At 36.9% G+C, this 67,915-nt stretch overlaps 3 protein-coding genes and 1 long non-coding RNA gene across 4 annotated transcripts; 3 read left to right on the top strand and 1 right to left on the bottom strand.

Annotated features, from left to right (window-relative positions):
- Positions 1–12,117: 12,117 nt before the first annotated feature.
- On the bottom strand, positions 12,118–14,564 carry LOC119986913. Its single transcript, XM_038831605.1, has 4 exons — positions 14,451–14,564; positions 13,056–14,052; positions 12,656–12,838; positions 12,118–12,539 (listed from the first exon to the last, which is right to left on the bottom strand). Exons 1-4 carry the CDS (start codon positions 14,562–14,564, stop codon positions 12,118–12,120), a joined length of 1,716 nt encoding a protein of 571 aa, XP_038687533.1.
- An 8,619-nt stretch (positions 14,565–23,183) lies between these two features.
- LOC119986473 lies at positions 23,184–27,023 on the top strand. The gene is made up of 3 exons (XR_005465274.1): positions 23,184–23,254; positions 24,838–25,013; positions 26,804–27,023. It is a non-coding gene; the product is annotated as an uncharacterized LOC119986473 (long non-coding RNA).
- A 12,491-nt stretch (positions 27,024–39,514) lies between these two features.
- On the top strand, positions 39,515–43,953 carry LOC119987127 (probable polygalacturonase). Its single transcript, XM_038831918.1, has 5 exons — positions 39,515–40,028; positions 41,162–41,282; positions 41,616–41,790; positions 41,956–42,026; positions 42,952–43,953. The coding sequence occupies exons 1-5, from the start codon at positions 39,693–39,695 to the stop codon at positions 43,584–43,586; spliced, it is 1,338 nt and encodes a 445-aa protein (XP_038687846.1). The 5' UTR covers positions 39,515–39,692; the 3' UTR covers positions 43,587–43,953.
- A 3,818-nt stretch (positions 43,954–47,771) lies between these two features.
- LOC119987448 (probable inactive receptor kinase At5g58300) lies at positions 47,772–49,386 on the top strand. The gene is made up of 2 exons (XM_038832369.1): positions 47,772–48,415; positions 48,724–49,386. Exons 1-2 carry the CDS (start codon positions 47,797–47,799, stop codon positions 49,311–49,313), a joined length of 1,209 nt encoding a protein of 402 aa, XP_038688297.1. The 5' UTR covers positions 47,772–47,796; the 3' UTR covers positions 49,314–49,386.
- Positions 49,387–67,915: the final 18,529 nt, after the last annotated feature.

The raw sequence follows: 67,915 nt of genomic DNA, 5'->3' as shown, positions 1-67,915 counted from the left end.
GTTATAGCAAGCGAGTATTTGTTATCCATTGAGGGATCAACAGACAAGATTTTCCCCTGTTTTCTTTGTCAAATATTCTCTATGGGCGTTGATGATCTAAAACAACATTAAAAATACTAATCATTGAGTGTTTAATATTCAAATATATATGTAATTTAAATGCATAAATATTTACAGTGCTGGAAACCATATCACAATTTACAAGAGCTACAATGTCACTCCATACTAGTATATTATCGCCGGACCAAACCACCGTACTATAATAATAAATAATATGACATATATATTGAGATCAACCAATGTATAGATAGCATATTTTAATGCATCCAGTGGTTAAATACATTCACAATGTAATAAGCCACTGGTTGCATATTTCATAATTAAAATGCAAAGTATAAATGACTCACTCATTATCCCCAACTCCAGCAATATCCAATAATTTCACCCTGTCTTCTGGTGCCATGAACCTATAAGTGCCTGATTTTGTTTGCATTTGCCTTAGTATCGTAGGCTTTTCAGGTACATTGTAGTTATCCAGATTGAACACATTTGTTGTTTCGCTATCGACATTCTTCTTTGTTCTTTTGGTTTGATTCGCCTTCTTCTTCAATTCGTACTCAAAATCAGAGTCTTCTCATGGGACACGTTCTTTTTCTTTTATTCCCCTAACGATCGAAGTAGTTGCTTGTTTCCTTTTATAGGTCATTAGTGGCTCCAGAGTTTCATTTTTTTGGTTCGTGTCGCCTTCATTTGCGTGTGAAACATAATCAACAAGGACAATCACAGAAATTATCCTATCGACAATTATATCCTCCTTTTCCGCATTATCCTCTTCCGGTAATTTATTGTCAAGAGGTAAATTATTCTTCAACTTTTGCAGTTCATCCACAAGCTTATGATTCTCCTTTTCGATGATGATTTTTGCAAAAAGTACTGCTTGCAACTCCATAGTTAGCTTCTCATTTTCCTTCATTTGTTCATTCAACTGATTTGAATGCTCAATCTTCAATAGGACAACCTCTTTTCTTGCAGCCGCTCTCTCCTTTTCAAGGTATCTCATTCTTGAAAAAGCTGCTTTTAGAATGCTTGTTGACTCATTGGTTTGGTGAGAATCAGATTGGATTGTAGCCATACTAGCATCTTCCACTGTTGGAGTTGAATCAAGGGCGTTGAAGTTGTTCTCTCGAATATGAGATAACACATTTTTCAAAACTTGAACTACTTGACGCACTTGGCACAAAACTAATGCTTGGAGTTGTATCATCTGAGTTACTTTCCGTTGTAGCACGTTCATTGTTAATCCCCATCAATAAAATTTCCAACAATAAACTTTGAAGCCTCAGTGACACTTGTAATTACTCTATACCCTTCCAATTCACTCTATTACCTGTGGACGAACCAAGCCCAAATAATGGATGAACACCCAAACCTAAATCCTTGTTACAGTGTGTAATCTTATGAAGAAATTGAAGAAAACAGGTGTTTTGTTGTAGAGATATACTGACAAGGTCAGTGTTTTTAAAGTACTGACAAAAAATAGCCATGATGGTAGTACCTGAGGTGTTCTGATGAGCACTGAGCACAGACGCAACTCTTCGCTGACTTTCGCCGTCCTAAGCACCACCGATCTTCCATGAGAGAACGAGAATGCACTTTCGGTCTGTGAGCCACAGCTCCGTCTCTCTCTCGTTTGAGAGCACGAGAACGCGTCTCTCTCTACCTTTTTGGAGCCGCTCAAAATTTGGGTAAAATTTTAGGGTTTTGTTTCATTTGAATTTGCCATGATGGACTAGTATAGGTGGACTACCACACAATTATGGCCCATGATGGATGAAACTATTATGGACATGTATCACAACCGTTTAATTTAAGATGCAAGAATCTAAAGGAAGTCAGAATTCCACTTGAGCATGACAGATCCAAGTTAAGGAACAACTTCAAGCCTTCATCCTTCACCCACCTTTTCTAAGAAAGGAAAAGGTTGAGTAAAGGCTAGGGGCATTTGTGGATGGATAAAAATCCCTATGCTGAATCCGCACACACATGGTAAGTGGAGAACTACGGAAAAGATTCCATACATGAGGGTAGCTAAAAAGAAGTTTCCTCACGTCAATCCAAGAAGGTTCAAATCCAAATGATTTAAATTCAAACCACAAGATGAAGAGGAATCGTTAACTCAAATTTCAAACAACAATTCAAATCATATTCGGGATAAGAAAATCTCAACACACGCACTTCACATCAACTACAAAAGAAGCTCAAACCTTGTAAACGAGATACACACTAAAAATTCTCTACTTGAGCTCTTTGGTTTCCCTCTCTGAAAAGAATTTGATTTGAGCGTCAGAGTACCATCGGGCCACGAAGGACCGCCGGTTCTTATCTTGCAGGTACGAAGGTTCACCATCCACGTCATTGTGTTAAGTAAAAATCAGAATTTCGGTTAAGAAATCATTAAGGTTTTTACTAACAAAAAGAAACAAAATGTTAAGAGAAGAGTTATTCTAACCCATCCCACGGCTGGCATGCATCCCTCAATTTCCATTACACAAACATTAGCCTCTTTATCAAGGTTTAGAGTAGGAATTATCTCTTTTTTACCTTTGTCTTAACGCTAGAACTCTTCCTTGCTCTTGGAACTTCCTATCACAAGACACATATGGGTTCCATTAGAGATCTCCTTAATTTTAAATTAACTTAAGCAATGTAAATCGATTCTTACCTTTAAAGTGTGTTTGGATTGAGGGATTTGGAGGGAATGAAAGAAAAGGGAAGGGAGCTTCCTTCCAATTCCCTTGTTTGAATAGTTTATAAAAAATTAAGGGAGGGATTTGGAAGGAATTGGAGAGAAGATTTTATTAAATTTTTATCAAAATTCTTCCTCCCAAAATGGAGTCATTTCAAGGGAAGGGATGACTTATCAAGTTGTTTATATGTTAAACGCCTATTTTACCCTTGTACATAACACTGTAACATTAAAAAATAAGGATAAATTAGTAAATTAAACTAATTTTCTTTCCTTCCTTTTTTTATCTATCCAAACATGAGAGAGGGACACTACAACATGATCTATTTTTTGTGGCGACAAAAGTCGTTGTATATATATTATCATGTCGCCGCAATATCATTTTGCGGCTACATAATTAATCAGTCGCCGCAAAAAGATCCGTCAGAAAAGGTATTTGCGGCGACAATATATGTCACTGTAAAATGGTGAACCTTTTGTGGAGACATTTTTGATGTCGTAAAATATTAGTTTATTATGGCGACAAGGGTGTCGCCGCTAAATATCTTTCATTCTTTGCGGCGAGTTAAAATTTGCCGTATAATGTATGGATTTTACAGCGATAGGATTGTCGCCGGAAAATATTTTAGCGGCGACAAGACGTCGCCACAAAATGTTACTTTTAGTGACATACCATATTATCGCCATGAAAAATGAGTTGCATATGAAACTCATTTTGTGGCGTATAACATGGTAATTAAAAATCCAACATCAAAAGAGTCATCAAGAATAAAGGCAATAACAACTAGAGTATCATATTAAAACTTCATCATGTCCTAGCAAAAGTATTTAGTTACACATCACCATAGATTAAAACTCAAGGCAAAACGTCAAAAGTCTAAGATTTCACCAAGGTAGAACTGATGGCTGTCTTCGAAGAATTCCTCCCAATCTCTGTGTGTCCCTGACTCTATGAAGGCCTCCTTAAATATCCTTCTCCAACCCTTAATCTCCTTCCCACGTTACTGACTTTCTAAGGAAACTCTTCAATCAACCTTAGCTTCCTCAATAACAAACAATTGAGGGAAAGTCTGAATCCTACGTTAAAATGGACATCTAAATAGCTGTCTTTATTACTAATTCTTACCATGTTTCATTAATTGGAAAAATCCCTGAAAATATGAAATTCGAAGCTTGACATCCTGGCTTTCCAAAGCTATCTTCCGTGCCTCTAAAAAAAATCTGAGGAACCTTCTAGACCCAATTCTTCACTGGCAGCGCAGTCTTGGTGATTTCACACTTCAGCTCAACTTTTTTTTCAAAATCTGGGTTAATTGGCTTCACGAAAATTTCTGAAAATATTCTCCAACAAACTTGAAGGTCTTCACTTTGTTTTTCAATTGACGGTTCTTCAAAATACTCAAAATTGACATTTTTCACCAAAAACCATCCAATTGCTCCAAAAAGCTGAAAATACGAAAAACAGAGTATCATGTCCTTTTTAAAGCCAATTTCCCAGCAAAAACATGTTTAAGAAGTATTAAAATGTAAGCATATATGAGCTTATCACATGCCTATGACATGCATTCAATGATGTACAAATAATTTCACAAATTCCAATCACGAAATGATAAACCAAATAATCAAATTCATTAAAATAATCATTGGATACAAGAGTTTGTGAATAAATAATGGTCTACCAAGCAATTACACCCTACTTAATCCAAGGGATCTAACATGTGTAAGAAAAGAATCCCTAAGTATAGGTTTAGTCAATGGATCGACTACCATTTGACTAGTAGCGATGTGTTTTAAGACCACCTCTTTCTTTGCAATCATATCTCTGACATAGTGATATTTCAATTGAATATGTTTTGTCTTTCCATGATACTTAGGATCCTTAGCATGTGCTAGTGCAGCCATGCTATCACACCATATTGTGACAGGTTCAGATGCAGTCTTGACAACAGACAAATGCTAAAGGAACCTTCTAAGCCATACATCCTCTTGGATTGCTGAGCAACATGCAATATACTCAGCTTCCATAGTAGATAAGGCTATGCAAGATTTCTTTTTGCTACTCCACGAGATTGCTCATCCGTTAAGCAAAAAAGCGTATCCTGAAGTTGATTTGCATGCATCAACGTCTCCTTCCCAGTCTGCATCAGAGTATCCGACTAATCGCAAATCTTTTCCTCTCGATAAACTAGAACATAGTCCATCATTCCTTTTAAGTACCTTAATATCCTTTTGACTGTTTTCCAGTGCTCATGCCCGGGATTCGATTGAAATCGGCTTACTAGCCTAACGGCATAATTGATATCTGGTTGAGTACACAACATTGCGTACATCAGACTCCCAATAGCACTAGAGTATGGTATTTTGGACATTTTATCTTTTTCTTCTTGAGTCTTGGGTCCCATATTTCAACTAAGGCTGATATTCCTTTCACAAGGAGTATCTATAGGTTTACAATTATGCATATGGAATCGTTCCAATACCTTTTTTTATGTAAGTCTCTTAAGATAAACCCAAACGTCTCTTTGAATGATCCTTTAGGATTTTGACTCCTAGTACATAACTAGCTTCACCCATGTCTTTCATCTCAAAGTTTGATGTCAACCATGATTTTGTAGTTGCTATCAACTCCTTGTTATTCCCAGCTAATAAGATGTCATCACCATATAAGGATAAGATGACCAATCCATTCATGGATGTTCTATCATACAATGGTCCTCATCCATTATCGTAAACCTATCTATTAAGATGGCTTGATGAAATTTGAGATTCTATTACCTAGATGCTTGTTTTAGGCCATAGATGGACTTTTTGAGCTTGGGAACATTGCGCTCTTGGCCCTTGACCTCAAAACCAGTAGGCTGATCCATATAGATCTCCTTATCTAGTTCTCCAATTAGAAATGCTGTTTTAACATCCATTTGGTACAAATCCAAATCCAAATGTGTGACAATAGCTAGGATGTGACGAATCGAAGCAATCCTCACTACTGGAGAAGACGTTTCTTCATAGTCAATTCCCTCCTGTTGATTGTAGCCCTTAGCCACTAATCTAGCCTTATATCGGTCTATGTTCCCATCAGTGTCACGCTTGATTTTGAGAACCCACTTATTCATAATAGGTTTTCTATTGGGTGGAAGTTCAACCAAATCCTAGACATGGTTATGTTCCATCGACTCCATTTCTTCTTTCATTGCATTCATCCATTCCCTAGAATTAGGACCTGAAAGAGCCTCTATTATAGATTCTGGCTCTACCTCACCATCTAGAGGAGTTATCATGTATATTTCCCCTTCAATCTCAAATCGACGACGGGGAACATGTTCACGTGTAGTCCTTCGAGGTTGAGATTTAACATGATCTTGCTCCTCTTGAACATTTCAGTTAAAGAATCGCTCCCACTATTCCCAAGCGATTGAGATACGTTTTCAATATCCTCGATAGGGAAACTGTTAGCGCATTCGTTGATGTTCGTAGTTTCATAAAACTGAAAATCTTTATCAACCTCTCCTAATTTAGGGAATTCATTTTCTAAGAATGTGACATCTCGTGACTCCATTTCTGTCACCCTACCAGTTTCATCTTCTCCAATGAAGACATATCCCTTCGAAGTATCATTATATCTTATGAAGATACACTTCTTACCTCAGGCACCCAACTTTCCATATCTAGAAACAGGGGTATGAATGTAGGCAGCTAAACCCCATGGCCGTAAATGCCCTAATTCGGGTTTTTGACTAGTCCATAATTCATATGGGGTTTACTTGATAGATTTTGTTGGCACACGATTTAGAATGTAGGATGCAGTTAACAATGCATCTCCCCAATATGACATTGATAGATTTGCTTGTGCCATCATAGATCTAATCATATCTAAAAGGGTTTTGTTCCTCCTTTCGGCAACACCATTTTGTTGCGGAGTGTATGGAACAGTTAGTTGTCTAGCTATACCTTTTTCATCACGCAATTCTTTGAATTGTTCCGATAGATATTCATCACCACGATCAATCCTAAGAGTTTTGATGCTCTTATCTAACTGATTCTCAACCAACTTTAAATATCTTGTGAAGCATTCCAATACTTTTGATTTATGGGAGACCAAGTAGATATGAACATATCGGGTATAATCATCTATAAAAGTGATGAAATATGAGGCACCATGTCTGGCCCTCACATTCATTGGGCCACAGATGTCAGAATGAATCAATTGCAAAGGAAGACTGGCTCTTTTTGCCTTTCGAAATGGTTTTTGTGTAGCTTTTGTAGCTAAAAAATTTTCACAAATGGGCAAGTCACATTTTGCTAATGAGCCTAAAAGGCTTTCTTTAGCTAGACGATTAAGTCTATCTTGCCCAAAATATGTCCTAATCTAGCATGCCATAACATACAATTATCAGGGACATTATTGGAATTAGTAATATAAGATGCAGAATCAACTTTATTCTCATTATTAATAGTATCCAACACCATAAAACCATTAAGCAAATATCCATAACTATAATAAACCTTATCCAAAAATAACTTAAACACAATTATCCTTAAATTCGACTCGAAATCCCAAAGTAAGAAGAACTAAAATTGAAAGTAGATTTCGTTTAACTTTAGGGGCATATAGGACATCTTGCAAATAAAAAGTACGACCTCCTCGTAGCTGATGCATGCAAGTACCAATCCCGAGCGCTTCAGCAGAAGCATGATTACCCATGAAGATATTGCGACTCCCTTTCGAAACGCAATGGTAATCTATAAAGGCCGACCTCTCCTTAGTTACATGGTCTGTTGCTGCTGAGTCTACAGTCCAAAAATGAACGGTTTCAACCAACATAAGACTACTACATATATTAATTTCAAGAGAGATTGAGTGGTCAGAAATTACCTTCGCTTTGGGACATTCACGAGCGAAGTAACCCAGCTTGTCACATTTAGAACAAGTCATTTTAGTCTTGTCATTCTTCTTTGCACCGCGCTTTCCATGTTTGAAAGGCTTATTCTTGGGACCCAGCGCATTGCTTTTGCCCTTACCCTTTTTACCACCAAAGCTCGAGGCTTTGCGTTTCGAAGTCTAAGCCATATTGGCCTCAGATTTCGGTTTGTCAGGTAGGAGGCGATCTTCCTCTAATTCTATATGTCTAGAGACATCATCAAATGTTTTGATGCTTTTATTGTGGGTAAGGTTTACCCTCATGTGTTCCTATGAAGGAGGCAAGGATCGGATGACAACTTGCACTTGTTGTTCATCTGACAACACGTGTCCAGCTTCCCCTAATTCGCTAATCATATTAGCCATCATTGTTAGGTGTTGCCTCATTGAAGTATGAGGCCGCTTGACAAACCTATCAAAATTGAGGGTCAACTGGCGCAGTCTAGTGGTAGAAGTACCCCCAAATTGTAGCTTCACCGCATTCCATACAGCTTGAACCGATTTGTGCTTCTCAAAACGAAGCATCAAGTAATTTTGCATACTGCTCAGCATCAGTATGCGAGCTATGCGATCTTTGCGCTTGAAAGTCTGATACAGTTCCATGTCACGCCTATGCTGAGTAGTGGTTCCATGTTTAGGTTCAGCCATTGGGTGTGTTATAGTTTCCAGTGAATCTTGCTCTACAAGCAAGTACTGGATCTTACGATACCATATATCATAATTCTTATTAGTCAACTTTTCACCTTGATTCAGGTCAGCGATAATACTATTTGTAGCAGTCATCTAGTTAGAGATAATAATTCACATTCAAAATTTGCACAACATATTACGTATTGTATTGCATTATACTTCAAATCAAACGTCCTAATAGTTCAACATATGCTATAAAAACAATATCCATGCAAGCATACAATCAACTTTTATGAGCATATTCAAACCACAATAGTTCAACTTAAATAGAGCAATAAACAAATATTATAAATACTTTATATAATATTCAACCTATATTGTTTCAATAAAATTCAAATGGAAAAACAAAGATCCTAAGCCATTAAAACTTAAACAGAAATTATAAATGTTGTCCTAAGGTAGCCTAGGACACACATGCCTTGGTGATGTGTAGAAAGGACAAATATGTTGTCCACAATTTGGACAAATTGGCGAGACACAGCGATAACAAAATGTCATTGGCGTATCTTCTTCAATATCAGAAGAGATTTCAATAACTTCTGGAGAATAAGGTACATTGATTACTTCTAGCACCTCGTCATCAGATGATATATCCATGACTTCAGGTAGTGATGGAGTGTTAATAGCTTCATCTTCACCATAGGAGGGAGCCTCATTCTCATTTGAGTCCTCTTCAAGATCTTCCTCAGGGTCTGACTCAACATCACTATGACTCATCATCACTTGAATCTGAGTCGAAATTTCCATTCCCTTCTAGATTAGGCTTCCAAGTAGTCCATCGCGAACCAAGAAGAGCTCCCATTATTGTCCTAACCATTTCTACAACCAACAAAATAATTTCTTTTGGGCTTTGTTCAATAGGCATCATTAATTGAATTTTCCCAAAATAAATGCAACTTTAAGCATTTAATGTGTAAGAGAGCAAACATCACAACCCTTATTGCAAATTGTCACTTTCATGCACTTGATCAATTTTCATGATAAAACAGCACAATTAGTTTGTAAAATACGGAAACAAAACTAGCAACCAGGTCGTTCCCAGGAAAGAGGGAGCCTTCCGTTTACACGACGCGCAATTATGTAACCCCTTTCCTTAGACAGAACTTCCTAGACATTGTCGGTAATGTTTGTCATATCTTAATATAAACTAAGCATGTCACGTGCATCCAAAAACAGGTCAAAGTATAATATGTCGTATGCGCACGCGCCCCCACTCTCCGTAAAATCAATTTTTTTAAAAAAAATTTTTTAAAAAATTTTGATCGAGATCCGACCTGGTCTAAGGACTACAGGTCAAACCATTCCTGCAGCCTAACCTGGGTTTGACCCAGTCAGGGCCTGCTGGCCAGAAATGTCAGAAAAAATAGAGAAAGCAGAATAACAAGAGATCCACAGACGGAATTGATCTTCTTGTATAATAGGATCGCCCAAGTCTTGAATATGGTACTAGACCGTATCCGAAATATTCACAGCACAAATACCTCAATAATTCGCAAGAGTAAGCTTCCGTATCACTAAGATTAGAATATTAAGGTATTTGTGCTGTGGATATTTTGGATATAGTCTAGTACCATATCCGAGACCTGGGCGATCCTGTTATACAAGAAGATCAATTCCGTCGGTGGATCTCTTGTTATTCGGCTTTCTCTATCATTTGAATTCATAGGTGGACTCATCAATGAAAGCAATGTTATTATAGTTTTTTATAAAAAATTAAAAGAACTATACTTAAAAAACTAGCACATTTTAAAAAAATATATAAGGTAAACAACTCTCGTGCATAAAATTTGTAATGGGACGGTTAGGGTACTAAAGAATGTACAGAGAACTTACCTCCACATAATATGCAGAGACTATTTTCAGGAATTAAACATATGACGTCTCGATTGCACCCATATTAACTCTTCTCGGCTCGTACACTCTAATACCTACCCTAAATGTGTTAAGAGTACATAAATTGAAGTACAATAGAAACAATAGAAATTGATTTATAATATATTGACTTGTCACCGAAGTCCATGAATTTTTTTTTTGAAAAGGGTCACATGCCGATTTGTATTCATTTAACTAATAACTTAGGCAAGAGAATTCGAGGATCGTAGGTACTCAAGTCACCCCATAAAGATGGATTACATCGGAGAACTTCAAACAAAAACCTGACTACACTAGCTGATGACTAGCAGAATCAGGTAACTTGTCTTCTTCATCTGCGTATCTCAGTTAGCCAAACAAAGGACAAGGTAGTTGTTGTTCTTTGCACGAGTAACAAACATGAGTTAGGGGAACCCCGAGGTGTTCCTCGAGGGGGACACTTCGACGCTCAAGTTAGTTCTGTAGTAAGATGAAATTAAGGAGACATCTCAGTATCTTGAGCTTTCTCTTTAATATTAGAGTAATTAGTCAAAAAAGTGAGTCTTTTACCTTAGTGGGAGTTCCCCCTTTTTATATGTTCCCTGTGTAACTGCTCCTTTATGACTGTAACTATTCCTTTGCAGTTGTAACCGCTCTTTTGAGATCGTGTGAGCTATAAGTGCGCTCTGCTTTTATAATAGGATGATTTACCGAGCAACGCATAGAGAGTTCCTCGATAGCCAATGAACCATGAATCGAGGTGACATCAAGTTAAGCCTAGGCGATCCTTAGTATGACTTCTTGTATGCTGGACACGTGTTAGTATTTTATTGAAAGGGTATTTTGGTATTATCACCAGCACAACACCATATTACAAACGACACTAGAATATAACTGAGTAGACTAAATAAAAAAACAAAAACAACTAGAGCAACACCGGACTTGCCGGATTAAACAAACAAAACTTAAAGAACAACTTGAGCAAAGTAGATCTGGCCATTTGAACAATCCTTCAAACAGATCTGAGAGTAGATATAGATCCAGATCACAATCCCGATCCATCAAACTTATGTCTATCAATATTTGAACTTAGAGCTTGAAATCCAGAACGTACTAATGGATCTCCAATCATACACTGTTCTTGAAACTAAGCTATATTCTAAACGAAAATCTAGGGGAGAATCCCACCATCTGCCTATATTATTGAAACAAACAACTAAAGAAAAGTATTTAAAAATTACTAGGGTAGAGGAGGAGTCCGAAAGCACTGGCTATTCTTCTCCAAACTTGAAAGAGGAGGCAAGGGATGGTTGTAGAGAGAAGGCAGACCGGAGTCCATGAATTGAAGTACTATAATTATCAAATTTAAAATATTGTTTGATATTGAAAAAAAAAAAATTTCTTTTTGAGAAGGAAAATTCATTGAAAAAACGACAACTACAAGACACGCCGATCCCTTTGAATAAGGGCCTTGACCTGCATCGGGCACGATGCCCTCCAACTCATACTCCCATTTACATTCTTTGCCATACGGGCAAGACAATGAGCTACCTCATTACAACTGCGAGGAACATGATGACATAACACAATTCCAAGCCTAGACATTAACTCCTTAGCTTCCTTAAGAAAATGCCCCAGTCTGGAATCTAGAAACTCATCTGATAGTAACGCATGAACCACATTGGAAGAATCAAGCTCAAGAGTGAACTCTCGCAATCCCTCTGCTGAAATTGCTCTTAAAGAGCAAGTCACTGCCATAAGCTCTGCAAACATAGGATCCACCTTGCCACTAATCTTCTCAGAGAAACAGAACAAAGGATTCCCCTCATGGTCCCTCAGAATTGCACCCGCTCCCACAAAATCCAACTCCGCAAACACCGCACCATCTACATTCAACTTGCAAGTGCCCATTTCAGGAGCTTTCCACCCCATTTGCTTGCTGGTTTGAGGGACTCCTCGAGCCACCACAGTGCTCCATGAACTCAGCTACAAAAATTTTTACCTTATAATTAAGATTCTCATGGTGCAATTGTCCATCATGAAGAACAGAATTCCTGCTTCCCCACAGGACCCAGATGACTGTTGCAAATAGGATCTTAGTGTCCCGCTTCCCCGATTGAAGAACAGCTACCACCCAATCAATAAACGACAATCCCTGTCCCAACTCAAAGGCCACACAAGGAGAGAGCTCTCTCCATAATCTGCCAGCAACAATACACTTCCGAAACACATGATCAACATCTTCAAAGGGACCCCCATAACCTAAGCATAAAGAATGGCTCCCAACATGACGGTTAATAAGATTTGAGTGTGTAGGAATGGCATTCTTGACAGCTGCCCAAATCAAGTGCCGTAATTTGAGAGGAACATTTATCTCCCACAATTTTTTCCACGGAAAACCAGCTCCCAAAGATGACGACTTTTCCAATTCATGGCTTGGTGATATGCACTCTTGACCGTATAACGCCCATTAGGCTCCCAATTCCAAATCATAGAATCTTGGACAGGCTCATATGGCAGGGGAATAGAGAGAATTAAATCAAGTTCAAATGGCATAAATAGAGACCTCACACGCACCTCATTCCATCGGTTTGAATTTTCAGCAATTAAGGAATTAACACCTTGTAACCATACTGCATCAGATAAAGGAGAGATTGGTTTGAATGTATGGGGAGAAGGAAGCCACGGATCTACTCCTATCTGCAATCCTAAACCCCGCCCAATTCGCCAGCACAATCCTCTCTTTACCAGAACAATAGAGTGCCATAAGTTGTGCCATGTAAAAGAAGGCGAATATCCGAGACACGCATTAAACACATTGCAATGAGGAAAGTATCGAGCTTTAAGAACTTTGGCAACCAAAGAGTTTGGGTTTGTCAGAAATCTCCAGATATTTTTGCCCAAAAGCATTATCCTTTGATTTCGTCAAAGTATCCCAGCCAGCCCAGTGCATTCTCTGCTGACCCTCCTTTGAACCCCACCAAAAACCCGCCATCCGCTTCATAATCCATCGAGTAGTTGACTTAGGAAGCTTGAAACAAGACATAGCATAAGAGGGGATTGCCTGCACAATAGATTTTAGCAAAATTTCCTTCCCACCACGAGAAAGCAATTTCCCATTCCAATCATGGATTCGATGGGAAACTCTATCCCGAATATAAGAGAAGATCTCCCGCTTCGACTTACCAATAACAGTTGGAAGTCCTAGATAACGCTCATGCATTTTTGCTTCCGAAACCCCCAGGATACCCTTTATAGAATCAATAATCAGAGCAGGGGTGTTCCTGCTAAAGAACACATTCGACTTGTGGATATTGACCAATTGACCAGAGATCACTTCATAATTATGTATCACTTCTAAGACTCTACTGCATTCTTCTCCAGAAGCCCTACAGAAAAGTAAACTGTCATCAGTAAAAAATAAATGATTAATCCTTGGCGCACCTCTAGCCACCTTTACTCCTTGAAACACCTTGTCATTATGAGCTTTTTCTAACATCTTAGACAAAGCTTCAGCACATATTATAAACAAATAAGGAGAAAGAGGATCTCCTTGGCGCAGCCCCCTCTTTGGACTCCAGCTTCCTTTTAGGCTGCCATTAATCAACACAGAATACTTGACCGACTTAAGGCACTCTAAAATCATCTCCACCCATCTGCCAGCAAACCCCATTTTAATCATAACAGCCTCCAAAAAACTCCACTCAACCCGGTCATAGGCCTTAGTCATATCTAACTTCAGAGCCATGTACCTCTCAGCCCCTACACACTTTGTTTGCAGATGATGCATCACCTCAAATGCAATTAGAACATTGTCTGTGATCAATCTCCCCTTAACAAAAGCACTCTGGGAATCAGAAATTAAATGTATAATGAAACATCATTTATCATATTCACATGCTGTGTTAGTTAGGCCATCTAACTTTTCAAAACTCATTGAAACTATTTGTAAGAACAAACAGTAAAACCGCCGCATTGATTGTTATGAAATATCGAAATCAGGCAACTTGTCACGGTGATCTTGTTTCATATTAAATTCATCCATGCATATGCACACACTAAATTTGAAGTCATATATATATATATATATATATATATATATATATACATATGACGACGACCATGTGTGTTATTTTATAGAGGTCTTGAGTTCGAGCCTCCCATCCCCACCTACTATACTAAAAAAATCTATATATGATGACGTATGTGGTGCATGCACATAGCAATAGATTGTTGGGGAATTACCCCCATGATCATTCCTTCAGAACTATCAACAAACCAAAAAGAAATTGAACTTAAATAAAACAATCGATAAACACAAGATTTATATGGAAAACTCCAAACTGGAGAAAACACCATGGGTTTTGTCAGAAATAGCTAGAGAAACTTTCACTATATGAAATTGTTACAATTATATTCTCAGTGACCTCACTCTACCAAGAAAATCCAAGAGCCCTAAGATTTTTATAAGCCCCAATTCAACCTATTCCCTCTAAGATTTTACATCTTAAACTTCTTATAGTCTCACACCCTTGAACCCATTTTCAAACCCCCAAGAGATACACCACTACAAGGAAAAGTCCATTTTGTGACGGAAATCAACTTAGTAGCTGACCAATTATGCGACGGAATTACTGATAGAAATTTTCGTGGAGAATATATTTCATCACTAATTTCGTGGCAAAATTAAGAACCAAATCCCACCAAATTTTGTGATGGATTTTTGTCACGGATTAGTTATGGAACTCATTCCATCATAAATTTAGCCACAGACTATATTTTTCGTCACGAAATTAGTGACGGAGTGACGTTTCGTCACTAAATAAGGGATGGACAAAATAACGTCACTAAACATTCGTACATGCTCAAAGCTTTTTGTCAAAGATGATACGATTTAGTGACGGAAGAGGAATTCCGTCGCTATTTTAGTGATGAAAATATCTTTCCGTCACTAAATTGTATTATTTTGAACCATACATGGCTTCTCGACGCACCAGAGTGCTTAGAAATGTTGAAGGGGGTACATCCAACCAGGATTTCTCTAGAATTACAATATTCAATCAATCTGGTCATCTAGCTAGGGAGGCTGGTAAGTGCAACCTCACCGACAAAGAATACGATACGGCAACGTTATACATTTGTCTGAATTGTGATATTGTCCAACATTTTATTGAGTAAGCTATTGTAACTGGTTCAGTTATTATAAACTTGGTATTATACAGTACGTACAGATTATAAACTTGTTATTATCTAGTACGTACGTATTATAATGTCAATTGTATATGTGTTGCAATTTGTACACAGATTACCTGCGGCATCAACACCTACAATGAATGATGATGCAATCGATTATCAAATTGAGATAGGATTTACCAAATAGTTTAGACAATATGTAGCATCACGGTATTTATAATATCAACATGGTACAATTTTATTTAAATTACCAATATAGTTTAATTCAATCATCCTTTTCATGTTAAGGTTCATGACCCACATAACATGATAACCGATGACACGGTAAGAAATGTGGCACTTGGACCATTAAGGAGGGTTGTGATATATATGACATACATATTATGTAACACCCCGACTTGGGATGCGTTACTTTTGGGATCCTCTTAATCAATCTCCTAATTAATTCAATCATTAGATCACCCAAAAATTTCGACAGCACCTCCCCATAATACGGAAGATGCCAACCTGGAGTAACACGCAGCAATTTCACAAATATATTCACAACATAGGCTGGGCCTCCGGCCATCTAACAATTCATATCACAATTTAAATTATCAATTCTAAGCAGGGCCTCAGGCCACCTAACAATCATAGCATCAATCAATTCTCACATCTAAGCAGGGCCTCAGGCCACCTAACAGTCACACAAAATTTCTCCACACAACAACATATATAATCAACATCCAGCACAAATAGCAATCCAGCAAACATAAGAAATCTTCAGGACAAGAAGTCCACAAGCCCGGTTCGGGAGTCCCGATCACACGGAGTACCCTCCCTATCGTCCATCCCATCATCGAATAGGGATATCACCCAATGTCTCAACTAAGGAACATAGATACGACAAAATAGTAATAACATATATCAACGTTTAGAACTATCTAGTCCTATCACTCTCCAGGGGTCCGTCCATGTCACGCACCCTCCTCCTGATCCATGACCCTGGTATCGAAACTAGACTCACCTGCGAGGAGGGAATAGGAGAAAGAAAAAGGGTGAGCGAAAGGCCCAGTAGGGAATAATAAAGAGTAAGTGAATAATATAAGTTTGAAATATTAAGAAAGGCACAAATGTAACAATATGATAGCTAACATCATGTACACCAAACACAAGTAGATAACCACACCATACGAGATCCAAACTTGGCCCACCGGCATCCCTACACATATCGGGACCTTGAACAGTCCAACGGCATCATCACATGGTGTTTCAAGCACATATGGAATCCTGATCCGGCCCACCAGCATTCCCTTGGTCATGGGAACCCTAAACAGCCCAACGGCATTCCACATTTCACATCAATCACAACTAAGAGATATACGGGTCCATACCCGACATCTACCATGCAACTACAATGCATGTCCAACATGGTTATGCAATCGGGTATTTATACATTCTAGATATATACATATGTATATACTACTACATGATGCATGTTCAAGAGTAATTCATGCTCAATGGAAGATTGAACAAATAGGGTATGCAATATAATTCAAATCATACAATAAGGATATCACAAAGTGGGGTTGTTCTCCCTTAGGTACAATTAAGGCGAGAACCAATTTATAATGAACATTGGGAAAGATAAATATTCTCAATAGGAAGACATATTCAAAGAGAATAACAAAGGGTGGAATTTCCCTACCTCGCACTCCAAAAATTAGCTATGTAAATCAATACTCAACCTTGACTTTTCTCGGCCTCAACCAACCTATTATTTGATAAACCCATCCTCCAATCAATATACAAATAACTTCAATTGCACATATCTAACACAAATTAATCCAATAAATCAAGAACTCATTACCTTCTCTTACCCAAAACATCCCAAATTCTTGAACTTCACCTACTCAAGCTTGCTACTCCAATCCACAATAGAATCTAGCAATACAACTATAAACAAGTCTAAATCAACCTATTAGATCACTAATTTCATCTAATTCAAAGAATTTCCCCCAAATCTACAAAACCCATGAAACCCTAGAATCCCAAATCACTCAATCTTTAAATACTACCTTTTAGGTTTAAGAAACTTACCAAGGTTGTAGAAACAAGTAGAGGAAAGGGATTCAAGCTTCTTTTAGGTCTCAAATGATGTAGGAACCCATGGATTTGAGTTTGGGTTCAAATCTTGAAAGATTAGAACAAAAAGAGGGATTTAAGAATATGTAAGCTAGAAAGAGAAGTTAGGAATCAAACTTGAAACAACTTGAAAGAGGGTAATTGCACCTTGGTTGATGATCTTAGATTGATGGGAGGGAGGAAATTTGAGAGAAAATGAGGTTTAGGGTTTGTTTAGGTCGGGTATTTTGAAAGAAATCGTGAAAATGAGTATTTAAAACAAATTCTCGGGTGTAGATTTTTGGGAGGTGTCCAGACACCTCTGCCTGAAAACGCCCTGTTCTTGTTTCTTCAGTAGCTGTCCGGATGGCTTTTAAAAACTGTCCGGACGGTTACCTCTGTAGTAAAAAATTTCAGTTTTAAAACTACTCGTACACCCCCCAAATCACTCGGTATTAATTTCTAATGATTTTATATACATATACATACTCAACACGTGTTTGTCATACCTAATTTCTAAAGGAAATGAAGTTCGGGGTATTACATCCTCTCCCCCTTAAAGAAATTTCGTCCCCGAAATTTAAAACGTACCTAGACTTGTGAATAAATGTGGGTATTTCTCCTTCATCTTAGACTCAAGCTCCCAAGTCGCCTCTTCTGTGTTATGATGCATCCACAAGACCTTTACCAATGGTATGGTACTTGATCGTGTGACCTTGTCCTTTCGATCCAAAATCCTCATCGGTTGAAGAGTGTAGCTTCCATCTTCCTCTACTTCTAATGTAGTCTAATCTAAAACATGTGATGGATCCGGCTCATACTTTCGTAACATGGAAACATGAAATACATTATGAACCTTAGCCACTTTTGGTGGAAGCGCTAAACGATAGGCTACCGATCCAACTAGCTCAAGAATTTCAAAAGGATCCACAAACCGCGGTGCCAACTTCCCTTGCTTGCTATACCTCTGAATGCCACGTAGTGGACTAACCTTCAAAAATACCTTGTCCCCAACCGCAAATTCCAATGGCCTTCTCCTCTTATCCGCATAGGACTTTTGCCTACTTTGAGCCGTGATCAACCTTTTTCTAATCTTTTCAATTCTGTCCCTCGCCTCCTTCTCCATTTCGGGTCTCGATACTACTTTCTCTCCAACCTCCACCCAACACAATGGTGATCTACAAGGCCTCCCATAAAGTGCTTCAAATGGTGCCATCCCGATGCTACTCTGGTATGAGTTGTTGTACACAAATTCTGTCAAACGTAGGTATTTCTCCCAATTACCACCAAAATCTACCACACAAGCACGTAACATATCCTCTAAAATCTGGATAGTCCTCTCACTTTGCCCATCACTCTGCGGGTGATATGGCATAGTGAAATCCAACTGCGTCCCTAAGGCCTCCTGCAAACTACCCCAAAATATACTCGTGAATCGCGGGTCTCGATCCGACACAATGGATAGTGGCACTCCGTGGAGTCGCACTATCTCCTGCACGTACAATGTACTCAATGACTCCAAAGTGTTTGTCTTGTTCACCGGTAGGAAGTGAGCTGATTTGGTTAATCTATCGACTATCACCCAAACGGTATCATTTTGCTTAGGTGTCATCGGCAACGCTGTCACAAAGTCTATAGTGATTATCTCCCATTTCCATGGTGCCACCAGTAGGGGTTGTAACAAACCTGTCGGTCTTTGGTGTTCCGCCTTCACTTGTTGACATGTCAAGCATCTTGCCACAAATCTAGCTACATCGGCCTTCATGCCTCTCTACCAAAAGTTTCTTCTCAAGTCTTGATACATCTTCGTGCCTCCAGGATGCATAACAAATTGTGAATGATGTGCTTCTTTCAAGATCTCTTCTTGTAGCTCCTCGTCATCGGGTACTATCAATCTCCCCGCAAACTCACACCTCCATCATCACCCCGAACCCATCCAGAGTCTTCCTCAAATGTATCAAAAATCGGGTCCCCATTTTGTGCATCCATCACCTTTTGAATCAACATTGGTCTAGAAGTCATATTACACAAATACACCCTTTCCTCTATACTTTGCAACTCCAAACCAAATTGGCTCATTGTCTCTACAATTCCCTACTCATGTATAAACAAACTAGCAACTCTATGCTTTCTACTTAATGCATCCGTAACCACATTTCCTTACCCGGGTGATATTGTAAACTAAAGTCATAGTCCTCTAAATACTCCATCCACCTCATTTGTCGCAAATTCAACTCTCTTTGGGTGAATAGATACTTAAGACTCTTATGATCCGAAAAGACCTCAAATTTCTCCCCATAAAGATAATACCTCCATTGCTTCAAGGCAAATACAATTGCCGCCAACTCCAAATCGTGAACCGGATAGTTTTTCTCATGTATCTTCAACAATCTAGAACCATACTCCACTACCCTATCTCTTTGCATCAACACACAACCCAACCCCACTCCGGAAGCATCACAATACACTTGGTATCCTACACTCCTCTCTAGAACCACTAATACCGGTGGAGATGTCAACCTACCCTTCAAATCCTTAAAAGCTTTCTCACACTCATCCAACCACACAAATGGTGTACCTTTCCGCGTAAGTTGCATCATAGGTGCGGCAACACGTGAAAAGTCTCGGATAAACCTCCTATAATACCCCGCTAATCCCAAAAAACTCCTAATCTCCGAAACATTCTTAGGTCTCTCCCAATTCAACACGGATTCAACCTTAGAGTCATCTACCGCAATGCCCTCTTGCTTAATTACATGGCCTAAGAATTTCACCTCCGTAGCCCAAAACTCACATTTACTCAACTTAGCATATAATTGATTATCCCTCAACGTTTGCAACACTAACCTCAAGTGTTCCTCATGCTCCTCTACCGTTGGAGAATAAATCAAAATATCATCAATGAACACAACCACAAATCTATCCAAAAACGGACGAAAGACCCTTTGCATCAAATCCATAAACACCGCCGGAGCATTTGTCAACCAAAATGGTATCACTAAAAACTCATAGTGCCCATATCGTGTCCTAAATGCCGTCTTTGAAATCTCCTCATTTCTAATCCTCAATTGGTGGTACCCCGAACATAAATCAATCTTAGATAAATGCCTAGCACCTCTCAATTGATCAAACAAATCATTTATCCGTGGCAATAGATACTTGTTCTTTACCGTAACCTTATTTAATTTCCAATAATCTATACATCCGTAACGAGCCATCTTTCTTCTTTACGAACAATATTGGTGCTCCTCATGGGAACACACTCGATCTAATAAACCCCAAATATTGTAACTCTTTCAATTGAGTCATCAATTCCTTTAATTCTACCAGAGCCATCCGATATGGTGGAATTGAAATTGGCTTAACATTTGAATGCAACTTAATGGTAAAGTCAATCTCCCTCTTCGGTGATAATCCAGGTAACTCATCTAGAGATACATCCATGTATTCTTCTACCACACGTGTCAGAGTAGCTACATCACCCCCTAGGTGCCGATGTAATCAAACTCGTAATACAAATAAGCCGGCACATACAACCAAGAACTACACCCTCCAATGAGGTGAAATGCCCAAAAGGAGTGTCTACCGTAAACATTCGCCTCATTGGAGAGATTTTCAAACTCAATGCATTCGTAACGGACGTAGAAATGAATGATGTCGTAGCTCCTGAATCAAATAACACCTTTGCCCAACAATTTGAATAACCAACTCAAGCAAGAGTTTATAGATAAAGAATACATACCAGATCAGTAGAGGTCATGTCATGGCCTGGAGACTCACTAACATACCATACACACTCCCTGGACCCATACACAGATCTTAATATTTCGTAACCTGGCTCCGATACCAAAATGTAACACCCCGACCCTGGATGCGTTACTTTTGGGATCCTCTTAATCAATCTCCTAATTAATTCAATTATTAGATCGCCCAAAAATTTTGATAGCACCTCCCCATAATACGGAGAATGCCAACCTAGAGTAACACGCAGCAATTTCACAAATATATTCACAACCTAGGCAGGGCCTCCGGCCATCTAACAATTCATATCACAATTTAAATTCTCAATTCTAAGCAGGGTCTCAGGCCACCTAACAATCATAGCATCAATCAATTCTCACATCTAAGTAGGGCCTCAGGCCACCTGACAGTCACACAAAATTTCTCCACACAACAACATATATAATCAACATCCAGCACAAATAACAATCCAGCAAACATAAGAAATCTTCAGGACACGAAGTCCACAAACCCGGTTCGGGAGTCCCGATCACACGGAGCACCCTTCCTACCATCCATCCCATCATCGAATAGGGATATCACCCAGTGTCTCAACTAAGGAACATAGATACGACAAAATAGTAATAACATATATCAACGTTTAGAACTATCTAGTCCTATCACTCTCCAGGGGTCCACCATGTCACGCACCCTCCTCTTGATCCGTGACCCTGTATCGGAACTAGACTCACCTGCGAGGAGGGAATAGGAGAAAGAAAAAGGGTGAGCGAAAGGCCCAGTAGGGAAAAATAAAGAGTAAGTGAATAATATAAGGCTGAAATATTAAGAAAGGCACTAATGCAACAATATGATAGCTAACATCATGTACACCAAACACAAGTAGATAACCACACCATACGAGATCCTAACTTGGCCCACCGGCATCCCTACATACATCGGGACCCTGAACAGCCCAACGGCATCATCGCATGGTGTTTCAAGCACATATGAAATCCTGATCTGGTCCACCGGCATTCCTGTGGTCATGGGAACCCTGAACAGCTCAACGGCATTCCACATTTCACATCAATCACAACTCGGAGATATACGGGTCCATACCCGACATCTACCATGCAACTACAATGCATGTCCAACATGGTTATGCAATCGGGTATTTATACATTCTAGATATATACATATATATATATACTACTACATAATGCATGTTCAAGAGTAATTCATGCTCAATGGAAGATTGAACAAGTAGGGTATGCAATATAATTCAAATCATACAATAAGGATATCACAAAGTGGGGTTGTTCTCCCTTAGGTACAATTAAGGCGAGAACCAATTTATAATGAACATTGGGAAAGATAAATATTCTCAATAGGATGACACATTCAAAGAGAATAACACTACAAGAAATTTGGGTTTCCGTGACAAGCTCTGTGTGATGAGCAAAACAATTGTCACCAAAAGGGATGTTTTTGTGACAAATATTTTTTGTTGTCGCTCATAATTTTATTTAGTGACGATAATACTCTGTCGTCACTAGAGAAAACCATTCAGTGACCCCATTTTTCTTAATCGTCACTAAATGTTGTAATCGAAATAAAAAATAAATATTTGACAAAAGTCAAAGACAAATTCTATGTGACAACAAGAAAACTTGTCACTAATGGTATATTTTTTGTGACTAATTTAAAATATTGTAACTAAAGTTCTTAGTAAAAAAATTGCCGAAATTCCAATTTATTCCCCTTTACTTACCATGAAAATTTTGTTGTCACATTAAAGTATTAGTGACAAGGTTAAAATGAAATTTCTTGTAACAAAATATTTAATTACTTAGAAAATTATATTAAAATAATAGAAAAGAGTTTAACCTAATTGATTGAGAGACCGACTCCTCAAAAACACCTTCCTTCGTTAGATAGAGTGAGAGAGCCAACATCGAAGTCTTACCATTGAAAGACGCCTGTCGTTCATCTTCTAGGTTTTCGTCTGTGGCGCAAGAGAGCTCTCAACCATGGTAATTCTTCCTTCTCTTGATACTCCCAATCTCACATATTAATTTCTAGAACCATGTATTTCGTGCTGTGTTGTTGGCATTCTTTTCAATTTGAATTTGAATAGTACGGCGTCGAAGTGATTCAATCTTATTTCTCTGGATGGTGTGGTAATGGTGTGTGTGAGTAAGCGCCTGATGACAAAAAAGGTTGATCCAGGTGGAAGTCCCCCGGACGCTCCTAGCCTGAGTCCTGCTCCACTGGATTAACTATGATTGAATGTTGGCTGCATGCTACCCCGTGATCGCCAGCGGATCACTACTACTTTAGTGAATTTTTTTTAGATGCTTTTTGCCTAAACATGTCTTGCCTTGTGTGAAGCAAAGTGATAGCCTCCTTCATGGGCTGATCCTCGTATGCATCGCACCAATCCAATCTCTGCATTTCTTCCATTTATTGCATTTATAGCTTTCTCCTTTTGCTTGCTTTCACTATCCAACGATTGGGACATCAATTCATAACCAGAGAGCAAAGACCTAGACCTCTTGCCTTCACCCCTTTCATCATCTTTGAAAACTGTCATACCATTATGCACCTTCCACTGACTAGATCAAAGAGGGTAATTAGTAATACTTTCTTCCTATCCCTTTCAATTGGTCTGTCATCTCTCCTTTGATTCCCGTTCTTCCTTTCATTCAATAGATCTCTTGCCTTTGTTTTTCTTGGTTAAACATGAATTCTTTTTTCAAAAATCCATTAAGCATATTCAAAGTAATCTTTAATGCACTGAAAGATAGGAAGTCCCCCACCCCAAATTCTGACTATTTGTTTACCTAGTGAAGCTCATTGATTTCTATACGAATTACTTTTGGTTTTATCTGAGCTCTTTAATTTAGTTTTATACCAGGATTTGTTGCTTAGCAAATGATTGATGTTCGATCGGTGTATGTATTTATGCTTTTGGTTGGGTATATTACTTTCACCTGCGAACGTTGGAATTGTGTGGATTTATTTTCTATTTGCAAATGATTATTAGTTTATAGCTTTCCTGTGTGGACCAATTTTTTGCTTCCTCATCATTTGCTGCTCTATACTGGAACAATCATTAGTGTCTCCTATTCGTGGTAGGAATGAAATATTGAAATTTTACTTTCAATGGCTTGTACAGTTATAGTTTGTGTAGTTATGTCGTAGATGATGGACTAATAGTTTGAATAGGCTACTTTACTGATATGATATCCTATCATCCACATTATTACGAAGGAATTACCTATATGGCCTCCTGGAATCCATCTTGGATATTTTTAATGTTTATGTTTTTTGGATTTTTTTTTCGAGTTGTAAACTTGTAATGGGTGTATTATATTACTTTTATCATTGCTTGAAAGGAACTTTCTTACATCTCTGGGTACATTAGCTAGCTGATAGAGAGATGAATTGGTAACTAAGAATGTTACAGGAACTTAAAAATAGCATAACTTTTTACTGGAGATTGTAACATGAAGTTGCCTGAAAATGCTGGATGTTTTGAAGTTATTTCTTGCAAGCTTTCATAGAAACAAACTCATGGAATGAGATCAATTTCTTTCTTTTGAGATACTTGTAGGGATGCCTGATATTGTACTACATTGACTGCCATTGAAGAAACGAAATCTCCCATAACAAAATCGTGCTTATATCAAAATCACTCAAGGCTCAAGTGGAAACCGTTCTCCACCCAATTAAGTCGCCGTATCTCAGCACCTCTCCCGCCTAACAAAGTGGAGCAATCCTCTCCCTAAGGTGCGCAATCCCCTCTTCTTCCTTCTCCTCTCTCTCTTGCTGCTCTATGTTCTGCTTATGCTTTGACATGATTACCTCCTTGGTTACATTTGATTGAATGCTAGGGCTTAATATACTGGGATTTAGTTTTTAATTTTTATTATGTATTTTTTTTTGAATGGCTTACGGGTATGTATGCTGGAAACAAATTAAGACTTATTGATTAAACTCCGTTTCATCTCCATTTGTGAATCTTTGCTAAATTTTTTGTCAAATTACAGAATACGCCTTGTGGGTGGTTTTTTTCTGAAGAATGGTGACTGGAAATTGTTAGATAGATTACATGTTTCATGGAATTTTGTGCCTCACATACTTTCTAACTGGTAGTGGAATTATAGCTTATCAATGTTAATTTTTCATAACGAAATCGCACTTCAGATATGGCTAGCTTTCTCATTCTTCTATAATAATGGTCTTGTTGACAAAGAATCTTTTGATTGATTATTTGATGTTGCTTCGTTTTTTTAACATTTTAGACTTGATATACTGTATTGTATCAATATTTTAATATATTACGATATAAGTTTATGTAACTCCCTCAAGTTTGTTATTTAATTATAAATGTTTTGTTTTTGATATGTTTAACTACAGAGGAACAATGTTGAACAAGGAATGGATAAAAAGTGATAATAGAGTCAGTATTGAGTACAAAGAAGGGATTGATGCATTTATTGGTTTTGTATCTCGTCAGGGAGGAGATAATGAAAGAATTAGGTGTCCTTGTAATAAATGTAGGAACATTGCATTCAAATCTATAGCTGAAGTAAGGCTGCACTTATTGAGAAATGGATTCAATAAAAGTTATATGAGATGGATTCTTCATGAATTTGAGTGTTGATATATTGAGGATCATGTTTGTGGATACTTTTTTGGAGGGTTATTGTGTTCAATTGTGTTTTCATTACTTCAAGCATTTGCATCTCTTGCTAGCTTTGATCTGATTAGTACATGTGATCAATTCCTCATTTGCTCTGTTGTTGGTTTCTTTTTGTACCTCCTGTTTTACTTTCCAGGAGATCAAAGATCATTCTTATTTGAATGATTGAAGTTCTTTTTGTGCCTCCTGTTTTGCTTTGATATGATCAGTGCATGTGATCAATTCCTCATTTGATATGTTCTTCCATTTAATTTTCCTTTTTAAACTTTTTTTTGTTGTAATTCTTCCTTGTATTTAATTTGCCCTTGCTTTGCTATGCTTATCTGGGTCTTCTTGGGGAGTGATACTTATTGAGTTGCATTTATAGATTGCAATAGCAAGTTAAAAGCTTATGTTCTGATCAGTGCTCAGTTCATTATGTTCGATTCATATTTTAGGTAATTTATGTTGCCTAAATTTATAAGCGCTCAAGGGGATTTCATTTTGGCAATAAGTTAAAATAGCATAATTGCAATTTCCTTGATTATCATTGACTATTTTATCCTTAATATGGTGGATAGATTCTGTAACTCTTAAGTCGTAATTGTTTTAGTACTGTGCCAGTATTTCAATTAGATTCATAGCTGGCTTTCAAGTTTTTTAATGAGCTCTAGAAGTGAATGGTTGTGTTCTTGAATAATGTTGGGTTATTTTGTGGTAGGTTTAAAAAGATTTAAGTAATTATCTTCCTATTCTCAACTTTATTATCTTCCCAATTGATAAGTTCATTTTTGGAAAAGAATTACATTATGTCTTCGATGGATGATGGTTGTTTCTCGAGTAGATACTCTTTAATTTCACTCCTCTAATAGTTGTCTTGTATTAATTTATACAGGTTAAAGTTTGAGATAGCTAATGAGTTCCAATCAAAACAGATTCAGATATACATTGGGAGCATATGAGAAGTTGTTTTTTGTTGTATATGTTCTAGCTGCTAAACAATATTCGGGAAGTTGCTTTTTGTTCTATATATGTTTTAGCTTCTTAACAGTACTACTTATGTTCTAACTAGCTATTAGGTTAACTATGACTGTAGTTGCTATTGTTTATGACTTATGGATATTAAATATATTTTATGTTTACTTACCATTGATTGATCATTATTAATTTATATACTATTGAGCAATTTTAGAAAATATTGATTAGGATGACTATATACAAATGAATAGTGACCAAATTACTTGTCACTAAAACTATTCAGGGAAAGTGCACAAAATCTTCTGTTACATAACTTTGGTCACAAAATATTTTTGTGTATCGAATCTATTTTCAATTATAGTGACGACCTTAGCTTGTCACGGAACAAATATATAACCAGTGACAACAAATTAGTCGTCACAGAACCTATTATGTGACGACATATACAGTCATTGAAAAAAAAATTTCCTACCTAGCTAATAAATATATTTTTGTTTTAGTTACAATTATAAATTATTTGTGACAAATAAACACGTCACACATAAAACGTTTAGTGACGACTTAGGTTTTCACTAAAAGTAGGGAGTTAGTGACAGATTATTGTTGTCATAACTGAAAACATTTTTGTGACGCATTATTTTAAGTCGTCACTTGTCTTTCAGCAACAGAGGTATATGCAACGGAGGTACGTCGTCACCAGGCTCGTCACGAAAACTTTTTTTTGACGAGTTTTCCACGTTCAGTGACAATTTTATTTGTCACAGAAACTCGAATTTCTTGTAGTGTAACAAAGGGTGGAATTTCCCTACCTCGCACTCCAAAAATTAGCTATGTAAATCAATACTCAACCTTGACTTTTCCCGGCCTCAACCAACCTATTATTCGATAAAACCATCCTCCAATCAATATACAAACAACTTCAATTGCACATATCTAACACAAATTAATCCAATAAATCAAGAACTCATTACCTTCTCTTACCCAAAACTTCCCAAATTCTTGAACTTCACCTACTCAACTTGCTACTCCAATCCATAATAGAATCTAACAATACAACCATAAACAAGTCTAAATCAACCTATTAGATCACTAATTTCATCTACTTCAAAGAATTTCCCCCAAATCTACAAAACCCATGAAACCCTAGAATCCCAAATCACCAAATCTTTAATACTAGCTTTTAGGTTTAAGAAACTTACCAAGGTTGTAGAAACAAGTAGAGGGAAGGGATTCAAGCTTCCTTTATGCCTCAAATGATGTAGGAACCCATGGATTTGAGTTTGGGTTCAAACCCTGAAAGATTAGAACAAAAAGAGGGATTTAAGAATATGTAAGCTAGAGAGAGAAGTTAGGAATCAAACTTGAAACAACTTGAAAGAGGGTAATCTTACCTTGGTTCATGATCTTAGATTGATGGGAGGGAGGAAATTTGAGAGAAAATGAGGTTTAGGGTTTGTTTAGGTCGGGTATTTTGAAAGAAATCGTGAAAATGGGTGTTTAAAACAAATTCTCGGGTGCAGATTTTTGGGAGGTGTCTGAACACTTCTATAGGTGTCCGGACACCTCTGCCTTAAAATGTCCTGTTCCCGTTTCTTCAGTAGCTGTCCGGACGGCTTTTAAAAACTGTCCGGACGGTTACCTCTGTAGTCAAAAATTTCAGTTTTAAAACTACTCGTACACCCCCCAAATCACTCGGTATTAATTTCTAATGATTTTATATACATATACATACTCAACACGTGTTTGTCATACCTAATTTCTAAAAGAAATGAAGTTCGAGGTATTACATATTATGTCAATGGATACAAATATAACACCGATGCATGGAGCGAAGGGAAGTCATCCATCAACAGTGGTGTATGCATGCGACGGACCGATTATAGATAATCTGAAAATGACTACTATGGAATACTGAAAGAGATTATTCAATTGGAATTTGAAGGACTATCGATAAAGAAAATTGTTCTGTTTAGTTGTGAGTGATTCAACCCAACTCCAAATCGAGGTACGCGACTCCATAAACATTATGGGCTTATCGATGTTAAACATAGAGATAGGTATAGGAAGTTTCATCCATTGATAATTGCACAACAAATCGAGAAAGTATACTTTGCTTCTTATCCAGAAGGGATGCGAGATCGACAAGAATGGTTGGTCGTGATTAAGACAAAAGCTAGGCGCATTGCAGAATTGAAGCAAGTTAATGATGTCTTCCAAGAAGATGAAGTTATAGTTCAACCAATATTAAACATTGACCAAATAGAGTCTCTAGTCGACAGTGAAGCTGAACCTGAGGAAGTACTAGACGAATTCTCTATAGGGCACTTACAGGTTGAAAAAGAGGCTGAAGATGATGAAGAAGAATTGGAATCTTATGATTTCGAGACAGAGGAAAAGCTAGAAGAATATGATGAATGTCATGAACATGATTAATAATGTGTAGACCTTTTCATGGAAAAAATAAACTTATTTTATTTTAAGAATTATGTAATATTGTGAAATTTAAAAATGTGTAATAATAGTCATTTTAAGAATAATGTAGACCTTAATAATAATGTGTAAATATTACTATTATAAAAATTATCATTAAAAAATATTATTAGTCACGGAATGCTCAATTCCGTGGCTAATGTGAATAGCCATGGAATTATTTTTCGTGGCTAATTTGAATAGACACATTCCATGGCTATTCAAAATTGGCCACTGAATTAGCAATCTGTGGCTATTTAAAATAGCCACGGATTGAGCATTCCATGGCTAATTTGAATAGCCATGCACACATTCCGTGGCTAATGTTTAACAAAAATTCGTCTATCGCCTTCTTCCTCACTCACTCTTTCTGAATTTTCTTCTTGTGATTCCTCACTCACTCTTTCTACGTTCGAAGCAATTTTTAGTTCTGAAGATCTTTATTTGGTTGAGCTAGCTTCTTCGCTCATCTCCTATAAAAAAAAGAGGAGGTTTCTGAACTCCGCTATCCGCCTTAGTATTTGCCGAGCCTCTTTCTTCGAATGTTGCCCTCAGCAGAGCTTCTTTCCATTCCTTTGAGTCTTGCCATTGTGGAAGATGGCTCAAAGTTAAACTGGTAATTGAAATACAAAACCAATTAGGACTCTTATTGGGCTTTGAGAGGGAAGTCCGAATACATTTACTATTAGGGTTTCTTCTTTCTTTGGGATTGTTTAGCCTATAAAAGTCAATGTTCACGAAACTTTTAGGGAGGCCACAGTTGGAGGGTTTTTGTTTTGTGAGAGTTAGAGTTGTCCCTAGAGATTTGGGTCAGTTCTTGAGTTCAAGAGGTCATCTCTTTTGTAATCTTCATCATATTAGTGGAATTCTTCATTGTTCTTCGCCCGAGGAGTAAGTAAGTTGTGCCGAACCTAGTTAAACCTTGTGTCTTCTTTCTCTCTTTTGTTTCCATAATTTTTCTATATTCGATTTTGTTTTGTTAAATCCCAACAGCCATAAACGACCACATAAAACCACAACACCCAGCAAACCCTTGGTAGCTTGTTGATCGCCATTAAAGTCGCCGTGTATATTGAAAATTCTTCTTCTTCTCGAATCTCCTCTTAGGTTATGTGACTCTTTTTTTCCTGATTCTCATTATGAAATCTATACATTTCTTAAACCTCAAATTTGGATGTCGATAGGTGACCTGTTCTCTTTTTCTATTGAAGTTCGAATCCTTCCTTTTTCGTGGTTTTTTCTTGGAACTTTTAAGGATTTTTTTCTATCTGAGCTGGATTATTTGGATGTTGATAGGTGGCATGTGTGCGTGTTGGGGGCTGTTGTCATGTGTGCTAAATTCATACATACATGTGCAGAGTCACATGAATTGATACACATATACACAATATGCATGCTACTTAGGTCTTTCTAGATATCTTAAATCTTGAGCATTAGACTGTCGAGCCCTTGTATCTCAATTCTTGGGTAGCTTGTGCACTGTGCAATCACCTAGGGTTCACTTATGTTGTTCTGTTTAAATTATGAAGTTATCCTTTAATTGGAAAATGACGTATAGATTAATTTTGATACCCGCATATAGGTGATCAATTATTCTGATAATATATATATATATATATATATATATGCTTGTTTTGTTTTGATATCCCATTCACGTTCACTTACTTCATGATGTGCATTACTCAAATTGGTATGAATATTCTGCTAGATACAATTTCTTTGTAGTTATGTATTTTTCGAACATTTGATATGGTCACCATTGTAGATATTTTATTATTATCTCCTTATTGTATATGTTTTAGGTTTCATAACTATTTCTCAAATCAGAGTGAAGTCTATAGCAGTTGTTCCTTATGAAATTTGTTGATAGTTATGGTCTGGCACGTGAACTTAGAAAACATCCATCTAATGTAGGTGTTAATACTAATTTAAATTTAAGTTTCTGAATAACCAAATGTTGGCATAGTTTTGATTCTGTGACTGTATATATCAACTTAGCTGAGTGTTGTTTACTTGAATCATCTCTTTTTGCTTCCTTGCGAAACTCTTTGAAATAAAATGATTGTCCTTGTTCTGAAGTGGAGACAAGTGGGGGGTATTGCAATTGCAATTGTTTGCTTCTACTCTAATCTCTTGAATGGTTATATTTTGCTAGAAAATAGTTCTTTGTAAAGATTACGCTATTGTCGGTAGGAAGTGTGTATGTGGTATTATTGATGTTACTAAGCTAAACCCGTCTAGCACTTACTAAGTGGTTTTACAGATGTCGGGTGACCATTCAAGCGAGCGCACTCGTACTCCCTCGAGTCGAGGGTGTATTATCAGACGTGGTGGCATTAGCAGAGTGCCATCAGAGCATACTTCTCCCCATGCCACAATTTCGTCACCATCTTCAATCAATTCTCTTCACCCTGCCAGTCAGTCACATCCCCCAGTCATATCTCCCCTAATTATACCCCCCTATGATACCACCCCCAGTTATATCCCCCACACTCATATCCCCCCAGACATATCCCCCTCCGTTATCGTCTAGCTAGTCATTTCCTGAGATGTGGCCATCGGGTTCACTATCGCCCCTCTTTTCCGCATCACAAGCTCCTCCTGAGATGCCCCTTGTATCGCCTGCATCCAGTTCCTGTCAATGGACACGTAGGGGTCCGGTTCCGACTCCCAAGAGCTCATACGACCACTTTCCCACTCATCATAAGTGCATTTTCTTTTCATTACTTGTCATACATTAATTATATAAATATATGCTTATAAATAGGGCTGTCAAAAAAACCCAGGAAAACCAAACTGACCATCAGAACCGACTGTTTGGTCGGTTTAATTAATTTTCTTTTTGAAAAACAGATTGATTTATTTTTTTTAAATAAAAAACCGAAATAATTGATCGGTTTTGAATATTTTTATAAAACCGATCAGTTAAAACCGACCGACCGTCATAATAAATATTATAATATATATTTATATATAGTATATAATGGTTAGCCATTAGTTTTTAATTTATATATATTTATATACAATATATAGTATATAATGATTAGTCATTAGTATTTACTTTACTATTTATGACTTAATAGACACGAACTTTTGAGACTTATATTAATATATTTGATAATAAGTATCTATTAAAATATTATATATATATATATATATATATATATAGTTTGATATATAACTCTGCAATTTGGACCATTAATTATTTGATATTAATACGAGAATGAGTTATTGAATAGAATGTCGCGATTTCAATAGTCTGGTATTAATTGTGGATTTTTTATGGATCTACTTATTCTAAATTTCTTTCTAAATTGAGGTATTAACCGAAAAACCGACCAAAGTGGAATGGTCGGTTATAACCTCACTGTTAAGAAAACCGATCAGTCATCGGTTTTCACTAATGAAAAAACCAAACTTTCGGCCTGGGGATGAATATACTAAATAACTGACCATACCGACCGATCGACAACCCTACTTATAAATATATTATTAATTTTTTATTTTCAGATTCGATCCTTATACCGTTCACAGAAAGATGGGTATGATCCTCAGGAGCAAGTACGAATGGCCCGTGAATACATGGAAGGATATTCCTGATGAGGGAAAGAAATTTTATTGGGAAGAGTTCGAGGCAAGTATAAGGTGCCTGACAAATATTGTCTCTTTTAATAAATATATACACTTATCGTCGCTAATTATTATTATTTGAATGTGTAGAAAAAGAAGAATGTGTAGGGGGATGATGTAGAATGTAACGGCCCATCCCGCAGGATCCAGCCGGGCCCATGGACCGCTACCCCCAACCCCTCACCACTCTCAGCCACTGCTGCGGAAGGTAGGTTATTGATGAGAGTCGATCCCGCGACGTCTCACCCTTTAACATAGTGCCCATGGCAACCTATGTCACCAACTAAGCCGTGGCTGGGAGTGGTGAGGGGTTGGGGATAGCGGTCCATGGGCCCGGCTAGATCCTGCGGGATGGGCCGTTACATAGAAGGAGAGAGCAGAGGAAGACAATGATACATGGATATCCGAGGGAGCATGAAATGAGCTTCTGAGAAAGTGGGCGGAGCCATCTTATTCGAGCAAGTGGGAGCAAGCGAAGCAGAATCGAGCATCTAAGACTAGCAGGTGCATCAATATTGGGGGTTCTACTCCACATTGGAGCTATCGTAGCAAATTGGTAAATTTTATCATTTTAAATGAAGTTCACATTTATAATTATTTATCTGCTTCGAAATCAATATTAACTTGTCTTTCAAGTTATATTGTGGAGAGAAGAACTGAGTTGGGATCCTATCTAGCCCTAGATTTTTCGTCATACCCATCAAAAAAGGGATACTGGAGAATTTGTTGATGGACGGTCGGCTAAAACATATGTAAGTAATATAAATTTTATTAAATTTAAATCTTAATTTTATATATAAAAGTCATTATGATAATTGTTATTATCAATTTTTTACTATTTACACAAGCTGACTATGAGAAGATGAAAGAAGCCTAGTCCTCTCAAGCTTCGACCTCCGGAGGGTCGCCGGTCGATGATGATTCCATCTTCTTTCAGGCGACTCATGGAATCAATAAAAAAAGGTTGTGCCTACGGTTATGGAGATGAGGCGTGTCTTATGCATTGTACATCCGCCTATAGTGGTAGATCCTCTAAATCATAGTCTCAGTATATCGACCAAAAGATAGAGGAGCTCGTGGCTCGGATGAACTCCGAGTTACTTGATAAGATTGCAGCCATGCAAGAGTAGGCGGGTCGGAGGCTGGAGGAGGCGTCCAGCATAGTGGTGGAAGCGGCCCAGATGCATGCAGAGGCATCTCAGATTCTGTGGGCGGCAGACGAGAGGGCTGAGCGACAAGACCAAATGATGTAGCAAATCTTTGCTCGGTTTGAGATGCAACTGCCAGGTGATGAAACCGAAGATAATTGTGACAATGAGGAGCACAATTCTGACGAGGTTTAGATTATGTCTGCAGTTTTTTGCAATATTTTTTACAATTTAACTTGAACATAAGTTTTATATAAATATTTTTATTACAAATGTTTGTGATGCATTTTAATTACAATGTACTATAAAATTATATTATTAATAATTACATTTAAAATAAAATAAATATTCCAAATATAAATAAATATTAAATTAATTTCTGCGACGGAAAAGAATAATATTTTAGTCGAAAAAAGGAAATTCTTAAATTATTTTAAAAATAATATACTAATGTAGCGAAGGAATATATTAGTCACAGAAATTTGTCCCGGAATATTCCGTGGCTACATTAGTCATGGAATATTCCGTCACGAAGGCTAAAAAGTACCTTTTTAATTTAATTTGTGACGGAATATTTCGCCACAAATTCCGTTGTAAAAGTTTGTCACAAAACTTTCGTCGCCCATTCCGTCGCTAAATTCCATCGCAAATTTTTGTGACAAGGATTTTTGAGATGGAATATTTTCCGTCACAAAAGACTTTAGCAACGGAATTTCCATGGTTTCTGGTAGTGCATCAAGAGATAAACCACAAGGTTTAACCCTACCTTGCTCAATCTCTGTCTCAGCCTCCTCTCTGAACTCAGAGAAACAAACAATAAGAATTAGAGCTAAAAACCTAGAAAACAAACATTACATTTATGATTTTGTGTGTTTTGTGTGTGTGGGGCGAGTTTCCAACAACTATAGTAGGAATGTAGGACATTAGGTGAGAGACAATTAAGAAACACTCAAGTTGCAAATAAATATCTCCAAGTGACTCCCATTCGATAGAATTCTTTAGTTAGAATTGATTAAAATTTTCCCTCAAAATATTGTTAAATCACAATTTTTTGTCTCTCTCTCGAACATGGCATATTAAGATTTAGTTTTTAGTTAACAATGGGTCATTGGTTGAGATGATGGTGAATTTGACCCTGGTAATTTTTAATGCAAGCGGTAGATCGTGAGTTTAAATCCCATCAATATTTTCAGTATCGCATTCAAAGAAAAGTAAAAGACTAATTCTAAATTAAAAGTTAAAGACTATTAATTACACTAGTTTTCTAGATTAGTAACTAGGTATAATCATAATTAAGTGGCTTGTCAATTGCTTTTTAATCCATGATTGGTGCGTCACGTGCCCTTAACATAATCATCACGGCAAAATCAAGCAAGGATTTTAAGTGATTGTAATATCCAACAATCCAGAATGATCATGCACTTTTCATGTTGAATTTAATTTTTATTTCATATAAAAAATAATATCTCTGGGTTCGTAAAATCGATCAAAATACAAATATATTTTTTTTAATTTTTTAAAAGATGTTCTGAACTCTAAAAGTTAGGATCTCATAGGAGAATTCCTATATAAATATATATACACACACAAGAATTCCTTTATGCGGACACTCGCAAATTATATTAACTTACGCATTTTTTTGAGGGTGTAGATGAGTAAAATGATAAGTGGGGACCATTGCTTTGGGTCCTACATGTTCCAAAGCAATGGTAATATTGAGTGCATAAGTTAATATAACTTACAGATGTCCGCATAAGAGAATTGTTGATACACACGAATTCTTCTATGCGGACTCAAAGTAAGGATCTAAAATGCAAACCACTTTTTGAGGGTGTGGATAAGTAAAATAGCTATCGGGGCTTACTACTTTGGGTCCCAGACATAGGTCTACATTTTAGGTCTTTACTTTGAACCCACATAAGAGAATTCTTCTATATATACAAAGAGAAAGTGTGTTTACTAGTTTTGTATTTAGGGTTTAGGGCAAAAGCTAGCGTGTGGATCTACCATTGCATTTAATAAAGTTGTATTATTTTTCATGACACATTCCAAGAATGACTCCATTCTGAACAATATGTCAAAAAGTTTCAATGCCAAAATATTGGAATTTAGGGACAACCAATAATCACACTATTGGAAAAGTTCAGGCTAGAAGCAATGAATAGGCATGTCAAGTTGAGAAGAAAAATGAATAGGCACCAAGGAAGACTTGTTCCAAGGGTTGCTGCCAAGGTTGAATTGGAGAGGGCCAATAGTGGCAACTGGACAACACATTGAGCTGGGGACAGTGGCCACTCTATATTTCATGTGGCCAAAAGGCCTGAGCAATATGTTGTCAACCTCAATGAGACCTAATTGGCATACCATGTCATGCAGTGGCTACAATTGGTTATGTCCAACATCAACCTAAGGACATTGTGAATGAATGCTACACCAAAGAAGTGTACATGAGGGCATATCAATTTTCTGTCATGCCTACAAATGGTGCAACACTTTGGCCTAGGGTAAATGGTGATCTAATTCTTCGTCCCAAGTATACCAATGCATCTGGTAGGCAAAAGGAGAGAAGAAGAAGAGAGTTTGATGAACCAAGCACAACTAACATGTTGAGAAGAAAGATATCCACTAGTCAAGTGCTCCAAATGTGGGGTTGAGGGGCATAACAGGAGGACTTCTAAAGGACCAAACAGGAGGGAGGTATATGCCTTTGAATTTGCATGTTACTGAATTTTTTTTATTTAAGACTAATTACCATTTGTGTGATATGCAGGTTACAAATCAGACTCCAACTACAACTACAACTCCGCATTCAAGGTCATCACTGGCTTCAATTGGGAGAGGAGAATCTTCAACAACAATCCAAACCAAAGAACTGTTAATACAAATGAGGCAGGGCCAAGTACAAGCAACACTATAAGGAGGAAGATAAGGGTGAGAAGGCCTGTTTTAGAAGAGGCATGGCAAGCTGCCACTTCAACATCCAGATACTCATCCATTGTGAATGCCAATCAAGAATCAAATGCAAGGCCACCCAATGGTGATTGGAGTTGGAACTGAACTTATGCGTTATGCCTTTTGGTATTTTTGTCTATGCTATGCTATATATTTAGGCACTTCTTTTGACATTTTTAGGTTGGATTTGGGCAGCCAATGTCTTTGATTTAATAGCTTTTGAGGAATGTAGATCATTCCTGGTTATGTTATGTGATCGACACAAAAAAGTGTGTGTAAACCCCAAGTGTAGGGTCGTCGGCAAGTAATAAATTCTGAGAGTCCAAAGTCGAATTCACAACAAAGCACAATGCAATTTTGAGGTGGATGAATGCAAACAACTAACTAAAGAGTTAAACGCAAATAACGACAAATAAAATGCAAGAAAAGTAAAAGGATACCGATGACTCGGCAAGCATGTGAACATGTATCCAAACTAAGAAATAATTTGAGAAAACAATTAATTAAAAGCTCTAGTCTCTAATCCTTCTGGGTGGATGTTCAATTTCTCATGCTCAAGGTATAATTGCAAATACACACAATCATACACAATGCATTGTGCGATACTATTAACTATGCATATGCAAAGGAAATTGGGCACGAAGACTTCGATTCCTACAAAGAGGTCATTGGGTCTCTTGGTCTACGATGAATACAAAGGAGTATGCATCTACTCTTGTGGATTAATGTTTCCTCTCGGGGCTTGGCTTTGCTAGCACCCTAATTTCACACTCAAAGACCAATTAATCATAACTCTCTCATACATATTCCATAAATTTCACAAAATCCCATCATTAATACACACAATCAATAGCTATGCAATGGAAACTAAATCAATTAAGAAAATCATGCATTGGGCATTAATAATTTCAAATCGAACACATTAAATTGAATCCCTAGATTATACAATCCAAAAACACAATAAACATGCTATACTCGTGCATCCAATTACACAACTATCACAAAATCAAAGGAGAGAAATCGAAACTACGACTCTTTAAACATACCTCAAGCAATCGAAACTTTACATCCACCTTTCAGGATTAGAAACAAGAGAAAAGAACTATCCACTTATGATTATTGCAATAAACATCCAATATATTGTCATGTAAATCAGAGTTTATGCAAAATCAAAGAGAAGAATAAAAAACAACAAAGAAAACCTAGAGAAAGAAAGCTATTCTACACTACTCCTATGGTGGCTTCAATGGGAGAATCCCTTTTCAAAATGATGTTCATAGGGTTAAAACACCCTATTTGGTAATGAAAAATACCTAACTACCCTTACAATTTCAATCCTCATTGGTTATAATTAAGAAATACCCGAAAAGGCCCATAAAAAGAGCAATAGATTTTGCTAGATTGCGACAAGTGTCTAGACAGGTGTCCGGACACGTTAGCCTCTTTAATTTTTAACAAGCCTCTGTTTTATTTCGTGAAGAAAGTGTCTAGACACCTTGATTTGGTGTCCGGACAGGTGGTCTCCGGATACACCTCCTCAAGTGTCGGGACACCTTGAGGAGGTGTCCGAACACCTCCCTGCAGCATTACACAAAAATTACTTTAACTTGTCCGAATTAAGTCCGATTCCTACAAAACCAAAGAGAAACACTTGTAAGTGAATATTTAAGAACTACCATTGATATGTTTAGACTGGATAAATAGGTTTTTGAGTAATGAATATCATTCCTGGTACTTTGTTATGTCTAGTAGTTTAGTGGTTGTCAATGGTGTGAATGCTAATTTTTGTTTTTTGTTTTTTTTAAAAGATGAGCACCCTATAATTCATTAAGTTTGAATAAACCAAACAATTTGTCTAATGAACACAATTGTTCACTAATAGCACAGTGCAAACTCTAAAGAGAGGCAAAGACAAAAACAAACCCCAGCATCAGCTATTTTTTGGGAAACCAACTCCTACTCGTGGTTAGAACTCCCAGGGACCACAACTTCTGTTCCTGAATTAATGGGTGAATGCAAATTTGAATGTTAATGAATGAAATTGTTTTTATTTTGTGAACTTTGAATTACTACTTTGTAACAACTTTAACAGAGTATGTGGAATGGATGCCAGATCAAGGGGTTTTGTTGGCGCTAAATTCAACTGCAAGCCGAATGAGTTTTTTTTTTTAATTATTGTTATTTTTCACATAAGTATTTTTTAAATAATATTTATTAATTTAATGCCACATCAACCATAAATCTTTCCGGATATGAATGAAAGCTGTCTGTGTGACAAGTTTATCTCATTTTTTACTTTGAATTTTGACTTTATGACAAATACAAATACGTGACCAAAATATAATAACCCATATCTTCAATGCTGTAAAACATAATTAACCTTATAATAATGCATACGCGATAATTGGGTACATCATAAATTGTTTATTTTAGAGATTTTAATTTACGATCACAAAACTCAGAACTCAGTACTCACGACTCAGAAGTGCAGATTTGTGGCTTTCCCTTCACTTCGTCACTCTCGCATTGGACAAATATAGAAACCCCTTATAGAGAACTCGTCCATTTCCCAGATTCCCCCCTTCAAGAACCGCTGAAATTGCGAAAATGGATCACTTCTTGGCTTCTGTTTCCCTCTGCTTCTCCCTTGCGGTGTCGTTTTTGTCCTGTCGTGGCCTTGCGGAAGTGGTAACGTGTTCGGGGATAGTGCCGATGAGGTCCAGAGACAACAGTATATCGATAACTGAATTTGGGGGTGTCGGTGACGGTAACACCTTGAACACCAAGGCGTTTAGGGAGGCGATAGAACGGATTCGGAGTTCTGGGACGGGAGGCGGCACGCGTCTTTACATACCGCCAGGGGTGTACTTAACGGAGAGCTTTAACTTGACCAGTCACATGACTCTCTATTTGGCTAATGGTGCTGTTATCAAAGCAACGCAGGTGATCATTGATCAAGGCTCATTTCTTTTCTTTGTTATGTAGTAGTGTTTTGTTGTTAGCAGTAATATACGTTGTTTAATTTTCTTAATTTGGGTAAACTGAGAAGAATTAGAGGGGAACTAAATTTTTTTGTAAAATGTGAAGTAAGAGAACAACAATGCTGCTGTTAGTCAATAAATTTATTTGTTATTAGCATAGAAGACGCATTGTTACTTTCTTCGGGTGAAAATATGATTTAATGCAAGATGGCTTACTAGATAATTTTGCGAACTCCAAACGAATTTCGGTTTTGTTTTGTGCTCTAGATTTGTGATTGTAGTTTAAATTTCTATCCGTGTGACCTTCTTTGGCTTGAGCAGACTAAGTTCAGAGCCTCAGGGGTTTTAAATAAAGTCGTCTACTGTCCAGGTGCTAATAGTTAAACACATGACTTGTGCAGAAATAATATGAGATTATTGGTGTGAATTATTATTTCAAATATAGGATGAAGTCTGTTTCTGAATATTACATTATGCCATAATGAACCAATGTTTTAAAAGATCAACATGCTAGTTGGTTTTCATGACTTGTGTGCCTGCTGGGTAAAATTCTTGTATTATGAACTGGGGAAAATTAAGAAGCTAGTCTTTTTAATGATATTCAAGTATATGAGCCTAAGTAGACAGGGCAAAGCTTTATCAGGTTGACAGTAATCCATTGCATTTGTGGCTATGAACATGCTTCTCTTTTGATCGATTTTTTTTGTTTGTTTCTTGTGTAGGACCTTGACAAGGAGGATATAATAGTTTTTTACATTTTGATTATTGAATTGTCAGTTTTCATGCCAAAAGACCTCCACTTTGTTATAAACGTCCTCTATACTTATTCTGTTCTATCCCAGGGTTTTTAGTGATGTAAAGTATCCATTTACACTCCAGGGCTCTATAAATTTTACCCTGGGTGGAGTTATTTCCTATTGTGCTATTGGATATAAATTGATTATGTCGGAAATGTTGAGAGGGATTCTTTTAATATCTTCAGGAAGCAATGCTGAAGTGCTTGAATAATAGGACAACTAGGGTTCTTATTGCTTGGGTTCTGGTTTGATAAGTTTATACCCTTCTTTTAGTTTCCTATTTTGCTTGGTGCTTCAGGATACTCAGGATTGGCCTCTAATCGCTCCTTTGCCTTCTTATGGGATGGGGAGAGAGCTCCCTGGTGGCCGGTATATAAGTTTTATCCAGGGAGATGGGCTAATTGATGTTATCATCACTGGTGAGTTTTTTTCAAGAACGTGCGTCTTAAATGATGGCTTGCAAACATATTTTATAGCCGCCTTCTGTGTATCTTAAGTGCCTAATCTCATCATACATTCTCAGATGACCTGCTTCCATGCACAAAATACTGAATATTAGAAAATTGAAGGGAGTGACATCAATTCAAGAATGTTTTGTGGCTGTACTGTATGATGATACTCATAGCGAACTTGTCCATGATCAATTGGCATTAGAAGTTTTTCTTTTAGTTGATGAGTTAACCTAATGCATACTTCTGAAAATTTTACACACTCTCTCTTTATAAATTCACTACAAAGTTTGACTTTTACAGGTGAGAATGGGACAATTGATGGCCAGGGAGATGTCTGGTGGAACATGTGGAGGCGAAGAACTCTCCAACATACAAGACCACATCTCATTGAATTCAAGGATTCGAGTAACATAGTTATTGACAATGTGACTTTCAAAAATTCTCCTTTCTGGAACATTCACCCTGTTTATTGCAGGTAACAGTTTAACATAATTTCCATATCTTAACATCTGGCTTTTCCATATGTTATGCATTTCGTTCATCTTCTTTCCATTATGACATCACCCTGATCAACCTCTCATTTTGTTACTTTGTTCTCGACTAATACAAAATTGATCTAATAATTCTTTTCTTTTTCCAGCAACGTTGTCATCAGATATACAACCATTTTGGCCCCATCTGACTCTCCCAATACTGATGGAATTGATCCGGGTATATATATTATTCATTAAATTATTGAGATTGTTATATCACTATCTCACTTGTGATTTTTCACTTACAGACACATGATCCATCTATTACGATTTCTGATTAAGCTTGTGCATATGCTGTGTCTAGATCTATGACACCATCTTTAAGAATGATATTGATGAGATATGGTGTGCTTTGAGTTTAAATATTTAAATACAACTGGTAATCAAGGAATGGCAGAACCTTTAATGATCGAAAATCTTCTTTTATCGTGAGAGCATTAGCTCAGCTTTGTAATCCTTTAGCAGGGGATCGCACCTTATTCGTGCTTCCCTTCAATAAACTCTCTTTTGTATTAAAAGAATACATTTAAATACAACCGAATACGAAGGTTGGTATTACAACCCTTCAACCCTTCCTACAAGTTCCTAGCTTTAGACTACAAACTGTGCAACAAAATGGGAGCAACCTTAAATGTAAAAGTCGCTGATGGTCCAGACTGGCCCATTGTGGGTGAATCGGTCTTCGCAACTTCGTTTTGCTTTATTTTTTGGCTTAAGTTAAAATAGTTAATTAATCCAGCGAATTGATAATATAACCATGGTATATGGAAGAGAGAGGATTAAAGGATAAGCTATCCACATTGAATTATCCATTTGTGTCTTCTTAAGCCACTCTCTTCTTCTGATCTCCCTCAGCCCTTCAACGTATAAAGTGAGAGTAACCAGAGAGAACTAATCTTTCGTACTTATTTAAAAAAATTAGTTATCTTGGTGCTTTGATTGGTTGATCGAATGAGCCTGCGCCTTTCCTATTGTCTACTAAATTCATTACAAAATATTCTTGGCGTTGCCAGTTAGTTTTATATGCCACTTTTCACTATTAAAAAAATTTCATGTAAATTTTGAAATGATAGATAAGTGTATACCTTGTTCCTTTTATACAGATTCAAGCTCTAATGTCTGCATAGAGGACTCGTACATTTCTACTGGAGACGATATGGTAGCTGTGAAGAGTGGGTGGGATGAATATGGGATTGCTTATGGTCGTCGTAGCTCCAACATCACCATCCGGAGGTTAAGTGGTTCATCCCCATTTGCCGGAATTGCAATTGGAAGTGAAACTTCTGGTGGGATAGAGAATGTTTTGGCCGAAAATATAAGCCTCTACAATATGGGCGTTGGCATTCACGTGAAGACGAACATCGGCAGAGGAGCATTCATAAAAGACATCACTGTCTCTGATGTACACATGGAGAGTGTAAGGATGGGGATAAAGATCGCAGGTGATGTCGGCGGGCACCCTGACAATAAGTTCAACCCAACAGCTCTCCCAATTGTTAATGGCATTATTCTGAAGAGTTTTTCAGGTGTAAATGTTCTACAACCGGGTTTGATTAAAGGCCTGAAGAATTCCATTTTTACTGGAATACATCTCTCTAACATCAACCTTCAGATCAAAACTGGCTCAAAATCTGGGGATTGGAAGTGCTCTGATGTAAATGGGACTGCCCTCCGGGTTAGTCCGCAGCCATGCTTGGAACTTACCTCCACCTCACAAACCAGTAAATTTACAGAGTAAGTATTTCGAAGATTACTTTGTTTACACTACACCTATCTCTAAATTAAGTCATTGACTGATTGATCACATAGTATTTCCACATTATGTGAAATTTATTTGCTTCACAATCATATTCTTCTTGCCCTCACACACACCTTTCAATGCAATTGCAGAGGATTCATAGAGAGGGATGTTTACAACTGCATATATCATATATATAAAGGAGTACAGGTACAAACGCAAATAAAACGTGTAAATTATTTATTTACAAAAACATTACCTAGCACACCTATAATAGTCAGAATCACGAGTAGTTCGATTGACAAATTGGACCGGATGTAATCCCGAACCCGAGTTCGAGCCCCATCCCCTCCCCCATTTCAAAAAGGCAAAAAAAAACACACCTATAATAGTAATTGCATCAGTATAGGGAAAACACAAGGATCTGTACTCAAAAGTGGTTCAGAAACTTGCCCACTCTCCCCATGAACCAACCCTTCTCGTGATGATGGTGGTCGTGGTGATGTTCTTCTTCATAGTTCTTCTCCTGTTCAGATAAAATCTCAATCGGTTCAGTTTCGGCCTTTTCCCAAATTTCCTCATCTTCACGGGGTCTCATAGGCATAGGCTTCCTCAAATTCGGAAACCTGGTTCCTTCCCGGTGAGACCTTACCCATCTTGCCGGGATCTGCCTTACTCCGCCTCTAAACATCGGATCGGGGCCCATACCCTTAATACCGCCGGAGATAAGCATGTCGTCACCGTAGGAAACTTCACGGCCACGGAACCCCGGACCCAACGGCTTCAACATCTGGTGATGGTGGTGACGGCAGCGGTGGCCGAGACCGAAGGGGCGCATCGTTCGCACAGGGGAACGGGAACCGAAACGGCGGTTGATCGGAACGAAATTGATGATGGTTTCCGGCTCCGTTGATTGCTCTCCAGCGGCAGCATCGTCATATACTGGAAATTTGTTGATGGGTTTCCAGTCCACGAAGGTTACGGGTTTGGATTCGGAACTGGGGAGGAAGATTGCTTCGTTGGATTTGGTTTCAGGATCGGGGAAATTCCTAGACAGATCACGTACGATCGCGTCATTCTGCTTCGTATCTATCGCTGTCGCATCAGTCTTATCTATGATCGCATCAGTATTATCTATGATACCGAGAGCAATAGCAAAAGTGGTGGAGGAGAAGAGGAGGAAGAAGAAGAAGGTAACGGTAACAGCGAGTCTGTCCATCGTGAATTGAGAGGAGGAGATTTTGGTTTTATGGGGTTTGTGTGATTAATATATAAGATGTATTTCGAAAAATATATAAGAAAGATGAGATTATATAGGTGTAGAGGTGGTAAAACTCCGTTTGGTAACGAGGGGAGTTGATTTGGTTGACAATAAGTTGAGTTAGACATATGTATGGGTGTTCAAGTTTCGATTCTAATTGAAAGCATAATTCTATCTGATATTTCAAAAAAATAATTATGTTTGGTCTGAATGACCGAATTTGTTCGATTCGGATTAGACCAAGTTTGAATATAAGTTATACATTTGAAATCTATGTCCGTACATATAAATTTTATCCGGTTTAAAATCGGATCCGGGTTTAAACACGAAAATTTAATCCGTCCGGACTCTGATCCATATTAGATTATTGTCCAATTTATTTGTCTGGATTTATATCAATCCGGGTATGATTAATTAAGTACGTCTGAAATTCAATTCAGATTAGAGTCGAAACCGAACATATAAGATATTTTGTAAACACATATTTTTGTGCCATACGGATTCCATTTTTTTTTCCACCTCTAATCCCTAATGGGTGTGGTAGTTTGACTTGAAATCATAGTGTGAAAGACGGGGCAATGGGAAACCAAAGAACACGGCAAGAGAATAATATCAAGTCGACTGGGTTATGGTCGTTGGTTTAGCGTACACGACATGTTACTTTTACCCCTTTTATTTGACTTTTGGCAGGAGATGGACTTTTGGTAGAAATAGTGATTTTAAGTTTTTAACAATTGTTTTTATTTTTAATATCAAACATCTTCCATAGTTATTTTAAGTTTTTCCCCACAAAATAACCGATAAAAAATTATCAACGGATTTTTTTGGTCAAGTATAGACTTTTAATTAATCTCTATAACTTTTAACGACTCTGCCTATGAAAAAGAGTTTGCCAATGGAACACTTTTTTCAACAAGTCAAATTGTTAATGCGTATATTAGGGGTGATTATTTGCTGGTAGGGGTGGCAAGAAGGAATCTTGATAACTCACACCATCATCCGTTTATCACGAAACTTACGTGCTTTAAGAGTTTGGTTACATGACTATCGAGGTTTATTCTCCAGTGGAGAGGGTATACATCTTGAGATTGTAACACATTTTTTACCAATGAAAATTAATTTTTACTCAAAAATTATAAAACTAATCCTTTTACATAGCTTTAAACTCTCAAAATATTTAGTTAATTACAAAATTTGTCTCTATAAAATTTTGAACTTTTTATGACTTCAGCTATCAAAGAATCATATATATATATGAATATGAATTCTCTTATGAGGTCCTAATTTTAGGGTTCAAAACATTCAATTAAGAAGCACACAATTATAGTTCTAATTCAAAGATTGATTATTTATTAAATATTGTGATTCATTCGTTCGCGATATCAACAAATATCATTAAACAACGAGTTAATCTTGTTCGTTCGTAGTTTTTAACCCAAGTCTATTGACTAATTAAGATTTAAAGAACTATGACAACCAATCAAACCCCTAAATCGTGTTCTCAGCATTAGACAATTAATTTCTCAAATTTCAGGTATTAAGGCATGTATATTATGTTCGTTCTTTAGTTCTAGCTAGATGAGTCTATATAAACATTCAATTGGTGGTCAATCAATCAAATAATCAATAAACTTTAAGCATATAAATTAATGACACAAATCATTGAACTATAATCATGTACTCATCAAATTAAATAGTTTACAATATTCATGCTAAGATTACATCGCACCTTAAGAATAAGGTTTAGTTACAAATCATCATTCAAGAATCAAAAACAAAACCAAAAAGAGAATACACAGAAAGAAGATGAAGAAAGCCCCTTGTGATGATGGAATTGAGGTTAGGTGAAAGTCTTGAATCCTTGGAATCCTTGCCTAAGCTTGGAGAGTATGAGGTTTGCTATCAAAAACGTAGAAAAAGATTGTGTATCTTTTAATAATGTCACCCCCTTTATCTACTAGGGTTAGAAAGTAGGGAAACCAAAACTATTACAATTCTGAAAGCTGTCAGTGTCGAGCCCGCTTGAGCGGCGTGGCCCATAATAATTCCTGGTCCCGCTAGCCAATTTTGGCATACTATAGCACTGATGGGCGCTCGAGCATGTCAAAACAATTCTTTTGCTCCATGACATGCTATTTGGCATGCTCGAGTGCCAATGGGTGTTGGAGCAGCCCTCCAAATCCTTTTTAAGGTTGATTCAAATGTTTCTCCTCTTATTCGTTTCATATCTTCGCACCAACTCTACAACAGTAAAAACACAAAGAATTTGAATAGCATCAATTCAATTCCATCAAAAATTATCGACAACATTAACGAAACAAACACAAAAACGTGATAAAATATATGCACATCATTACTCCATTGGAGGGTCAGATGAAACCTACTGCTACCATTTAAAAAATTGTAAAAATTGCAGCCCCATCCTTCAAAATCTAAATCTACTTGGGTAACATTAACTGGAAAAAAAAAAAAAAAAAACTGAACTTTAACGGAAAAAAGTAGTATGGGGGGAACAAAGGTAATTTAAACATCAAAAGAGAAGCCATCAGTATTTGGTAGTTGAACAATTGACAGAACATTGACATGGTACCCTAAAATTTCAGTAATTTATTTGAGACATTGAAAAAACATACATATTTACATTTATAAATTTTGAGAGACTATTAAGAAAACACATTGCTGGCTTTGAGTTTGTATGATTCATATCTTTCAAGCACATCCATTAAACAATTCAAGCTCATTGCTGTCTATAATCTACAGACAGGGAAATCCTTCTACAATCTAATGTATTTTCTTAGTACCAAGACAAGAATCCGGCTAGAGTAGGTCGGCTTTGATGGGATGCCATTGTCCACACGGATAAGAATCTATGAACCAATCAATATATTTGAGTAAAACAAGGCATTATTGAAAACCAAGTTGGCCAATCATAAAAGAAGGAAATATTCAATGGATTCCATCTTTGTATCTTATGCCAACCCATCACCAAAACTAAGCATCCAAGCTGGAGTGGATTCGATGCTACCCATGACAAAATCTAAATCAAAACAACCCAATACCCAGCAAACCAAGCACCATTCCTCTCTGTTTCTCCTTCTCTCTCAAGTTCTGAATATGTTAACAAGAGCATTCACCAAACCACGAAAAAGCAACACCAAAGATGGGGACCAGAACGGCAGCAGATCAGGCTCCTTAAATGAATACTATGATGATGACTTCATTGTGGGGGTGATGGATGATCGACCCTTGATCTTTTGTGGGGAAAATATCGGTGGGTCCAAGTTAAGCTTGAAGGAGGTTTTGAGAGCATCTGTTGGGGTGATGGGTGAGAGCCGACTGGGGATGACAGAGAAGGTGGTGTTGTTAAATGCCAAAGTTTATGCAGTGAAGAGATTCAAGAAAGCAAGTGTTGGAAGAAGTGAGTTTGGGAGAAGAGTTGATAGATTGGCTCAAGTGAGCAGCAAGAGTGAGTATCTTGTGCCAATCACTGCATATTTGTACTCAAAGAGGATCAAGATTGTCGTCTCCGATTACTATCCCATGGGGAGCCTTGCTGATTTGCTCTCTGGTTAGTCTATATTCCATTCTTCTTTCACAAGTTTCTCGAAAATGATAAAGATCCCAACAATTTAATATCTCAGTATCCCAACTATTGAGTTGAACGCATAAGATTCAAGTGAATTCGTTAGCTCCACATGTCCCACATAATGTACATGAAATTCTGTGCGTATAACTCAGCAGCTGGGATAACTGGGATCCCAGTTATCCCAGCTGCTGAGTTATACGCACAGAATTTCATGTACATTATGATACCTGTTGCTGGGATCTCTAACACTTCAAGTTTTGATATGAATCTTTGCTCATGGATTAATTTAGGGGGAAGAGAACACGATCACACAGCTCTAGATTGGAATCAAAGGCTGATGATAGCCCTGGACATCGCCAAAGCAATTGCTTTCATCCACACACAATCTCCACGACGAGGAAAGAACATGCACATGAATGTGCACGGGGACATAAAATCGTCTAATGTCATGATAAATATCGACTTCACTGCTCGTTTATTGGGTTATGGTTTCACACAGATAGCAGAGCGAATAGAGGTTTCAGATACATGGCAGCACGAACCACCGCCATTAACAACAAATGACAGCTTGTACTGTGAAAACCTCTGCCAAAAGTGTGATATTTATAACTTTGGTATACTTCTTATGGACATGCTAGGAGGATCTGGGGATGATGATTTCCAGAACTGGACACAGGAGAAGAAACAAGATATCAAAGACGGCGACGTTGAGTTTTTTGAATTCATTATGGAAGGGAAAGAAAGAAAACAAGCTTTGATGGTTTTGGACATTGCATTGGCATGTATAAACAAGTCAGCTGATGACAGGCCTTCAATAGAGCAGATACTACTCTTTCTAGAAGATGTATTAATAGAAAAACAATTCCCCCTTGATTTATAAAGACAATATTTTTGTATAAATCTGAGCACTAAGCGAGTTTATATAACTTAATGCACATATTCATCTATGCCTATTACAATATTCTATGACCAGTAAATACGTACAACAACTAGCTAGTTTCTCTCTTCTTTTATCAGACACAAAGCTTTGCACATCTCAATTTGAGCATTCTTCATTTACGAGAAAGTTGTATATACTGTTGAAAATTTCTAGATCTGCAGAACCTCAAAAGACTAACAATTTCAAGATTATATTTTTCTCAATCCCAGTGAAGCAAATGGTGGATACCCTAGATATATGGATTTGAAATTATGTGATCACCATTATTTAAAGGCAACATTCAAAACAGTAGAACCCAGAAAGGCTAGCTGCATTCAATTAACGGTGAAACATACGTTACCCTACTTAATGTACATGGTTATTGGTTGAGGCATTTCAACAAACACCTTTAATGCCTTGCTAATTCCAACATATTTTAAGACTTCAACAAAAGTAAACTCCACCAAATATCATCATTACGAAAGATACACAATTTTACGGCAAGGAAGCTATTGCAAAATCAGGTAGCAATAACCGATGCGACCATGTATATGAATAAGATAAAGAGAAATCCACTGACTTTTGTTTACGAACTGATTTGGTACAGAGCAGCAGGATAAGTTAATTGCAGCTATAAACTTCTGGAAAAGTCTGGTCTGGTGGCTGGTGCTGTGCAACAAGAAAAACTACAGTTTTGTGAGTTTTATCATAAATCCTAAAACTACTATTTTGTCATTTCACCATGAAACTCGACTATTATGCTTCTGCAGAAGTGGGTTGGGCCTTGGGCCTGAGAGTTATCATGGGCTAGAGCCCATTTTCGATGGCTCTAATATGCACAATACCTATTTTCGATGGCTTCAGTTGTCTACAAAACATTTATTCATCTTCTAGTTCTACCTAGATTAACCGTTTTTTGAGCGAGAGTTCATCGGTTCAAATGACTGCGCCTACTTAATAGAATAGTCAGGATAAAGTCTCGAACGGTTGGGTCTTCAACCAATCTTTGAAACTATTTATTAAATGCTACGGAAAATAGGTAATCGACGTGAACTGAAAATCGAAAATGATAAATATCCCATCAGTTAGTATCATAGTTATCCAAAAACTGGGTTGGATGCACATGATTCAAATGAATTCGTGGGCTCTAGATATCCCACATGATGCACATTAAAAAATATATGATCACACTTATATCCAATTATGTGATGGAATTGTAGGTTTGGGGAGAACCGGTGCACTAGTAGCCTGTTCAAATATTGAGCCGTTGGATTAAGATATGTAGATCGGAGAATTTATGTTAAAGGATAAAAATTTAGGTCTTTGGGTTTGAGATATATTGATTTACACTCTCTACCATTCCTTCTCTCTCCTCGCTTCTTCTTCTCTACCTTATCTCGAACCAGATTTTCCTTAATTTTTCAGATCTATCACTCTTGTTATCTTGGATAGATGAAAGCACTCTCTCTATCTCGCGCATACAAAGTCTCCCGATTCGGCTCCTCCCTCACGGCTATATATAATAGACTTGGCCGTAACATTAGTTGGTTGCCATCACTACATTCACAAATACATGGCCAAATCATTGCAATTAAAACATGCAATATCAATTTGGTGTGAGTACATTTAATTCTTTGGAGATTATAGTCATGCTGACAAAGCCATAGTTCGAATTAGGACGGTTTATGATTGTGTGGTTTCTAACACGAATGGGGACATATGAAACAGAAAGTGCTTACACCATCAATTAATATAGCAAGTACTGCTACTGCATGCAAGCTTGAGCTTAAAAACAAATTCGAATCTATGAATATTAATTAGGTAAATTTCATGAATTTTTCTTACCGTTAAGATGTATAAATATTGTATGCAAGGGCTAAAAACCTCACGCTCATTTTCATAGATAGATAGATTTGCCTGAACTCCCCTCTTAAGCTTTCCTGCAAGTAAACAGTACTATCAGGACTCTCCCCTTAAAGACTTCAGGCCTTACACTCGAGTGTTCCGGCACTTCCTGAAGCCTTTGAAGGAGAGAGTGATCAGTGGAAAGATGCCTGAGCCCGGTCCATCGCGTCAGACTCCTCATGGTGCGGCAAGGCACAGCCTGTTCAACTCCCCCTTGCAAGGACTCCTAACCCTAGCAAACCGAATTGCATGCACATACATGGATGCATGTCCTTTAATTCGCTCAGGCGAGAAGCCCTTGAGGGAGAGTGAGCAACCAGAGCCTTGAATATTAATCAGTCTTTTCAATCCTTTCAACTCTTATTATTGTTGTATTAATTGCTCATTTAGTTGAAGAAGACCAAAGCCATTTTTATAGTCCAAAAAAATTGAATAAATGTGTTCCAATAATAATTTGGGAGATAGCTTAAACAAAAAGTTCCGAATCTGTGGGGTATATATATATATATATATATATATATATATATATATATATATATATATATATATAGAGAGAGAGAGAGAGAGAGAGAGAGAGAGAGAGAGAGTTGGAGAGTTAGAGTATTTGGTTGGCAGATAAGATCCTCTTCCTTAATTATTGCTTACCCTAAAATGTATAAAAGAGAGTTGATCTGGGGGAGCGGCGATACTTGAGAATCCAGACATGTGGCAACTAAACATGTTTTGATCTTGTTAATGGACGAATAAAGAAACTTATTTGAGGCATCTATATCTTATCTGTGTATCATTTGTACTACCAAATGCTGATATGGTTCCCTTTCGACATTTGTCAACTCCTGCAACTTTCAACTCCCTTTGATCTTTGGAAATATAATTGAGTCCAATGTTTTTTCAGCATGTGATAATCCATGGGAGTTTGGAAGGACACCAACTTCTCAACATTGAAGAATATTGATAGACACTACTCAAAAACTCAAATATTTTTAGGGTTTATTGATCACGCCCTAGAAGCCCATAAATAGTCACACCATAGGCAGTGGTGGATCTAGAAAATGAATTGAGGGGACCTTGGTCAGCATGCGATGCCTAGCATTTATTGGAAGCCGCTAAATGTTGACGGGGTTCAGAGACAGCGCCCACAAAATTTTTTTAGGTCTATTTACTAAAAAGTGATTGGGAATAAGTAAATTTGTATGCATTCATTAAGTAAATATCTATATAGTCATTAAATTACAAATTTTAAATTAAAATATAAATATTTAAGATAACAAAACAATCATTTTAAGTTACGTTAGACGATTTTCATTGAGTAGAAATAATCTATCATCTATCATCATGTACGAGTGTATGTCAATCAATATTTATTCTCTTGTATGAGTGTGTATCAATCAATTATTATAATTTTTATATTAAATATACTTATTAGAAAAATATAAATAATTTTTAAAAATTTCATGATAGGCTTTAACATTAATTTCAGAACGGAAGTGATACATGTCCATAATATATACATCCATAATCGTCCATAACGAGGTGACATTCCACCTAGACCAGTTCAGTTAGGGAAATTCAAAATTCAAAAAAGCAAAACCCTAAAATCACTCTTATCTCTCTTTTGTGATTTTAATACTCTCTCTCCTGTCTCTCTCTCCCTCTCCATTCTCTCTCTCTCTCCCTCTCTTCTCTCTCACGCCACATTCCCTCTCTCCTCTTTCTTCCTCTCACCTCTTTCACACCACATGTTCTCTCTCCTATCTATCCCTCTCATTTCTTTCACTCCACATTGTCTCTCTCCTCTCTCCCTCTCTCACGGCCAACGTCAGAAGCATTCCATTGAAAGTGATTCGTGCGCAGAGTCCGAGTTAGGAACCCGAGGAGAGCTCGTTTCTCCTACACCGGCTTCGAGCGGATGCCCTGCCCATCAGTAGAAATAGAAGAAGAAAATTAACGAAAATAGAGGCAAACCCATATACCCTTCCCATATGATACAACGCAGTTCTCCGGTGAGATTCCATGGGAGATTGAGGGGGTGTGAGGGAGAGAGGAGGCTTCAAAAGTGAAAGTAAGTCTACATTGGGAGAAACTGAGAACAAATGTAGTGGAAGCTTGAAAAGTTTTATTTTATTTGTTTTTTCTCGTTTTGGTGGCTTAGTAAGCTTGGCATGAGCTTATTACAAGTTGAATGTAATAAGCCACTGGTGCGTAAACTTGACAGTGTTGGCTTATTTAGTTTGATAGTGGCTTATTACATTTTATATGTAAATGTTACGCTGTCAATGTAATAAGCCACTTGTGATTAACCTTTGCTTTGGTGGCTTAGTAAATTTGGCAGGGGCTTATTACTCTTTAAATGCAATTAATTACACTGTCAATGTAATAAGACACTTGTGATTAAACTTTGGTTTGGTGGCTTAGTAAGCTTGGTAGGGGTTTATTACACTTTGAATGTTAATTAATACACTATCAATGTAATAAGCCACTGGTAAGTAAACTTTGCATTCATTGTCCAACCTGTATAAATTCCACCCAAATTTATAAGAAGATCAAGAATACCAGATAAACATAAATTATTTACCAAGGTCGTCGAAGAGTATTAGCGCAATAACGATGAACCAAATTCTTTCCAAGTCAAAGAATATTGTTTTACCTTAAATAACAAAAAAGACAACCAAAGAGTCTAGAAGAAAACAACAAAAAAATCATGAACCCTAAATTGGCTCCATAGGCGATGGGTCTGCGACAGGATGAGGAGAGAGGTTGTTGCAGAAAACAGAGGCAAAGAAGCGATGAACGCTAGAGGCAATAATCCTCTATGCATATGCAGGATCGATCAACCTAGAGAGCCAACCATACTTTTTTCCACCGCCAATTGAGAGAAGAAATAGAGAGAAGAAAGAGAAGAAAAATGGGAAGAAAGAGAGGGAATAAAGAGAGATAAGAGAGAGAAGAAAGAGAGATTAAAAAGTGAGAAAACATGAGGAGAGAGAAGCGGGAAAGAGTTTTCATGAAGAGAGAAAAGAGGGAAGGATGACTTTCCTTTCTAAATTTTTTAATTCAGCTTAGGTGGCATACTGAGGACAATTATAGATTTCAAAATTATAGTTACAAATCATTTTAGATTTCCAAATTTTGGACTTTCATTATATATATAAAAAAAAAAAAAATTTCTAAGTCCACCCTGAAGACATTGTAGCTTCGCCACTGGACATAGGCCCCTGGGGTATAAAGTTTTTCTTAACTTTGTCAAGAGTCATAGAAGTTCATAAATATTGGTCGTCGCGTAGATTTATTAAGAAAATATTAGAATAGTATTTTTATTAATAAGTTTTTTTTTTTAATCCAATGAGGCTATTAGAGTAAAAAAAAATTTTGGGAAACTTATTATCTATTATTCCTATTTTTTTATTAGTTTCTTGTTTTATAAAGTGACATGTAACACAATCAAATTAAATAATGGTGTTATATTTAGAGTAATGTAACTAATAAATTGCCATTGATTTTTCTTTTTTTAAATATCATTAAGTATATCCTAAAATTATATTTAGGGTACTAGAATTCAAATTTAAGTACTATTTACTTCTTATTATTTCTGTTTTTATATGGTGCCACGTAACTAAATATATGCGAGAAGAATTCTCCTATGCGCACCTAATTTGCTCACTTAAAATACTCATGTATGTTTTCATCATTGATTTGAAACATGTGAGACCCAAAGCAGTGGACCTCAATTGTCATTTCACTCATACACAACCTTAAAAAGTGATGCGTATTTTAAGTGTGTAAATTAGGTGCGCATAGGAGAATCGATCTAATTTTTTAACTTTCTGTTTTATACCAAAAGTGACTCTAGTCACTTAACGACACATGGCAACATGGGGCCCACCAATGGTCATTCTCATTCAATCACCAATGGACACGTGACAAGGGCAAGGAGGTTTTACACTAACTATTTATTCATTTTACAAGAAACTTAAGTTTATTTGAGCTCAAATCCAAGAATTAGTTACTGAAAATAAGGATTGTTTTTTGTCCAAAAAGTTAAAATCTAGGGATTTATTGATAAAGTTGTTTTATTCTATTTAAAAGAAGTTCTTTAGCTAATGGCCAAGATTTTAGCTGGATAATCTTAGAACAGGCTTAAGGGATTTCGGAGTTAGCAGCCCAAACGTTTCTAAATTGTCTCAGACACATCCCTAGCAATTGCACGACAAACAATGTCCATTACTGACTTTCTCATGTACTTTGAGGATTGAGCCACCTTCCCATGTTCATCAAACAGAAGAAGTCATGAATGTCAACCATCAACCTCTCTCCCTCAATAGCAAGCATGATACATTATAGGAGAGTGGAGCGTGCCACATATTTTTAGGGATCCAACAGCCCTCATGAAGCTAGAGAGATCACGATCTGCACTATTTATAAGATTTATATTTATAAGAATTTTTATTGTAATAGGACAATGTCTATAAAGTTTTTATAAATTTTTTCCTGTACAATTATTGACTGAGATCAATGCCTGCCAAGTTATATGAAGGATCTTGAGCTATTGTAGTCCACCGATCAATTCAAATGTGACTGGTTGTATACATTCCGCTTACAGCCAAGCTATGAGCTCCTCACTCCTATGTACTCTTTTTACTTACAATCTTAGGCGTCGTTTTATTTTATTGTCATTACCATTCCTTCACAATGTTTGGATCACATTATCATACTACTTTCCTGACATTATTGATTTCATTGGTAATGTTCAGTTAAGGTTAAAATTGTAATGGAATAACGCTTAGATTATTGAAATACCCTTATTAGTTTATCATAAAAAAATAGAAAAGGCTATGTCGAAATTGTTTAATTTTCAAAAGGATATTGTGAATATTTAATTTCAAAATAAGTGAGAATTCCCTATTCTCAACGTGGATTCCTCTTTTTTTGGGAGTAAAAGAAGAAGTTTTCCTTTGAGAGGAATATAACTTTCCTTAAAATTCCAGATTCCATGGATTTCACCAATCAAACATAGAAATCAACGCTTATTCTTGAAAAGCTGAATTTTACGAATCAAACAACACCTTAATGTACAATTCATGCCATCATAAGGCTGATTTGTGCCTCAAAGACTAGTAGTGAAGAAGCATGGGATCTCGTAAATATTGTGAAGAATAGATCATAGTGACTCGCTAGAACATATACTATAGGATTTTTGATCATAGGGTGTGTAACAGCTGCGTGATCATTCAGATATTTTGTTTAACGTTGTTATGTGCCTATAGGGAAGTAAACTTGTGGAGGTTACTCTGATCGGGTCTAAAATAATCATTTTGTATCCTATATGTAGATAATTATTTAGAGCATGATTTAGGTTTTGTTTGGACATATTTTTATCTCATATATCCTGTCTAATTATCGTGTCCAGATAATGTGAATATAGATAGACTTTATATTGAGAATGGATAAATCAGGAAACATATTTTTTTTGAGATAAAGATTATCTATTTATCGGTTTTGTTGTTAGAATCTCTCTAAATGATAATGATAAGAAATGCACATATCCTAAATAAGTTCTTCTCTAATTTTAAAGAAATTTAACTAGCTATTTGATAAGATGAATTTAATCATGATCACTTTGTTTCAATGATCTTACCTCTAAGTTGCAGGGTTGATAAATACATGGCAAAGCAACTCAAGAAGAGAATCGAAGCAAGTAAAGATTATCTCGAGATTAATACAACTTCGTGATTTCTTTTCATTTCGTACTCTCTTGTATTTGAGTGAAAATAGATCAATGTATTGGTAGAAAGAGTTTCATTGTGAATGAAGTAGGTTACATATGTGTAAGATTTTGTGCAGGTTGCAATAAGGGAAACTTGATGTGGGTTACTCTGAGGATGTCTGAAATGAGATAAGACTTAAGTTAGATCAAATAAAGGTGGTTTTTATCTCGATTAAACATTTCATAGCCAACTCTATTTTATCTCAGATAAACCTTCTATCTCATGGTAGTTACTGCTTGATAAACTGACTCGATATAATGTTTATCTTTGTTATGATCTATTAACAAATTGGTTGTTGGATCTCATATCTCCTCAGACAGATCGAGTATAAAGCATTGGAAGGACTTTGGAACAAGTATCGAAACAAAAGAGAATTTGAGTTGAGACTTTATTGTTCTAAGTTTCGTGTGTCTATATTACTCTTTATTCAGATTGAGTGATGATTGCTTTGTACTAAACAAGAGAGAGATAGAGAGCTAGATGTAGATCTAGTGACTACTGCTCAGGTGAAGTGCTGGTGAAGATCGTAGCAGTGAAGAGTTCGAGGTACTGAGCTCGTTGATGTTGGTGGATTCCAATTGAAGATCTACACAATTAAAAGTCTTTGGTGGATTCCAAAATAATTTCAGCATTGGTGGATTCCTGTTGGGCTAAGACATACACAGAGTTTACATGTACTAAAGGTTTTCATTGAGGTTAAGTAAATCGTTTGTAATCTGAATTCATTACAGTGGATTGCTTCAAGGTTGGTCGCTTGATAGACTCGAGTTTTTTCGATTTGAATTTTCCTCGTGAAAATTGTGGTACTTAATTCGTTTTACTGTTCCGCATTTATTTCCATAAAATTTTGATGATCTGAGTGTGTAAAGACACGTTTTCAAAAGGTAAACTACAACAAAGGTTGATTCATGCTCTGTTGAAACATACACTTGATCAAGGTGGTTCGTGAATTTGAGTAAAGAACTAGAGTGAGTGAGATTGAAATCTTTTGTAACGTTTATCAAAGCATAGTAAATTGTTTCAAATGTTGGTCACTATATAGTTAGACTCAAAGTTTTCTCCCATTTGAAATTTCTCATTAAGATTGTAATGTTTGTTTATTTCTTATTCCGCACGTTTTCTTGTCCTTTAGTAACAATCTTTGTGAGCACACAAATTATCTTTTTTTTTTAATTAAATACTTACAATATATAACAACTACAAATGTATACAACAGTCACATTTAAACTGACCGATGGGAGCACAACACATGCAAGATTGTAAGTAAAAAAAAGGTCAAATGTCATAGGCACCCCTTGTAGTTAGAACCATTTCTACATACACCCCCTCATTTTAAATTTGCAAGAATTAGATGTGCTTTGATGTGTCATTGCAAGTCCTTCCATCCTTTGCCTAATGTTGGAGTACAAAACGACACAGTTTTTACTTAATAAAATTGGAAAAAAAACCCAAATAAAATATTATTTACTCAAAAACTATCAAAATTACATCTTCTTCATTGAACGTCACTTTGGGGGTATTGTCAGGGAATCCGCCGATGATATTAGCATCGAGTCCCGACGAAAATCAGAAAGCACAGGGGATCCAATTCTTACGAATTCAAACGAGGGGTGCATGTAGAAATGATCCTTATCATAGGAGGTGTATGTGACATTTTGACCAAAAAAAAGAAAGAAGGCCGCTAGAGAATTTTGTCATGATTGATCGGATTGTCTTTTAGCAAATACCCTAATTAAGTAACGTGTTTCACACCATTTTTATGGTATAATAAAAACCTATAGGGGGTTAATGCCCAATGTAAGGAAAAGAGAGCACAAACCTTTGGGAGACTCATCGCGGCAAGGTACAGCATGTTCAATCCCCCTGCAAGGGCCTCTAACCTTAACCCAATCGAACCCATGCAGCATATGGCCTAGGCCAGAAGCCCTTGAGGGAGAGTGAGCAAACCAGTACCTTGACAATATGTAGTTTCTCACCTCTCTCTCTCTGATTCTTATTGGTGTTTAACTACTAATTTCACTGAAGAGGGGTTTACTTAGAATCCCTTATATAGATAGTCCAAACATAAAAAAGTCGAAGGTGGATCAATAACATGTGGGGATAGCATTAAAAAATTCGATACCCCAATTGGGTGGGGTCACCATATCTTGCATCGACACCCTGGTATGCAATATATATATAAGATATACCATATCCATACAGAGGTGTGATTATTACAACCTTTTAAGCCCATAGTATTGTGTCACTTTGGAATATAATATTAAAGACCATTTGTTGATTACCAATTATGACAAAGAAAGATTATTTGGTTGGCTCTTGAGAATCAAGAGAAGCCAAATAAATACTAATATGCTTTTCTTTCCTTTTATAAATCCGAATATATAAAGCATCGATCTTTTGGCTATTTTATCCATACATAATAACATTATATGTGTACGTAAATGCTAATATGATTCCATTTGCACTCATGTCAACTCCTACTTTCATGGCCTTTTCTTATCTAGAAAACCGGATATATTGATTATGTTTTCAACATGCATGTGTATAGAATGCAAGCTGGGTTGCCAACTGTGTACACACACACACATATATATATGGCAAAGTCAACAGGAACGTATAATTCCCTTCAAGAGCAAAGATTCGAGAGGTGGACTACATGCCAAGATATTGGGACCCCCACCAAATTTAGTACTACTCCTTTCTTGTTTTGCTTTTTCCCCGCAAATTTAGAACCATTCTTTTTCCCCGCTAGCCAGTTCTCACGAATCTACACCTCGGAGAAAAAAATCGACCCAATATCTACATCGTTTCAAAGTCCAAACAAACTCCAGTTCAATGAGAATACGAGAAACAAAACACATGAGACATCAACAACTCAGCATTCGGAGAGTGAATCTAAGTGTATCACTTATCTCAAGAGTAAGGTAGTCAATAAGTAATAAATCTGGTAAGACCGGAGTTGAATCTACGAGGAAATGAATGTAAGTTTTGTGGATGAATGCAAATAACTAACTATATGTTGGGGTATAGTGTAGTGGAACACACAATATATATCACCTCAAATCCCTTTAAATCGATAAACCCAACCAGGAGTAAAAGGTTGAATCAACCACAAGCAATAATCAAGCACAATCAAAGTAAAGCAAGCAAGAGAGCACGAATATGACACTGGGATTTACGTGGTTCGGCTATACTAAGTCTACGTCCATGGGTTGTGCGAGTACTCCACTAGATGATCACACCGAGCCTCTTGGACAACCTCCAAGTTTGCTCCAAACAAGCTTTGATCAACACCCCTTGACAAACCCACAAGAAATCTCACTCTTATACACTCAAGAATCTCTCAAAAACTCTCTCATTTTGTCTGTTTTGCACTCACTAGAAACCCTAGGAAAGAGCTCCCGAAACACATAAATTATAACATATTAAAACAATCCCAAAATATACACTAAAAACTTGTATCTACGATAGGTGTCCTAACACTTGCTAAAGGTGTCTAGACAGTTACTTTTCTGAAGTCCATCCAGAGCTTTATGTATCCATTTTAGGTAAATACCGTCCGAACACCTTGTGCCCAAAAATGAAATAGTAGCTCCTCTCCTACAATTCTCCATCTTGGCAAATTTTAAACTCCAAAAAACGAGCCAACACCAAAAAACCCCATAAAAAATCAGACAACATCTTCCTGAACATCTCTTTCTAGAATTCAACTCCATAACCCACAACCACCCCAAAGGGCAAAACCAATCAACAACAAGTAACTTGGAGGAAGTAAGCAATGCTCGAACTTACTTTCAATAACCACTTTGGTTAACATATCTGTAGGGTTCTCATTTGTGTGCACCTTCACCAAGGTAACATCACAATCTTCAATAACATCACACATAATATGATACCAGACATCAATATGCTTGGTGTGAGAATGATGCACTTGATATTTAGCCAAGTGAATCGCATTTTGACTCTCACATTGCAACTCAACATTGTCTTGCTCAACACCAAAACTCGCTAGCAAACCCCGTAACCACAAAGCCTCCTTCGCAACCTCTGCCATTGCCATATACTCGGCCTTCGTGGTAGAAATTGCTATTATAGCCTATAGTACTGATCACCAACTAGCTGGAGCACCATAAACCTGAAATACATAACCAGTAGTCGACCTTCGTCTAGACACCCAGCATAATCAGAGTCAACAAACCCTTTACCTGACATGTATCTCCACCAAAGACCAAACCTCTCTCCAAGGTTCCCTTCAAGTATCTCAGAATCCACTTCACAGCTTCCCAGTGCTTCTTTCTTGGATTTGCCATGTACCGGCTCACCACACTAACCGCCTGTTAAATGTCTAGACATGTACATACCATGGCATACATAAACCTACCTACTGCACTAGCATATGGAACACGTGACATAGGTTCCTTTTCCTTTGTTGTAGTAGGAGATAATTTCCTAGATTCGGAAGTGAGGAGCCATAGGAGTAACCACTGGCTTTGCATCCTCCGTGCCAAACCAAGATATCAACCTCTGAAGATAACCCTTTTGAGTCAAAAATAATCTAAAGTTCTTCCTTTCTCTTTGAATCTCCATACCCAGTATTTTCTTGACAATGCCTAAATCCTATATCTCAAGCTCATCACTAAGTTGAGATTCCAATCTATCTATCTCCTCTATGCTTTTCTCCATTCTATTGTGGTGTTCCTCTAAAAGTCCTATGCCGAAAAATACCCTCCTTATCACAAAACTGCACAAAAGCACCATACGTGTACTCTAAACCGTTGTTAGACCTCAAGGTTTTCACCTTCTTTCATGATCTATTCTCTGTCATTGCTCTCCACCTTTCGAATGTCTCAAACACCTCATTCTTGGACTTCATAAAATACACCCACAAGTATCTTGAGTAATCGTCAATGAATAAGACAGTGCCACGAACCATCCTTGAAAGTGACCTTTGTAGGCCCCCACACATCCGAATGCACCAAATCCAATATGCCTCTACTCTTGTGCTTGCTTGTAACAAATTTTACCCTATACTGCTTCCCATAAACACAATGCTCGTAAATTTTCATGCTAGGCTTTTTCATATCATTCAGAAACCCCTACTTTTCGAGTAGTGACTACCCCTTTTCTGACATGTGCCCTACGCGCATGTGCCAAATCTAGCGCAATCCAATGAACTTACACAGCTCGCTATCGCCACATTGCTTGTCATTGTAGTGTCCAAAAGAGTATATAAGTTACTTTACATGATACCCTTCATAACAACCAAAGCGCCACGGACTATCTTCATAACCACATCATGCCCTGTAAACTTGCAACCAGCAAATTCAAGAGCTCCAAGAGAAATAAGGTTTTTCCATAGTTCAGGAACGTGCCTCACATCCGTCAATGTTCTCACCACTCCGTCATACATCTTGATTTTCACACTGTCAATCTTTGTATTTTTAAAGGCTTGTTGCATGCGCTAAATGCAACCGTGATGCCTATGACAGTGAGTTAGGATTTTATTTAGTAGTTGTTATTATTTTTAGGTAGTGTTTGCATTGCTAGGGACTAACAACGTCCAAGTTGGGGGGCGTGATTGGACCTCTATTTTGAGGTTTCAATGTCCTTTAATTAGGATGTTCTAGTACTTAGCTAATGTATTTTATTGCATTGTAGGAATCGGACCTAATTCAGGCAACTTGGAGGACCTTTTTGGGCATTTTTATAGTGAGGTGTCGGGACACCTCTCAAGGTGTCTGGACAACCTACTTTGGTGTCCGAACACCTCATTTGAAAAATGAAACAGAGCCTATGATGAAGACTTGATGAAGCCCAGGTGTCTGGACACCTTCATAAGCCATCCGGACACCTCGTCGCGAACCAGCTGTTGCAACATAGATTTTTAAAGGGGTTTTCGGGTATTTCTTAATTGTAACCAATGGAGATTGATATTATAAGGGTAATTAGGTATTTTTCATTATAAAAAGAGGGTAAAACCCTAAGATTTGGGTTTTTACCTCATTGATTCCATTCTACAACATTGTTCCTCCTTGGCTTTCTCTCTCTAGGGTTTTGCTTAGTTCCTGTGATTTTGGTTGTAAACATTGGCTTTCTTCTATAAAATTGATGTTTATGTTCATTATGATGAGTGGCTAAGTTCTCTTTTTAGTTTCTAGTCCCGAACGGTGGGTGCGAGGTTTCGATTGCTCAAGGTATGTCTAAAGAGTCATAACTTCGATCTCTCTCTTTCGATTTTGTGATAGTTGTGTATTTGGGTGCATTAGAATAGCATGTTTATTGTGTTTTTGGATTGTATAATCTAGGGATTCGATTTAATATGCTGGATTATGAATTGTCAATGCCCGATGCATGATTTCCCCAATTGATTGAGTTTTTATTGCATAGCTATTAATTGTGTGTATTGATGATGGGATTTTGTGGAATTTATGGAATATGCATGGTAGAGTTATGGTTAATTGGTCTTTGAGTGTGAAACTAGGGTGCTAGCAAAGCCGAGCCCCAAAGGGGAACATTAATCCATAAGAATAGGTGTCTATCTCTTTGCGTTCGTCGTAAACCAAGAGGTCCAATGGCCTCCATATAGGAATTGAATAGTTAATAGTATCACACAATGCATTGTGTATGGTTGTGTGTGTTTGCAATGATATCTTGAGTATGAGAACCGAGTAGCCACCGGGACGGATTACGAGATCGTAACAAAGATAAACATTCTATCGAGTTAGTTTATCAAGCAGTAACTACCATGAGATAGACGGTTTATCTGAGATAAATAGTGTTGGTTATGAGATGTTTAATTGAGATAAAAAAAAACCACCTCAATTTGACCTAACTTAAATCTTATCTCATTTTTAATCCATCGGATACATATGTCAGCATTTAACATATAGAATAACTCAATAAAATTGTTTAAAAAAAACAAAAATCACGATGGATAAAAATGGTTGAGATCTCACATTGATCAGACATCCTCAGAATAACCTACATCAAGGTTATCTTACTGCAACCTGCACAAAATCGTACACATGTGCAACCTACTTTAAGGTTACTTTGCTACAAAGAGAACATGTCATATTATAAAACTGAGACCACCCATTTGTCATTAAAACACGACTTTTAGGATTCAAAAATCCTACACCTTGGAACAATTGGCAATGAGTACCTCAAAATAAACTCTTATTCCAATAGACTCATTGGATTTAAAAAAAAACTTATTAATAAGGACATGATTAATAAAAGTATTATTGTGTCCTTTTCTTCAAAAATTTACGTGACAACCTTTTATGAATTTCTATGGCTGTTGACGAAGTTAACAAAAACTCCATACCAAGGGGACCTATGGCGAGTGGTGGAGCCACAATGTCTTCAGGGTTGGCTCAAGCCCACCCTGAACTTTTAAATTATATATATATATAAAATGAAAGTTCAAAATCCTGAAATTAATGTTGAGGGTGCATTTGGTATGGGGGTAAGAATTTTGGGGTATAATTTGTTACCCATGCAAATGTTACAAGGGTAATAATAACAACAATTGTTAACAATTTCAACAAAATAATTTGATAACATTCAAATTCATGACAAATACGTAACACAAGTTTTTTCCAATATTCAAATTCATCATTGGTAATTATCCAATATCTAAATTCATGCATATAAGACATTGCACATAAGTTTTTTCCAATATCCAAATTCAAGCAAACCGAACATATATAATTACCAATGATCTTACCATTTGGAATTTTTATGGCATTACACTTACTAATAGTCCCTTAAGATCCTACTATCGGCAGCAGACCCTTCCCAACTTGGCAAAGCATAGACAAATTGCATATCCCTCATACAAACCAATAGCACATTGGTTGCTAGTTCACCTTTTCTTATTGGATATTTTGTTTTTGCACCTTCTGGAAGTCTCAACTTCATATATGTGCCATCTAAAGCTCCCAAGCAATTCTATTCAATCATAATATATGAATAAATAATCAAATGAACACATTTTACCTAGTCTCCAAAATAATAAATATAGATTCTCTTACCTTAAACCATTTCCATCTATTGTCGGTGCAATTTTCAAGATCAGGCTTCGGGGTCTTTAGTAACACTTCATGCAGACATAACACACCTTGCAATACCTTATGAAACAACCTACTTATTGTCTCTTGGGAACGATGCCTTGTATTCTTAATCATCCTACTCCTTGTATCATGTCCCAAAATGTTCAAAAAAAGTGCAACCATCTCTTCAACTAGCATGTTTTTGGTATCTTTAAGTCCTACCATGGTTCTCAACATTCCACACAATATGTAAAAAGTTGGTTTGTCCATTCTAACTTGTTCAATGGTAGCAACAGCATCTGTAAGAAGATCGTTGATTTTTTCATTCCTTTGTTAAATGGCCTTTTGACAAAGGGCTTAGTGAGCATAATAAAGTATTTCTTCCTCTCTTGTATGAAGTACATGGATGAATAGTAGTACACCATCATCAAAGTTCTAAGTCTAACCCACAATGCTAATGCAAGTAAATCTTTTTGCCTCATCGTCAAAGAGAGACGAGCCATATCACGCCCAAACTAGAAAAACCACAAAAAGAAACACAATCTCTGTAAAATAACCCAAACAGATTCAGACAATTTACCTCTCATATCACTTATTACCATAACTCAACTCCAATAAATCAAAAAATTTCAAAAACACAGAAATCGAGCTGAAATGAACTAAAATCAATAACTTCAATCAGCAAAGAAAAACCATACCATGAATCAAAAAAATCAGAATATCACTACCTCAAGTCAATCAATAAGACAAAAGCAAAGCAAAGAGAATAGAAATAAAAAATTATCAGAGAAGAGAGAAATTCAGGCCATACCTAGAAGCTTCAAGGGAGAGATTTGGCAATTCAAAGAGAGAAGAGGGTCTTTGCGATGAGGGAGACAAATGCAGATCGTCGATCGAGTTTCTAGGTTGCAACGAGAGAGACGAGCGCAGATCGTCGATCGAGCTTCTAGGTTGCAACGAGAGAGACGCGCAGAAAAAATAAGCTCGATCAAGCTTATAACTTATGGGCTTTTAGAATTTTTTAATTAAGGGGGTAATAGGTTGGAGTAAAACTTCCTATTACTTTTTATTACCCAGGTCCCCCCACCAGTAAACTTTATGTAATAAAAATAAGCTCAATTACTAAAATTTATTACAGTAGTAAAAGTTATACTGATATAACAAACACAAGTAAACTTAAAATTTAATTACCCTTGTAACTATTACACGCCATTACCCCTGTACCAAACGCACCCTAAAGCTGACCCTGAAATTTTTAAAAATACTTATATAATATGTATAGTTAATATACAAATCATAATAATTGATTGGTACACACTCAAGAGAATAAATATTAATTGATATTCACTCTTATATGATGATAGATTATTTCTACAATTCTACTCAATGAAATTCGTCTAACATAACTTATATGATTGTTTTTGTTATCTTAAACATTTTACGTTTTAATTTGTAATGTGTAATTTAATGACTATATAGATATTTACTTCTTTTAATGAATATATAAATATTCATTTATTCCCAGTACAATTTCAGTAAATAGCCCTAAAAAAATTTGTGGCTGCTACCCCTAAACCCTATCAACATTTAGTCACTTCCTATAAATTCTTGGCTCCGTACGTAGACCAAGCCCCTCTCAATTCATTTTCTAGATCCGCCATTGCCTATGGCGTGACCATTTATGGACTTCTATGGAGTGATCTATAAACCCTAAAACATTTGACTTTTTTGAGTATTGTCTATCAATATTCTTCAATATTGAGAAGTTGGTGTCCTTCCAAACTCACAAGGATTATCACATGTTGAAAAAACAATGGACTCAATTATATTTCCAAAGATGAAAGGGAGTTGAAAGTGGCAGGAGTTGACAAATGTCCAAAGGGAACCATATCAACATTTGGTAGTACAATGATACACAGAGAAGATATAGATGCCTCAAATAATTTTCTTTAATTATTCGTCCATTACCAAGATCAAAACATGTTTAGTCGCCACTTGTCTGGATTCTCAAGTATCACCGCTCCCCCAGATCAACTCTCTTTTATACATTTTAGGGTAAGCAATAATTAAGGAAGAGGATCTTATCTGCCAACCGAATACTCTAAGTCTCCAACTCTCTCTCTCTCTCTCTCTCTCTCTCTCTATATATATATATATATATATATATATATGTATGTATGTATACCCCACAGATTCGGAACTTTTTGTTTAAGCTATCTCCCAAAATATTATTGAAACACATTTATTCAAATTTTTTGGACTATAAAAATGGCTTTGGCCTTCTTCAACTAAATGAGCAATTTATACAACAATACTAAGAGTTGAAAGGATTGAGAAGACTGATTAATATTCAAGGCTCTGGTTGCTCACTCTCCCTCAAGGACATCCCGCCTAAGCGAATTAAAGGACATGCATGCATGTATGTGCATGCAATTGGGTTTGCTAGGGTTAGGAGTCCTTGCAAGGGGGAGTGAACAGGCTGTGCCTTGCCGCACCATGAAGAGTCCGATGCGACGGACCGGACTTAGGCATCTTTCCACTGATCACTCTCTCCTTCAAAGGCTTCAGGAAGTGCCGGAACACTCGAGTGTAAGGCCTGAAGTCTTGAAGGGGAGAGTGAATAGTAGATGTCCTGATAGTACTGTTTACTTGCATGAAAGCTTAAGAGGGGAGTTCAGGCAAATCTATCTATGAAAGTCAGCGTGAGGTTTTTACGCCTTACATACAATATTTATACATATTAACGGTAAGAACAATTCATGAAATTTATCTAATTGATATTTATAGATTCGAATTTGTATTTAAGCTCAAGCTTGCATGCAGTAGCAGAACCTGCTAT

This window comes from Tripterygium wilfordii, chromosome 20, assembly GCF_013401445.1.
Source record: "Tripterygium wilfordii isolate XIE 37 chromosome 20, ASM1340144v1, whole genome shotgun sequence".
Classification (NCBI taxonomy): Eukaryota; Viridiplantae; Streptophyta; class Magnoliopsida; order Celastrales; family Celastraceae; genus Tripterygium; species Tripterygium wilfordii.
Note: the sequence above shows the minus strand (reverse complement) of the source record. Positions and strands in the feature narration are given on the sequence as shown.

What these genes read in the sequence shown, in the direction of transcription:
- LOC119986913 (XM_038831605.1), bottom strand. Translation starts at nt 14,564, where the DNA reads ATGGTGTTTTCTCCAGTTTGGAGTTTTCCATATAAATCTTGTGTTTAT. An exon ending in CAAACTCTTTGGTTGCCAAA is followed by an intron (nt 12,839 to 13,055) that starts GTTCTTAAAGCT and finishes TATCTGATGCAG; the next exon opens with TATGGTTACAAGGTGTTAAT. An exon ending in TGGGCGTTATACGGTCAAGA is followed by an intron (nt 12,540 to 12,655) that starts GTGCATATCACC and finishes TGATTTGGGCAG; the next exon opens with CTGTCAAGAATGCCATTCCT.
- LOC119987127 (XM_038831918.1), top strand. Translation starts at nt 39,693, where the DNA reads ATGGATCACTTCTTGGCTTCTGTTTCCCTCTGCTTCTCCCTTGCGGTG. An exon ending in AATTGATGTTATCATCACTG is followed by an intron (nt 41,283 to 41,615) that starts GTGAGTTTTTTT and finishes TGACTTTTACAG; the next exon opens with GTGAGAATGGGACAATTGAT. An exon ending in TACTGATGGAATTGATCCGG is followed by an intron (nt 42,027 to 42,951) that starts GTATATATATTA and finishes CCTTTTATACAG; the next exon opens with ATTCAAGCTCTAATGTCTGC.
- LOC119987448 (XM_038832369.1), top strand. Translation starts at nt 47,797, where the DNA reads ATGGATTCCATCTTTGTATCTTATGCCAACCCATCACCAAAACTAAGC. An exon ending in CCTTGCTGATTTGCTCTCTG is followed by an intron (nt 48,416 to 48,723) that starts GTTAGTCTATAT and finishes GGATTAATTTAG; the next exon opens with GGGGAAGAGAACACGATCAC.